Source organism: Lathyrus oleraceus, chromosome 5, assembly GCF_024323335.1.
Source record: "Lathyrus oleraceus cultivar Zhongwan6 chromosome 5, CAAS_Psat_ZW6_1.0, whole genome shotgun sequence".
Classification (NCBI taxonomy): Eukaryota; Viridiplantae; Streptophyta; class Magnoliopsida; order Fabales; family Fabaceae; genus Lathyrus; species Lathyrus oleraceus.
The window spans coordinates 357,990,978-358,063,066 of NC_066583.1; the positions used below are offsets into that span (position 1 = coordinate 357,990,978).

At 38.2% G+C, this 72,089-nt stretch overlaps 2 protein-coding genes across 2 annotated transcripts; both read right to left on the reverse strand.

The window, feature by feature from the left end:
- Window positions 1-32,737: 32,737 nt before the first annotated feature.
- Window positions 32,738-34,642, reverse strand: LOC127080679 (uncharacterized). Its single transcript, XM_051020990.1, has 3 exons — window positions 34,256-34,642; window positions 33,722-34,126; window positions 32,738-33,556 (listed from the first exon to the last, which is right to left on the reverse strand). The coding sequence occupies exons 1-3, from the start codon at window positions 34,640-34,642 to the stop codon at window positions 32,738-32,740; spliced, it is 1,611 nt and encodes a 536-aa protein (XP_050876947.1).
- Window positions 34,643-34,735: 93 nt separating this feature from the next.
- On the reverse strand, window positions 34,736-35,563 carry LOC127080680 (uncharacterized). The gene has a single exon (XM_051020991.1). The coding sequence runs from the start codon at window positions 35,561-35,563 to the stop codon at window positions 34,736-34,738; it is 828 nt and encodes a 275-aa protein (XP_050876948.1).
- Between the last annotated feature and the right edge of the window lie 36,526 nt (window positions 35,564-72,089).

Genomic DNA, 72,089 nt, shown 5'->3' on the forward strand with positions numbered 1-72,089 from the left:
TCTTCAAAGATGGCAACCTGCAGCAAAAATCAGCACAGGAAGCACAGGAACAACATACAAGAGCAATGAGTACAGAGTGAAACAACAATCTCATCTATAAATGAGCAACATGGATCATACAACAAAGGTAACAAATATCCAGATACATCAAAGTACAACAACGAATCCCACCCAACAGGCCTGTGGGTGATTCACAACATATACATCAGGAATACAAGCTAAGACAGACGACTTCCAGGAATGAGCGTCTTCAAGTAGTGACACTGGTCTATCAACAGTTCACACTCTAAACATTCTGGCAAGGGAATAATCTTCTCCTTCAATTGTCTTCTAAGCTCTACAACTTCTGCCCCAAGCTGGGTCTCTGATGCAAGTCTCTGGTCGACTTCCTTCTTCAACTGGATATCTTTGTCTCTGAGTTGCTTTTCCAAGTCTCTGATCTTCTTCAGATAACTGACTTCAGCTCTCTGCAATCTCAAACACTCTCTGTGCTCTACATCCAACAAGTTCTCCATCTCTGCATAAGATCTCTTTTTGCTCCTCACTCCATCAACATCTGCACTCTGGGCATCTCTGAGTTGATGAGTCAGGTTCAACCTATCAGCTTTGGCTTGATACAACTCCATCTGGGCATCTTGCTCTTTCTCCTTTAATCAGCGATTCTCCATCAGGGCTTGCTTGTACTGCTCGGCAGGTACACTCTCAGCAAGAATCAAGGGCGGTTGCACTTGCAGCGGGTTCATCCTATCATAGGGTAACAGCAAAGTTTCCACTCTCTTCTTGACCCAATCAGTGTAATCAGGCATAACAATGGCAAACTTCTTCCCTAAGGCAGATCCATCCTGGACACCAATAGACTTCCAAGCTCTTCCTACCTGCTCCAATCTAACAGGGTCGCATCGCTTCTCAAAATACACACTCTCAGCTATCTCAGCATCAAGTGGTCTTCTATTCATAATGAACCCCAACTGGCGAAGAGAAAGAACTGGGTTGTAATTGATGCAACCCTTAGTCCCCACAAGTGGCACGTTCCGGAATTCTCCACAGCTCATAATGACATCCCGCACATCCATCCGGTATGACTGCCATCTGATATCATATGAAGTAAGAGACATAACCCTCTGAGTCCACCTATGAGTGCTCTGAGCGTCTACAAAAGGTCCACTGACTGGCAGGAGAGACAAGAACCATCTGAGCAATAGTGGCAGACAACATCTGATAGCTCCACCCTTACCATGCCTACTGTGGATAGCATAGTAAGTGTCAGCTAACAGAGTAGGAACAGGATTTCCTCCAATGAAGATGATGACTGCAGCATAGTCAACAAAGTTGGGCATACTCGGGAACAGGACGATCCCATAGATCATAACAGCTAGCTGAGCATGAAAAGCTTCCCAATTCCCCTTCTCTGCTTCTCCTCTAGCAACTCTCAGCAGAAACTTCAAAGGCAAACCCGCAACGTCCCCACTGGACTTCCAACTATCACTGACTTCCTTGATACCCAAATGGAGAGCTCTAGCAACAACTCTGAAATCGACTTCCTTAGGCACGTCCAAGAAAGGCACCTGATGCAAGATAGGAACATTCAACAGAATGAAGTACTCCTCGAGAGTAGGCGCCAACTGATAATCCTGAAAGGTGAAGCAACGAAGCTCCGGGTCGTAGAACTGAAGAAGAGTCTGCAACGGCACCGGATCGACTACCATCTTCAACAGTGTCAGAATATCCCCATACTGATCGACAAACCCCCTCAGATTACTACTGGTCACAAGGTTGCTCAACTCTATCAGAGACGTCAAAGGCTCACGGTGAAAGCTATAGGAACAAGTCTTCCGCTTCGGCTCTGGGACTGTTGCCATCTCTATCAGTGAACAGACTCTGGAATGTACCTGAGAAATGATATGCATGCAAAGATTAGTTTTTTTTTCTTTTTTTTTTCTTTTCCCCTTTTTTTTTATTGCGTTTCTTTTGAAAATAAACATGCTATGATGCAGATGATGCAGACAAGACTGGCAGGATGTGCATCTCGGAACACAGGATCGAAGCTTCGGCTCGAACTCGGAACCACAATTCATCTGAAACCCAAAGTCAACTGATAAACTGTCATCTGAACCCAAATCTGGAGAACTGAGTCACCAACAGGACCACAAGTCACCAACAAGTCACCGACTGTACCTGTAATAATGATCATTCCCTCCCCACTCACGGGTGTCATCTAGGCCAGGGTAAGGTCAAAAGAAACGCAGCATAAATAACCTTTCGCAGAATATCATCATATACATACCCGAAGTATGTAACGATAATACCCCACCAGGGTCTGAACTGCTCGTGATATCGATGTTCCGCTAAGTGGCGCATACCACCCGCTTCCCATGAATCACTCTATTCCTAGGTTTCCTAGATTTCACTCATAGCCTGGGTATTGGGCCTTTTACCTCGAGTAACTCCCACCCCAAACAAAGAAACACAGCACAGCCAGCACAGATGAATATGAATGAATGCAAACATTAATGCACACATAAATGCAAACAATGAATAAATGAATGCAATAAATAAAGCAGCAAACAACAACCAAAACCCTAACCTAGAGAGCGCTAGGAGAGACTCGCTTAGGGAAGATGGACCAGCAAGAGGTCAACTTCTCTAGTCCCCAGCAGAGTCGCCAGCTGTCGCATTACGCGAAAAACCGGCGGGAAAACAAAACAACAGAGCCGCCACCGTGCGTTATTTATCCCAAAAGAGGGAAAGGAAACGCTCAAAGTAAACCTGGAAAAGACATGCTCTCGCGACCAAAGAGAATGGGATTGGGAGTCGGTTATGCGAAGGGAAGGTATTAGCACCCCTACGCATCCGTCGTACTCGACGGGATCCACGCACAAAAGGAAGGAAAATGGTTGCTAAACACTGCTAAAAAACAAACAAATACTGGCTGAAGGAGACACAAGAAAACAGACAAGACTGACTCGACAGGATATCGCATCCTGGGCCTACTTAGTCTATCAAACATAGACATCAGAGTCGAAGTAGTTCGGACTGGGAGAAAACATGCTCGCTAGGATGTTGCATCCTATGCATACGTATCTTCTCGGACTAAGAAGAATAAGAGCATCCGTAGCTCGGCTCACGCACACCAAACACAACAGACACAGGCAAACATGGAATCCGAATGCCAATCGCTGGACTTACATCAGACTCCGAACCAAACACACACACACTGGAAACCAGATGCCACTTGATGGACTTATACCGGACTCCAAGCACACAACAAGAGGATACGGAATGCCAATCGCTGGGCTTACATCCATATCCTAACACACGCAAAGACAAAACAAAAAGGGCGCCCGGAGAGATCTGCTCATCTCCTGCCTACGTACCTCAGCTGGTATGAGGATCAGGGCGACGTAGTTCCCCTACGCAGGGACAAAGGACTAGCTTAACCAGATAACAGAGGGAGACACAACTAGGGAGACTACGACTCGAGCCTAGATGTTATCATGCAAATCATCCCTAAGTTCAGGTTGCTATCTAACTTGCACAGGGAGCAAGCTATCCTAAACAGCACAAGCAGCAAACAATCACAAACAGCACACACTATATACACACCAAGTGGGGCTCAAACAAGGGGTTAGGCTGCAGAAGCAAGCCAACTGTATCAGGGTGAGGTTAGCTCTTAACCCTAACATTGAGAGTTAGGGTGAAGCTGATGAAAGGTGAGTGAAGATGAGACTTCACAGCTCTTATCCCGGGCCTGGGAGAGCTTCAGACAATGAAGTGTGGGTTCAGAAAGTGGGAACCCTTCTACACTTATGACACTGACACAACTGTACAACTGTACAAGGATCTTGGGTTAATGTCCACAATGCATCAACACCAGTTGTGTGAGCAAGGGGACGACTCAACAGAATAACAGGAGATGGATTGCACATCTCTTTTGTCTGCCAATTGCCTTATCAAAGGTCTTTTCCTGCTTGGGGACAAAAATAAACAAGCACAAACATTGCCTCTTAAGGAGGACTTCAGACAAGTGCCTGGCCAAGTAACAGGCCAGGTCTTCCAGACTACATGGAGAAGAGATCATTATACCTCAATGCTCAAGCTATCAAGCAAAGCAAACACAAGTTCACAAGGGAACTATAGCAACTAAGTTACCTGAAATCAATCCAACGTAATCAGTATACCAGACAAACAAAAAGCAAACAGACAATTACAAGTCCACAACACAAACATATAACAAGCATCAATGCACAAAGGTGCAAGCCACAAAGCATAAGTACAAGTCTCAATGCCTACAAAACAAACTCAAAGTTAGTCATAAACAAACAATAAACCAACTCCAATTGAGTGCACATCATCAAGCATAAGCAATTGTGCTCTTTGACCTGAAACAAAGCTCAAACATTAAACACTAACCACTAGGACTTGGCCTAGGGTCAAAATGGGAGCAATAAACCAAAACAGAACATGAAACTTATCAAAAATCAAGATCAATCAAATAAGAATCAAATCCAAGTGGTCTCACATTCATATCATCAACCAATATCATTTCATGAGGCAAAGAGTACAAAGCATGCAATTTAGAACCTCATAGGACCAAACAGAATGATTCAATTCAAATCAACTCACAAACATTTCAATAAATCCCTAAAAAATTCATGGTTAAACAGCATTCATAACATGACCTACACACCAAATTTCAAGTCATTTGGACAAAGGGAAGCAAGTCAATTAAATTCCATAAGTCAAAGCATACTCAAACAAGCTCATACAAGGCACCAAATCATGCATCAACTTCAAGCAAGCACAAAACAGAATTGGCATAATATAAATGAACCAAATCAAATCCATGACACACTTCAATATGTCTAGAACACACATGCCAAATTTCAAGTCCATCCAATAAACAACAAGAATTTCACAAATCATATGAAATTATGACTCATAAAAAGTCCACAATTGGTCAAACAGGGGAGAAAATCTCAATCAAATTGGAAATGCACTCAAAAAATCCACAAAACTTCACATTCAAACTTAACATCCAGAAGATTCAACATGAAAAAATTCAGATCATTTTGAGTTCAATAGGCATGGTAAATAAAATCAAGAAGTTGGACAAGAAATGGTGTGACACAAATTGTCAGACCTCCAAAGATCAGGTCATATCTCACAATCCAGGAATGCAAAAATCACAAATTCTATACCAAAATGTTCCTCAAGGTGTCTAAATTATGCATACAAAATTTCAGCTCCATCCAATTAAGCATCATCATTTCATGATCAAAATGGTAAACAAGGTGCAACAAATGACATGTTCACATAAACCCTAGCCAAAACAGAAATCCACACGTGCACAATTTTTGCAAAAATCATCCAAAAAAACTAGACATGGCAAGGATTATCATGGAAAAAATTTCATATTAATTGGACAAATATTGAATGAGTTATGATTTTTGTAATGGGATGAAAAAATAAAAAATGATGAACAATGGCATGTGAACATGGATAACATGATATGAAGAAATGCCAAAAGCCTAAAGAGAAAATGATGCCGCCCGGAATCGATCCACATCCAAGTTCAAATCTGGTGCGTTTCAAGTGAAACGCGCCGTTTCACTAATACACGTGGCGAGGCGTGAATGGCTTCATGGCTCATAAACACTGAAAACATGCAAAAACACGGGCAAATGGATCTAACACGTTCTGGTAATGAAAATGGCTAGGGTTCAACATGTTCTTCATACAATTTCCAGGTGATGAACAATTTTCCACAGAAATCAACAAATGATAGATCAATAGTTTCGTCTTCTCAAGCACAACAACAATCCAAACATGATTTGTCTTAATTCTCACTAACAAGCTTGAATCGATCAAAAGAAGTTTTGCATAACAAACTTAGATTCACAATATCTCACTTGATTCTCAACGAAAATTAAAAGTGTAAAGTTCAGCATACTCCACAATCAAGGATCTATCAAATGCATAGCTTAATTTCAACAATTATAAAGATCGAATTCCAACCTTCAAGAGATGGCAGAATTGGATTTGGAGTTCTTTGGCCTTGCAATGTAGAAACAACACTTGCTTGATGCTTAGGTTGATGAATGGAAGAATGTTGGATGCTCAATTGCTTTGGATCCAGCTCAAATTTCCAGTTGCCATTGATGGAGCTTGCTTGAACAGTCCACGATCTTGCTCAACAGTAACGATTCTTTGCCATAATTCACTTCCAAAAGGCTTGTGTATGATGGATCTTCGAAGAACAATGCAAGCTCTATGGAAATTTTGCAGAAAAAATGAAGAACAAAAGTTGAGAGAATGTGCAATTTTTGGATCTAGATCTGTTTGAATGAGGTGTTAATCCGAAATTCAGTTAGCATTAACATTATATATGGTGGATTAATCATCTCCTTAGTCTCAATTAGCCAAAAGTGAGTGAATTAGTGAAATGAGTGTTTATGTGCAATTGGCCAAAATAACCTTCATGTGTGGAATCAGCTGCTACAGTGCACGAATTCCTTACTAAACACACTCCAAATGTGGTTTTAGATCAAATTCAAGTGGTAAGAAGTGTGGCAAATGCATAGTTTTGAAATGGACTTTTTTCCCTCCCTTTTTTCAAATTCAAGCCACATGAAAAATGCCATTTTTATGTGATGACTTTTGATGAAATGTGATGAATGATTTGGATAGAGCATGTCAAATGGAGATTGTAGCAAGAAACCCCACTCAATTTGGCCAATTGGTGTGAAAGTTATCCCACTTTGAAGTTCAAAATATCTTGACAATGATTTGATCATAACTTGCCAACCACAAATGAGAAATGGATGTTCTTGGACTTTTTGGAAAGGTGAGAGCAAGATCTTCAACTTTCATGTTGGACAAAATTCCATTTGAAGATTTTATGATGATGTAAATTTGAGGAGAAGACCTTTCCATTTTTGGCAGTTTGAAATTACAGGTCACTTACTATTTTTGGAAACCTTTCTCTCTGACCTTAAATCCTTCAATGTTGATCTTTAAAATGTCAAATTATACTTGTATGGACATGAATGAGGCCTCTCAAACCATCTCCCACCTTCAGATCCATGATTTCAGACACAGTTGACCACAGTTGACTTTTTAGGGTTTCAGATGAAATTCAGCTTGACTATTGAGCTTTGATCATCCAATCCTTGGCCAAACCACTTCAAAATGATCCCTAGATCATATGAACTTGATGAACCAACCATAGGGCTTTGCTTTAATAAGATTTGCACTTGCTTGCTTGCTTGACTGATCTCCTGACCAGTCTAGACTGATGACTTGCACTTGGGCAAATGGACAATGCAATGTTATGCAGTGGACAATGTTAATGTTATGACCTAACATGAAAATGAATGTACAAAATGGTAGGTGCAAATTTGAGGTGCTACAGACATCAGCGTCGGTCGCGAGGAGAGAGGCGTGTGTTCGCGCGGCGGTCAAGGGCAGAGATCGCGTCCGCGATCGGTGAAGCCGCGTCGGGAGGAAACCGGTTGGAAGGGATGCAACACCGGAGAGAATGGACCAAAATTCAGAGAGAGATCAGTTGAGATTTTGGTAATTTTCCGAATAATGATTCGAATGTTCTTCGCGTTCTTGAGAATTTGTATGAAGTTGTTGTGAAAACTGAAGAAGAAAATGCAATTTGATTCTATAGAGAAGGGAGAGCGAAAGAGAGAAATTTTTGTGAAGAGAGAGAATGGAGAGTCCCAAAATGAGAGAAAATTGAGGAAAATGAATATATAGTGGTCCCAAAATTTGAATTTGAAATTTCCTCCGAAATGCCACTTAAACTCCGATCTCAAGGAAACGCGTTTCAGTGCCAAATTCGGTCTTTGACATCAAAGAAAAGTCGAAGATGAGTAAATTTGTGAACCCTTTCTACAAGAACGAGCTCAATCGGATAAACGGCGCAAAAGTTACGTGCGTTCGAATGACGAGAATCGATAGGTCATCTGAGGCGGAAAATTCAAACATAAGATTTTCGTGCGCACCTTCCAAAGAACGCGACAAAACTCGATCTTCTGAATACCGTTTGAGCTCGGGAACAAAAGGGAACTCGTAGAGGACAAAATTTATGAAACAATGCCATGAGAACCATCCCGATACAGTAAAAAAAAAGAAGTTATGAATATTTGAATCTTGCAGAACAGTGGGAAAAAACTTTGATTCCCAGTCGACCTCCGACGCTTTTGCAATATTCTGGAATTTAAGGTGTAGAATTGCCTTCTGGATTCAACATAAGAAATGTCAGGGACCTTGAGACAGGCTTTGTGTCTGAAATTCACCGGGTTTCGAAATACGGTTCAGGAGTTATGAATATTTTTATCGCACAGTGTAACACCCCAAAATTTGCCCTCCTCTCTTGGGACTAGCTTAACATATTGCATTGCATTTTTAGGTCATTAGGCGTTGCATATTGCATATCATGTGATCACATTGTGCAAGTCATCCTCCTTAGTCTTGATCAGAAGATGGAGAGGTCATGTGCAAGCTAGGGTTTCATTGGACTGGTCATTAATCATCTGAGGATGTGGAGGTCCAAATTAGGGTTTTGATTCTCAAGGAGATTGGTCTTCATCTTGATTGAAATGATTCATCATCATCATCATGGTTTGTCATCATCAAGTGTTGGAGCACATTCTTTGAGATTAGGGTTTTGACCACTGGTCAACCCTAATCAGTTGTATTGGGCCAATCAGGGCATGGCTAGGAGATGGGGTCTATGATGGAGAGGGGGATCATTTCATGGTTATATGGAGCTTATTGAGGCTAGGGTTTCATCCTTGGGCCATTTCATCAGGGAATTGGGGCTCAGATTGATCAGTGCATTGCCAGATTCATCTATCAGTTGAAAAAGTCAACTGTGGTCAACTGTGCTTGATTTTGAGGATTTGGAGGTGGAATTGAGTTAGATACACTTCATTCATGTTGGAACAAGTGTTATTTGACATTGCAAAGCTCAAGAATGGAGAAAATAAAGTCAGAACAAAGACTGCCAAAAATAGAAAGTGACTTGTAATGGAAGTTTCCAAAAATGGAAAGTTTTTGACCACAAAATTACATGTCCAAGGAAGCTTCAAATGAAAATTTGTTCAACATGAAAGTTGTAGATCTTGCTCTCACCTTTCCAAAAAGTCCAAGAACTTGAAAATCTCATGTATGGTTGGCAAGTTATGGTCCATTCAATTTCAAAAATGACCCATAATCAAAGTGGCATAACTTTCACATGGAGTGTCCAAATTGAGTGATCTTCTTATGTGCAAACTCCATTTGACATGTACTTTCATGGTGCATAATTGGAATTCATCAAAAATGGTCAATGCAAAAGGTCATTTTTCAAGTGCACAATTAAAGATCCAAGGGCAAAATGGTCCAACTTGAGAAATAATGGGAATTTTGGAATGGGAGTTTTTGCAACACCTCACATATGCCAATTAGAAATGGTTTCGACTGTCATAACATTTCAAGGTGCAATATTTGGCCAGGCCATTTTGAAACTTCACTTGAAAATGCATTTTTTGGCATAACATATGGAAAATGAGAAATACAATGCCAATTGCCATGGGATCAAAGCCAACACATTCCAAATGGTATTTAGAGGATGTCTGAGCTGTCACATAGCTGTCATGAGCCCTAATGTGGAAAGTCATTTTTGCCCTTTCACTCAAATTGCACATTATGCTAATTACATGTGTTTTGCTAATTGGTGATTAAGTGAGTGATTAGAGTGGAGTATTTAATCACTAATTATAACTGAATTGCAAATCATAATCACAATTCTCAAGGCATAACTGTTTTTCCCTCCATTTTTCTCCAAAGCTCAAGAATCTTCATCAAACTTCTCTTGATCCAAACTTTCTCAATTCTCAACCAAATTGAGAAATTCGTTTTGCTTCAACTTCCATAAGCTTTCTTCTTCAACTGTTTTGAAGAATCATTGCCATAACCTTGCTGGATCGTGACTGTTCACATAATGCTCAACAATGGTGATTTGAAGTTTCTCGCAATAGAAGCATCTTTGAGCTAACCTAAGCATTCCACTCACCTTCCTTATCATCGTGCTACATCTGTTTGGAGCTTTTGCATCAAGAAACAGCGAGAATCATTATTGTCTTCATTCAAGGTGCAAGATTCGAAACTCTTATTTTCTTAAATTATTATATGCGTTTGAAAGATCGTTGCATGTAGATCGTCATGATGTGCTTAGTTTTGGAAATGATTAACTGTAGAGAGAGATATCATGCTTTGAATGTTTGAATGTGAAACTTTAATTGCTCGATCCCTTCGCCATGGTTAGAATTAGGAGATTTCATTTGTATATTCGTGATCTACATGCTTAGACCTTTCCATTGGTATATCATTTGTGAGTTTTGGTGAGGATTTGAGCGTAACCGAATTGGAAGGTTGATGAACACGCGATGAAGAAGAAGAATTCTGGAAATTTTCGCTCCAGATCCGTTCCATGCTGGTTTCCGTTTGAATTTCTGTTTGCCTCCAAATCAGTCCAATAGGACGCTGACAACACATTAATGAAACACATGAGTTTGGACCGGCTGGCATGGAATTACGGTTCTGCCACTGTTATTTAATTATATCATAATTCATTTTAAATAATTATTCAATAATTTAATAAACTTATAAAAATCGTAAAAAATTCATTATTAATCCAAAATTAGTGAGGCTTTTTTTGATAGATCCCAAATTTTGTCTAGAATTTTATAGGCATGATACCATAAGTTGTGCATGGAGAAATTTTGACCTTGCCTATTGATTTTTGACTTGTGTGCATTTTTTGCATGTTTCACCATATCTATCATGAAATGCACCTACTTGTAAAGAAATGAATGAAAATTTTTGTGCTTATTCTGGACATGTTGATGGTGATTTCCATGTAAAGTTTATGATTTTTGGATACTTGGTGATGGAGATATGATTTTCTGAATAGAGGTGTGACAATTTGTGTCACACCAAGCTAGGTCAACTTTCTGATTTTATTTGCATGACCTATAATTGTTTGATTGAGCTAATTTTTTGCATGAATGATCATTGAAATGTTGAGATAACATGTGAATTTTGCTGGAATTTTTGGTTGCATTTTCTAATTGATTGATAATTTTCTTCTCTATATGCTCATTTTGTGAATTTATGTGACACATGTTGGCATTTTGCTTGTGAAATTCTCATATGGTACTGGATGAGGATGAAATTTGATATGTTGATTGTAGACACATTGTGGGACATCATGCTTTTGGTCCCATTCATTTCTTAATTGTTGTCAATGTTTTATGAATTATTGAAATGGATGCTTGCTTGGATGTCTTGAATTGGCTTACATAATTGTGTCTGGACTTTTTGATTTTCATTGACCTACTTTCTTTTGTCCAATTGAGCTGAAAATTGACATGCTACTTGTTGATTGTGTCCTGTTTAGGTGTGAATTATTTGAGGATTTTTGGAATTGTTTTGGTATGCCTTTGATTGAAGTCATTCTGTTTGGACTTTTGGTGTTGTATTTGACCTAGTTTGTGGTATATTGTGCATGAATTGATATTGGTGAATGGTATAAGCATGGGACCAATTGCATTTGCTTTTGAATGGTTTTAATTTGATTTTGGATTGGTTTGGCTTGCTGTTTAGATTTTTTTCTCCCTTTTGGACCCTAGGCTTGGCCTAGTGGTCTTGTTTCTCACATTTGGTTTGGATTTTCAGGATGAAATGCACAATGCTTAAGGAGATTGCTTCAAGGAAATTTGAATTGAGTTTGGTTGATGTTGTGAACTAACATTGACTTTGTGTTGTAGGTTTGATGCTTGAGCTTAGGCTTATGGCTTGCACTTGTGTGCATTAACTTGTGTTGCTTTGTACAGATTAACTGATTGACTTTTGCTGTTTATTGTTGGTTTGTCTGAGTACTGATGATACTTGATTGATTTCAGGTACATTTAGTCGCTTACAGTTCTTTAAGAACTTGCTTGCTGCTGCTTGGTTTTTAAACCACTTGAGGTAGGACTTCTATTCTTCATGTAGTCTGGAAGACCTGGCCTGTTACTTGGCCAGGCAACTGTCTGAAGTCCTCCTTAAGAGGCGATGTCTGTGGTTGTTTACTTTTTGTGCCAAGCAGGTAAAGACCTCTATGAGGCAATTGGTGGATCAAAGGGATATGCAATCTATCCCCCACTATTCTGTTGAGTTGTCCCTCTGCTCACACGGTTGTGTGTTGATGCATTGGGACACAAACCCAAGATCTTGTGCTGTTGCACAATCGATTCAGAGTCTTGAGCGTAGAAGGGTCCCTCCATTCTGGACCCACGCTCCTTTGTCTGAAGCTCTCCCTGGTCAGGGATAAGAGCTGTGAAGTCTAATCTTCACTCACCTTTCATCTGCTTCACCTTAGCCTCGCAATGGCAAGGTTAAGAGCGAATACTACCTATGTACATATGACTTGCTTCGGCAGTCAAACCCATTGTTTGAGCCTCACTTGACTGGTTATAGTGTGTGCTTTGTGAATATCTGTTTGCTTGTATGCTTGTATGTTTGCTTTCTTCCTGGATAGGATTAGCTTGCAGTTGTGCAAGTAGGTAGAAACCTCAACGTAGGGCAATGATGCATGACAACACTAGGCTCGAGTACAGCTCCCTGGTAGTGTGTCTTCCCTTGGTTTCTGGCTAGATTTTCTTTCCCTTTCGGGGGAACTACATCGCCCTGATCCTCGTTCCAGACGAGGTATGTAGGCAGGAGACCGTGCGAGGTCTCTCCGGGCACTTTTTTTTCTTTTTGTGTGTGTTTGCTTGTTATCTTGTGTTTGGTTCGGATGCCGATGTAAGTCCAGTGATTGGCGGTCGGGCTCCACGTTTGCCGTTTTGTGCGTGTTTTGGTTCGGATGCCGATGTAAGCCCAGTGATTGGCGGTCGGGCTCCACGTTTGCCCTTTTGTGTGTGTTTTGGTTCGGATGCTGATGTAAGTCCAGTGATTGGCATTCAGGCTCCATGTTTGCCTGTGTTTCTGTTTGCTTGTTTGGCGTGCGTGAGCCGAACTACGGCAGCTCTGATTCTCGTTTCAGACGAGATACGTAGGCATAGGATGCGACGTCCTATCGAGCTCTCTCCCCCTTAACCCCACCTGTGTTGTCTTCGGTGCGTGTGTGTGTGGTGTTTTAGCAACCTTTTCTTTTCTTAGAGCGTGGATCCCGTCGAGTACGACGGACGTGAGGGATGTTAATACCTTCCCCTTGCGTAACCGACTCCCTTACCCTTTCTCTTTGGTCGCGAGACCATGCTTTTTCCAGGTTTCTCTGAGCGTTTCCTTTCCCTATCTTGGGATAAATAACGCGTAGTGGCGGCTCTGTGTTGTTTTTTGTTTTAGCCCGCCGGTTGTTTTTTCGCGGATGCGACAGCTGGCGACTCTGCTGGGGACAATGATAGATGTTGACCTGTGCTGGTCCATCTTCCCTAAGCGAGTCCTTCCTAGCGTTCTAGGATAGTTTAGGTTGCTTGTTGTGCTGTTATTTATTGCATTTATTATTCTAACAGTGTATATATTTGCATAAATATTTGCATGCATCATACTATCATGTTGTCGTCCTCTGTGCAGGTGGTTCCTCTGTTTTGGGGTGGGTGTTCTGAGTGGGGCTAAAACCCAGGCCCGAGTGTACACCTAGGATTAGTGTGGTCTCACGTTCCTCATTTGCTATATCAGTACGATGTTGCAACGTGACATACCACAAGCCGGACGAGGTTCATTTGATAGTGCTTTCCATTGTGGAATATTTCACTTTGGTTGAGTTACTTCATCTGAGCTGTTGACTCTGGTGACCGATCGTTTCCCGGATCTTTGGTTTAGATGATCTCAGGAGAGCTACAATGGCACACCCGAAAGGGCAAACCCATTGAGTATCTTTGCCCGATTGTCGAGACTATTATCCGCCTTAGGGTGACCTGATTAGAATTTACCTGTGAGGGGAGGGTGATTCTTTCAGATGCATGTTCAGATGGTGACTTTTTTGTTCCGTGGATCAGAGTCCTATTTATAAGTCGGATTTCTGGTCATTTATTGCCGAGACGCCGGAGTGCTGTCCGTGGTATTTATCAGTGGGGATCCGTTTATTTCAGGATTCCCCAGGCCGATTCAGATGGTTATGGGTATCTGCTCAGAGATTGTCAGATGATGATGATGATGTATCTTTCAGTTCCGTTTATTTCGGAACCCTTGAGTGGGATTTATGGTTACATATTCCCTCAGATGGTTGTGATCGGTTCAGAGGCCGTAACTCAGTGCAACAGATGATCAGAAGACTTGGAGGATGGCACAGTGCATTGTATTCATACATCTGCATCATTCTCATTTTGCATTCATCTGCATCGAACCTGCATCTAGCCATATGGGGAGTATTATGGATTGAGAATCTGGTTGAGAGACACCCGGATGTCAGAATGTTATTGGTGAAATATTATCTGTCTCGATGAAGCCAGAATCAAAGGACAGAGTCTTCCTCATGTGGATGGACATTGCATTCATGCATAATAACTTGTTTTCTATTTTGCAGGTGTTAGTTTCTAACCTGTTTGATTGACACAGGAATGATGAATCCGTCCAACGCCGACATTCTCGAGCTGAAAGAGAAGATGGGAGAGCTGATTAATGTCATGCAAGAGTTCGCCTTGGGGCAGAAGGCGATTGCCGAGAAGGTGGGGAGGATTGAAGACTGGCTGAAGAAGGGGGAAATACAGGGAAACGCTTCGTCGTCTGGACCGAAGAAATCCCTTGGTAATGACCAGCGCAAGGATGAGGGTGAATCAAGTGCTGTGTATGCCCAGAGAGGACGCGGTAGGGGTCGTTACTACCAGCACACTGCTGCAGTAACCATCCCTGCTGGTAATCAGTCAGTCCGACAGCAACCTCAGCCAACTCCACAGAAGGCACATGGAGCTGGGAGTCAAGTGAAAGGAAAGGGGGTTGATCGCCATTTTGACAAGCCACCTATGCCGTATGCTGCTCTGTTTAAAAAGTTGAGGGATCTTGGGATGGTTCAGCCCAGGATGTTAGCTCCATTGAGATCAGATCAGAGGCCACCTAACTATAATGAGAATGCCAGGTGTGAATTCCATTCTGGTGCGCCTGGGCATAACATTGAGGGTTGTAGAGCTTTTAAGCATACTGTCCAAGACCTGGTGGAGTCCAAGGCCCTCCATTTTTCACTGTTGTTGAATGTTAATGCCGATCCCATGTCGGTACCGGGGCAGGTGATGAGGGGAGTGATCACGGGAAATTCAGATCGCGCCTATGCGGTGGGGGAAGAGACTGACAGTGACTGTGAACTTGAGTCATGGATAAAATCGTGCGTGGCAGAGAACTGGAAGGCTTAAAAAGATCAGCACTGTTACTCATCCTGAAGAGTAGTACTTTCTTGTTTTCAGTTTTATTTGCATGAAAGCCATACGTGTTGCCCGACACGTAATGGTCCATTGTAAGGGCCACCTCATGTTCATAATTTGCATTTCTGCATCATTAATAAATGGATGTTTTTCAGTCAAAAAGCGGTGTTCCCTGTTTTTCATTTATTTTTGCAGTTTAAAAACAAATAAAAATGGCAATGTTTGTTTTCATTTTTCTTTTTTGATTTGTCTCGTCCCAAAGTCGAAAAATAATTCTCCGGATCTCGTTGATAACAATTTGGTTACACCTCATATGACTTCGACAATCCAATCTATCTTGCTGAAGAAGAAGATGAAGAAGATTGTGAACTGCCAGGGGAATTAGCTAGATTGTTGAAACAAGAGGAGAAGGTGATTCAGCCGCACGAGGAGCAGGTTGAGGTTGTTATTCCAAGCACCGCCGAGGTCAGGAAGAAAAAAAAGTGGGGCCGTTTCAGAGGCGAGTCGAGAGCAGAATGGTAGTCTTGTTGAAGGGACATGTGGATACCTTCGCCTGGTCATGTCAGGATATGCCAGGGTCGGATACCGATGTCGTTGTGCACAAGCTACCATGGAAAGGAGATCGTCCTCTAAAGAAGCAGAACGCTAGTGCCTGTATCAGAGAGCCATGGTGACTTTGTTTCATGATATGATTCGTCATGAAATCAAATGCTATGACATGATAGCAAAGTCCCAAACAGAAGAGGGGCATCTGGCAGACCGGGGCAGGTCTTTTGACCAGTTGAGACAATTCAAACTGAGGTTGAATTCGAGTAAGTACACATTCAGAGTGCAGTCCGGTAAGATGTTGGGGTTCATTATAAGAGAGGAATCGAGGTTGATCCTGCTTAAAAAAAAAAAAAAAAAAAAAAAAAAGAAAAAAAGAATGAAAAATGCCTGAACCGAGAATAAAGAAAGAGGTTCGTGGTTTCTTGGGTAGATTGAACTACATATCATGGTTCACATCTCACCTAACAGCCACGTGCGAACCTATATTCAGATGTTGAAAAAAAAAAGATCAAACGGTCAGGTGAAATAATGATTGCCAAGGGGCATTGAAAGAATAAAAGGAAAAGTCGCAGGAACCTCTGATTCTGACGCCTCCTGTGGAAGGAGCAATTGTTAATCTGTACTTGACGGCCTTCGAGGGGTCTACGAGGTGTATTGAGTCAGCATGACGAGTCTTGTCGAAAAGAGCATGCAATTTACCTTAGCAAAAAGTTTACAGACTGTGAAACAATACATTCACTGTTCGAGGAAACTTGATGTACTTTGGCATAGGCTGCTCGCCGACTGAGACAGTGTATGCTGGTTCATAACACTTTGTGGATTTCCGAGATGGATCCGATCAAGTATGGGTGTGAGAATCCAGCATCGACCGGATGGGTTGTGAGGAGCAAAATAATGTTGACTGATTTGTGGTGCTCTCAGAGAGCAATCAAGGTGTATTGTCTGATTACGTCGCCCCGCAACCCGTTGAGGATTATCAACCGATGAAGTTTGAGTTCCCTGATGAGGATATCTCGAGGTGCTCTGATCGAAAGATTGAGAGTAGCCGATCCCGGAGGAGGGGCTTGACCCTGAATCCGAACGGATTCTGATGTCTGATGGGGAGGTTAAGGTGAATAAGCTTTTGTTGCCCGGATAACATTTAAATGCACCAGCAAGGGTGGCTGAGTACGAAGCTTGTTGCCTGGGTATCGAACCTCGGTGCGCCTACTGGGGCAACTCCTTTCTCATTGGTATGGGATGGAAGCGGTATTACCTGTTGAGGTTCAGATTCCCTCTTTGAGAGTCCTGAGGGACGTGAAATTGCAAGAGGCGGAATGGGTAAGGACCCGGTACGAAGAGTTAAGCCTGATTGAAGAAAAGAGGCTGGCAGCCATTTGTCATGGGCAGTTATACCAGCAAAGGATGAAGCGTGCTTTCGACAAGAAGGTACGACCTCGGGTATATCACGTGGGTGATATGGTGCTGAAAAGGATCCTTCCTCCTCAAAACGATCGAAGGGGCAAATGGACACCGAATTATGAAGGTCCGTTCGTGGTCAAGAAGGTTTTCTCTGGCGGAGCCTTGTTGTTGACGACCATGGATGGCGAGGATTTTCCATCCCCTGTGAATGCGGACGCAGTTAAAAAATACTTCGTATAAAGAGACCCGCTGGACGAAAAGAACAAAATAGTCCAAGCAAAAAATGGGCATCCCGGCGAACCAAAAAACAGAAAGAAAGGTTCGGGCAAAAATTAGGGATAGAATGAAAAAATGTACACCCGGCAAGTCGAAAACCTGAAAAGGCGACTTGGGCAAAAAAGGGTATCCCGGTGGATTGAAAACCCGAAAGGGCGGTCCAGGCAAAAGAGGGATTGAAATGAGCGACTGCGTCTGGCATGATCGTTTGCGCTTTGGTTAAAGCATCATGGATAATACCCGGTAGGGATCAATTGGAATCGTCTTGTTCAGAAGGCAGAAAGCACGGAGAGTCTGAGGACATATGGGATGTAACCGAGTTGGAACTCGATGAGATCACGGGTTTCACATTGCCATTAGGATAGATTTTTCCTTTTGTGCATAATTACCTCTTTTCAGGAATTGCTTCCTTTGTATTGCTCAATTTGAGCCACACTTTTCAAATCAATAAAATGCATATTCAGTCAAATAATTTTGTTTTTGTTTTCATTACCGCTTTGATTGCAAAAACATCCAGATTATTTTTGATAAAGAATTTTGCATTTTAAGACATACAGGGTCCTTCCAATGCATGTTTATAAGATTGAAAGCTTGAAATCTTATTCGGAAGGATTGAGTGACCCAAGTGTTGAAATCTTGACACGCCTGGGGCACGATTTTATCTAACGATCTCTTTTGCAGGTACTGTTAGATATTTTCACTCACTTGCAGGTTGTGATATGGAAGCTTTGACTAGAGAAATCCCCATGAGAGTCCAATCAGGGACGAATGAACAGAAAGATGGCGAGGTGACGTTGAGACGTACGCCGATCCTTGAATGATAATCAAGAAGACTCTTCAAAGTCGGAAGACTGGAAAGTCTGTAGAAATTCCCCGCAGAGTCCAATCAGGGACAGGCGAGTTGAAAGAACGATGAAGAGACGACAGGACGTCCGACGACCTTTGGAATTAATCAAGAAGACTCTTCAAAGTCGGAAAATTGAAAAAATCTGTATAAGTCCCAGGAGTTCGTTCTTTGTCGAGCGCGGAGCGATTGGGAATACAAGATGATGGAGCAGAAAAGGTCCAGACGAGTCTGGGAGTTCTCAAAAGTGGAAAGCCGATACGAGATTGGGAGGCGGATACCATGGTTCGACGAGTCGATGGGTGTTCTGTACCAACTTTTCTCATTTCCCCAGCGAGGTCCCCGAGCAGAGCTGAGAGGACCAATTCCCAGCAGATCCAAGGTCTGTGGATTCCCTAGCCGAGTCAGGATGGTTATCCTCGGCAGGTTTAAATGGTGTTTCCTCAGCAACTAGGCCTGAAGGTTGCTATTCCCCGAGTGGAGCGGGTTTCAATGAAATATATCTCCAGCAGTGTTCATCCTACCAGTGGATTGGACAAGTTTCCGTAGCAGGCCGATATCTGCATCCCCAGCAGTGTATTCTACCTATGGATTGCATGGGTAATCCCCAGCGGAGTAGCATTCGTTTCCCTTAGCAGGGTCAGGATGGTTATCCCCAGCAGGTGTCAGACCGATGATTTCCCAGCCGCCAGTCCTGGAGGTTGCTGTTTCCCAGCAGAGCTATCTGTGAGCATTTCCCCAGTGAAGTTGTCAGGTATCTGTGAGGGTTCTCCAAGCAGAGGTGAGATGTATATCCCCAGCAAGTCAAAGATTGTGGTATCCCCACAGAGTGTTGGTGGTTCCTATCCCCAGTATTCCCCGGGTAGATTGGGTGCAAAGGAGGTTTTCCCCAGCAAAGGTGGCCTTTTCCCAGCAGCAGTGATATTCCCCAGCAGGGTGGAGATCGGAGATTGTCGAGTTCCTCAACAGAGTGTCTCGTGCTCCTCAGGAGAGTCCCTGAGAGGGATACTTTTTATGCATTCATCATGTAAATAAGCATAGCATATTGCATAGAAAAAATAATAAATCGCGTAGCATTTCCATAATTATGGAGCATTACGCAGAAAAAGATCATGCATCATTGTTGCAAGCATAGAGCTAGTCTCAAGCCGTGGTTACCGTTTGAGAGGTGGTTGTGCCAGAAAGCGAAGATGTTACTCTGTGGAGTTTAGCATCATGACGTCAGATCAGCAATGTTCCCCAGTAGTGCGATATTGGAGGAAATGTTTCCGTCGGACAGAGATGGAAATAAAATCAGAGGACGTTACGCGATCAGCGCGATTCAAGCCGTGGTTACCGCTTGAGGATTGGTTTTGCCGGACAGTGAAGACGATACTCCGAGGAGTTCAGCAGCGGGATTTTGGAGCAGCAGTATTTCCCAGTCATTGTTTAGTGTCTGGTCGAGCTTTCTTTGGTGTCAGTAAACATCATCATTCGATGTCCAGTCAACGTCAAGTTATTTCCCAGTCATTGTTTAATGTCTGGTCGGTCATTGTTTGATGCCTGTAAACATCATTGTTTGATGCCTGTAAACATCATTGTTTGATGCCTGTAAACATCATTGTTTGATGCCTGTAAACATCATTGTTTGATGCCTGTCAACATCATTGTTTGATGCCTGTCAACATCATTGTTTGATGCCTGTCAACATCATTGTTTGATGCTTGTCAACATCATTGTTTGATGCCTGTAAACATCATTGTTTGATGCCTGTAAACATCATTGTTTGATGCCTGTAAACATCATTGTTTGATGCCTGTCAACATCATTGTTTGATGCCTGTAAACATCATTGTTTGATGCCTGTCAACATCATTGTTTGATGCCTATCAACATCATTGTTTGATGCCTGTAAACATCATTGTTTGATGCCTGTAAACATCATTGCGTGATGCCTGTAAACATCATTGTTCGATGTCCTGTCAACATCATTGTTCGATGTCCTGTCAACATCATTGTTTGATGCCTGTCAACATCATTGTTCGATGTCCTGTCAACATCATTGTTTGATGCCTGTAAACATCATTGTTAGATGTCCTGTCAACATCATTGTTTGATGCCTGTAAACATCGAGTTTTCTCCCAGTCATTGTTTAATGTTTGGTCGAGTTTTCTTTGATGTCCTGTAAAACATCATCGTTCGATGTCCAGTAAACGTCGAGTTTCTTCCCGGTCATCAGTCAGTGTCTGGTTGAAGGTGTACCCTCTGATATGTCGCCATCAGAGTGGTGATTGGTGTTATTTCCGACGATTGCCAGCGGAGTTATCACAAGGAAAGAAGATTTCGGGGTTCAAATGCAGTGATCTGGGATCATTTGCGCGAAAGAAAAAATTCGGGGTTCAAGAAAAGCATAAAAAAGAAAGGAATAATAATCCCGAGCGGATGTGCGGTATTCATACCATGGTTCTCCCTGCGTTACCATTTATTTTGGTATCCAGGTCGACAGGCTGTTTCGGTGATTAGGCCGACTTTCTCCGTTCCAGACGGATTTTTCTTCGAGATTGTGTTCTTCGCCGATTCTGACAGGCGTTGTTAATTATTTTCCCATCAGAGTGTATTTTGTTCGTCTGTTCTTGGTATTCAATCACTCTTCATCCTGATCATCTGAAAGCCGAGGCTGTTCATATCGACAGGTTCACAGTGGATTGAATAGGGGCAGCTGTAACACCCCAAAATTTGCCCTCCTCTCTTGGGACTAGCTTAACATATTGCATTTCACTTTTAGGTCATTAGGCGTTGCATATTGCATATCATGTGATCACATTGTGCAAGTCATCCTCCTTAGTCTTGATCAGAAGATGGAGAGGTCATGTGCAAGCTAGGGTTTCATTGGACTGGTCATTAATCATCTGAGGATGTGGAGGTCCAAATTAGGGTTTTGATTCTCAAGGAGATTGGTCTTCATCTTGATTGAAATGATTCATCATCATCATCATGGTTTGTCATCATCAAGTGTTGGAGCACATTCTTTGAGATTAGGGTTTTGACCACTGGTCAACCCTAATCAGTTGTATTGGGCCAATCAGGGCATGGCTAGGAGATGGGGTCTATGATGGAGAGGGGGATCATTTCATGGTTATATGGAGCTTATTGAGGCTAGGGTTTCATCCTTGGGCCATTTCATCAGGGAATTGGGGCTCAGATTGATCAGTGCATTGCCAGATTCATCTATCAGTTGAAAAAGTCAACTGTGGTCAACTGTGCTTGATTTTGAGGATTTGGAGGTGGAATTGAGTTAGATACACTTCATTCATGTTGGAACAAGTGTTATTTGACATTGCAAAGCTCAAGAATGGAGAAAATAAAGTCAGAACAAAGACTGCCAAAAATAGAAAGTGACTTGTAATGGAAGTTTCCAAAAATGGAAAGTTTTTGACCACAAAATTACATGTCCAAGGAAGCTTCAAATGAAAATTTGTTCAACATGAAAGTTGTAGATCTTGCTCTCACCTTTCCAAAAAGTCCAAGAACTTGAAAATCTCATGTATGGTTGGCAAGTTATGGTCCATTCAATTTCAAAAATGACCCATAATCAAAGTGGCATAACTTTCACATGGAGTGTCCAAATTGAGTGATCTTCTTATGTGCAAACTCCATTTGACATGTACTTTCATGGTGCATAATTGGAATTCATCAAAAATGGTCAATGCAAAAGGTCATTTTTCAAGTGCACAATTAAAGATCCAAGGGCAAAATGGTCCAACTTGAGAAATAATGGGAATTTTGGAATGGGAGTTTTTGCAACACCTCACATATGCCAATTAGAAATGGTTTCGACTGTCATAACATTTCAAGGTGCAATATTTGGCCAGGCCATTTTGAAACTTCACTTGAAAATGCATTTTTTGGCATAACATATGGAAAATGAGAAATACAATGCCAATTGCCATGGGATCAAAGCCAACACATTCCAAATGGTATTTAGAGGATGTCTGAGCTGTCACATAGCTGTCATGAGCCCTAATGTGGAAAGTCATTTTTGCCCTTTCACTCAAATTGCACATTATGCTAATTACATGTGTTTTGCTAATTGGTGATTAAGTGAGTGATTAGAGTGGAGTATTTAATCACTAATTATAACTGAATTGCAAATCATAATCACAATTCTCAAGGCATAACTGTTTTTCCCTCCATTTTTCTCCAAAGCTCAAGAATCTTCATCAAACTTCTCTTGATCCAAACTTTCTCAATTCTCAACCAAATTGAGAAATTCGTTTTGCTTCAACTTCCATAAGCTTTCTTCTTCAACTGTTTTGAAGAATCATTGTCATAATCTTGCTGGATCGTGACTGTTCACATAATGCTCAACAATGGTGATTTGAAGTTTCTCGCAATAGAAGCATCTTTGAGCTAACCTAAGCATTCCACTCACCTTCCCTATCATCGTGCTACATCTGTTTGGAGCTTTTGCATCAAGAAACAGCGAGAATCATTACTGTCTTCATTCAAGGTGCAAGATTCGAAACTCTTATTTTCTTAAATTATTATATGCGTTTGAAAGATCGTTGCATGTAGATCGTCATGATGTGCTTAGTTTTGGAAATGATTAACTGTAGAGAGAGATATCATGCTTTGAATGTTTGAATGTGAAACTTTAATTGCTCGATCCCTTCGCCATGGTTAGAATTAGGAGATTTCGTTTGTATATTCGTGATCTACATGCTTAGACCTTTCCATTGGTATATCATTTGTGAGTTTTGGTGAGGATTTGAGCGTAACCGAATTGGAAGGTTGATGAACACGCGATGAAGAAGAAGAATTCTGGAAATTTTTGCTCCAGATCCGTTCCATGCTGGTTTCCGTTTGAATTTCTGTTTGCCTCCAAATCAGTCCAATAGCACGCTGACAACACATTAATGAAACACATGAGTTTGGACCGGCTGGCATGGAATTACGGTTCTGCCACTGTTATTTAATTATATCATAATTCATTTTAAATAATTATTCAATAATTTAACAAACTTATAAAAATCGTAAAAAATTCATTATTAATCCAAAATTAGTGAGGCTTTTTTTGATAGATCCCAAATTTTGTCTAGAATTTTATAGGCATGATACCATAAGTTGTGCATGGAGAAATTTTGACCTTGCCTATTGATTTTTGACTTGTGTGCATTTTTTGCATGTTTCACCATATCTATCATGAAATGCACCTACTTGTAAAGAAATGAATGAAAATTTTTGTGCTTATTCTGGACATGTTGATGGTGATTTCCATGTAAAGTTTATGATTTTTGGATACTTGGTGATGGAGATATGATTTTTTGAATAGAGGTGTGACAATTTGTGTCACACCAAGCTAGGTCAACTTTCTGATTTTATTTGCATGACCTATAATTGTTTGATTGAGCTAATTTTTTGCATGAATGATCATTGAAATGTTGAGATAACATGTGAATTTTGCTGGAATTTTTGGTTGCATTTTCTAATTGATTGATAATTTTCTTCTCTATATGCTCATTTTGTGAATTTATGTGACACATGTTGGCATTTTGCTTGTGAAATTCTCATATGGTACTGGATGAGGATGAAATTTGATATGTTGATTGTAGACACATTGTGGGACATCATGCTTTTGGTCCCATTCATTTCTTAATTGTTGTCACTGTTTTATGAATTATTGAAATGGATGCTTGCTTGGATGTCTTGAATTGGCTTACATAATTGTGTCTGGACTTTTTGATTTTCATTGACCTACTTTCTTTTGTCCAATTGAGCTGAAAATTGACATGCTACTTGTTGATTGTGTCCTGTTTAGGTGTGAATTATTTGAGGATTTTTGGAATTGTTTTGGTATGCCTTTGATTGAAGTCATTCTGTTTGGACTTTTGGTGTTGTATTTGACCTAGTGTGTGGTATATTGTGCATGAATTGATATTGGTGAATGGTATAAGCATGGGACCAATTGCATTTGCTTTTGAATGGTTTTAATTTGATTTTGGATTGGTTTGGCTTGCTGTTTAGATTTTTTTCTCCCTTTTGGACCCTAGGCTTGGCCTAGTGGTCTTGTTTCTCACATTTGGTTTGGATTTTCAGGATGAAATGCACAATGCTTAAGGAGATTGCTTCAAGGCAATTTGAATTGAGTTTGGTTGATGTTGTGAACTAACATTGACTTTGTGTTGTAGGTTTGATGCTTGAGCTTAGGCTTATGGCTTGCACTTGTGTGCATTAACTTGTGTTGCTTTGTACAGATTAACTGATTGACTTTTGCTGTTTATTGTTGGTTTGTCTGAGTACTGATGATACTTGATTGATTTCAGGTACATTTAGTCGCTTACAGTTCTTTAAGAACTTGCTTGCTGCTGCTTGGTTTTTAAACCACTTGAGGTAGGACTTCTATTCTTCATGTAGTCTGGAAGACCTGGCCTGTTACTTGGCCAGGCAACTGTCTGAAGTCCTCCTTAAGAGGCGATGTCTGTGGTTGTTTACTTTTTGTGCCAAGCAGGTAAAGACCTCTATGAGGCAATTGGTGGATCAAAGGGATATGCAATCTATCCCCCACTATTCTGTTGAGTCGTCCCTCTGCTCACACGGCTGTGTGTTGATGCATTGGGACACAAACCCAAGATCTTGTGCTGTTGCACAATCGAGTCAGAGTCTTGAGCGTAGAAGGGTCCCTCCATTCTGGACCCACGCTCCTTTGTCTGAAGCTCTCCCTGGTCAGGGATAAGAGCTGTGAAGTCTAATCTTCACTCACCTTTCATCTGCTTCACCTTAGCCTCGCAATGGCAAGGTTAAAAGCGAATACTACCTATGTACATATGACTTGCTTCGGCAGTCAAACCCATTGTTTGAGCCTCACTTGACTGGTTATAGTGTGTGCTTTGTGAATATCTGTTTGCTTGTATGCTTGTATGCTTGCTTTCTTCCTGGATAGGATTAGCTTGCAGTTGTGCAAGTAGGTAGAAACCTCAACGTAGGGCAATGATGCATGACAACACTAGGCTCGAGTACAGCTCCCTGGTAGTGTGTCTTCCCTTGGTTTCTGGCTAGATTTTCTTTCCCTTTCGGGGGAACTACATCGCCCTGATCCTCGTTCCAGACGAGGTATGTAGGCAGGAGACCGTGCGAGGTCTCTCCGGGCACTTTTTTTTCTTTTTGTGTGTGTTTGCTTGTTATCTTGTGTTTGGTTCGGATGCCGATGTAAGTCCAGTGATTGGCGGTCGGGCTCCACGTTTGCCGTTTTGTGCGTGTTTTGGTTCGGATGCCGATGTAAGCCCAGTGATTGGCGGTCGGGCTCCACGTTTGCCCTTTTGTGTGTGTTTTGGTTCGGATGCTGATGTAAGTCCAGTGATTGGCATTCAGGCTCCATGTTTGCCTGTGTTTCTGTTTGCTTGTTTGGCGTGCGTGAGCCGAACTACGGCAGCTCTGATTCTCGTTCCATACGAGATACGTAGGCATAGGATGCGACGTCCTATCGAGCTCTCTCCCCCTTAACCCCACCTGTGTTGTCTTCGGTGCGTGTGTGTGTGGTGTTTTAGCAACCTTTTCTTTTCTTAGAGCGTGGATCCCGTCGAGTACGACGGACGTGAGGGATGCTAATACCTTCCCCTTGCGTAACCGACTCCCTTACCCTTTCTCTTTGGTCGCGAGACCATGCTTTTTCCAGGTTTCTCTGAGCGTTTCCTTTCCCTATCTTGGGATAAATAACGCGCAGTGGCGGCTCTGTGTTGTTTTTTGTTTTAGCCCGCCGGTTGTTTTTTCGCGGATGCGACACACAGGAAACAACGGTTCAACACAGTTTTTCACTGTATAAACTCAGGTACTTGGCGTATTCGGAGACCTTCCTCACTTAGTTAGCCTTAGGCCTCAACAGATGAAATGAAGATAATAAACATACGGACAACATGGCGAAGGAACCGTATCAATATGTTGACCAGGTGAGAAGTTACGGAATTTTGAACAACCGGGAGACGGTAAGCAGAAAACTCCAAAACTTCTGTTGAAAATTAGTTTCCGCTATCTTCCTCAAGGAATTGGCCTTCGGCCTCAATATATGAAATGTAGAATAAGTTGATACGGAATAGACAGAGAAAGATCCATTATGGAACAGTCTTCTGAGCAAAAGTTATGAATTTCGTACTTGCGACAAAACACTATTTTCTGCTTAAAACGCGCAGAATCGGCTGAAACGCCTGGATACTCTTGCCAACTCTGACGAAAATAATCACATGACATCTGGAAATAATAATAACGGGATCGAGCCCCTGAGAAAATGATCTGGCACCCCTGTGGAGCCCGTTTTGACTCGAAACCTGAATTCTTGCTTCATACGGCGAAACCAAATTCCGTTTTCTGTCAAGTCTTTTAACAAAGAAAATCCTAGCGCTTGTAGAGTAAGACGAGGACACTGAAGCCTTCTGGAATGAATTAGCAGGGACCTTAATCCTATATGAATGCTGATTATATGTGAATGTTATGCAAATGAGGCGACGCATAAGCCAAAAGTATTAAAAAGTATAGTGCGAATTTTAGGGTACAACAACTGCCCCTATTCAATCTTCTTAGAGCGAAGAGGTTGAAAAGCGAATGCTTTCAATCATTCAGGGTGTGAGAGGATTGAATACCAAAATGAAGCCAAAAATTTGCACTCTGTGATAGAGGCAAACAACAGGGTAAAAGGTTTAGGATTTGGAGAAAGGATTTAGAATTTGGAAAATGGGATAGAATTTTAGAATCAGAATAGGATATCTGGAAATGGCTCAGGGTAGGATATCTGAGGGAAAGAAATTCAGAGGTAAGATATCATATGAATTTGGTATAGGATAAGATTGGAATTTGGGATAGGATAAGAATTGGAATTTGGGATAGGATCTTGGCAGCTTTACTGGGGACAACAATGTTCTAAAGACCTCTGCAAAGAAATCAACTCAATTGGCTTGTACGTTGATGCATGTTTGAATTTTTCTTATGGAGTAACATTCCAAGGTTAATGAAAATTACACATTTAGAGGATGCAAATGTAGTGATACCTGACTTTGTTTGGAAATAAATGAGATACAAGGAAACGTCCTACGGGAAATCCTTGCAACACCCGAAGCTCTGTGGGGAGAAACCACCAGGTGCATAATCTGCAGGGGATAAAGCAACAGTCGACCTTCTGGCGAGAGGCGTCACTCTGCTGGGGAAAGGAAAACAGTCGACCTCCTGCTAGAAATGTTAACCCTGCTGAGGATAAGGATCCATCATCAACTTTTAGGGAACAAGAATTCTAGCCTGGCGCTGTTGCGGGGATAGCAGAATCATATCACAAGAACTTCACTGATACTCACTGGGGACTCAAGGGAATCTCAATCTGCTGGAGATATAACAACCTTGACGTATACAACCCTACTAGGGAGAATAGAAACTTCAGACAACGCTCGGCTGGGGATGAAGAATCTCTTATGGGGAACAAACAAATCGTCGAACATCTCTCATCTGGGGAACACGAGGGAATTTCAATTTCCTAGAGATATCATCCCCGGGGAATAAGAATTCTGGCACACAACCTCCCAAACCATCTGCTGGGGAGCTAGGAACATCAAACAACACTCTGTCTGGGGAAATATCGTTAGGTAGACAACACCTGTTGGGAAAGACTCTCCTGGGGACATTCATCGATTAACCTTCTCCATCACACTCTCTGCTTGGGGAACATCCTCAGGTAGACACCTACTGGGGAACAACCACAATCCAACAAACGGATGTGCTAGAAGCAAGCAAAATGCCGGGAAATTAGATCCTCTTAGCCAACCCTCGACTTGGGGAGAGATCTCATAAATACGACTTGCGGGGATAAGATGACAACAACACCTTGGCTACCGTCTCATCATCCCCGACTTTAAGAAAACAACTGCTACGGAACACCGTTCCTACAACACAGACAAACAAACAATGCCCCGAGTATGATATGGATTACTCCGGCTACCAACCAGGTTATCTAGAATCACATGTAATCTCACATGTTTATATATCATGTTATGCAAGGCCTTAAATTTTCAAATGCAATGCTTATCAAAAATTTGGGCGTCTTCCGCAAACAAAACAAATAAAAATAAAACAGAGAGATTTTGACTGAATAGTATTTTATTGATTGAAAATTAGCCCATGAATGGGCAATCACAATAGGAAGCAACCCCTAGAAAGAGGTGATTGCCAAAAGTAAAACAAATTAGTATTTACAAAATGGCAACGGTGAACGGATATCCATCAGGTTCCAGTTCGACTATGGCTCTTATGTCCTCAACGCTCTCATCCCGTTGCTTTCTAAAGAAAATGATTGGATCGATTCTTGGCCTTCAAAATTCTGTCTAAAGTGAAATCGGAGATCCAACACAAGACGTAGTCGTTCTCTTTTAATCCCTAACTTTTGCCTGGATCGCCCTTTAGGGTTTTATCCACAAATACTCTTTTTTGCCTAAATTTCCTTTTCAGGTTTTCAACTTAGCGGGTGTACAATTCTTTTCATTTCTTCTTTTTTTTATCCCTAATTTTTGCCCGAGCTTTTATTCTTCTTTTTTTTGCTCGCCGGGATGCCCATTGTTGCCTAAGTCGTCGACTTAGCGGGTCTCTTTTATGCGAAGTATTTTTTGACTATGTATGCGTTAACAAGGAGTGGAAAATCTTCTCCATCCATAGTGGCTAGAATCATGGCCCCTCCCGAGAAAACCTTTTTGACAACGAAAGGTCCTTCTTAATTCGGAGTCCACTTGCCCTTGGGATCTGACTGAGGTAGAATAATTCTTTTCAGAACAAGGTCACCCACTCGATAGCTCTGAGGACGAACCTTCCGGTCGAATTTCGTCTTCATCCGCTTCTAGTATAATTGCCGATGACATATAGCAGTCATCCTCTTCTCTTCAATCAGGTTCAACTGATCCGGTCACTTCTATACCCATTCGGCTTCATCAAGCTCGACATCTATCAACAGGCGAAAAGAGGGAAACTCAACCTCTACAGGCAATATTGCTTCCATGCCATAAACTAAAGAGAAGGGGGTTGCTCTGGTCGAAGTGCGTACCGAAGTACGATAGCCATGTAACACAAAAGGAAGCATCTCATGCCAATCCTTATAAGTCACAACCATTTTCTGCATAGTCTTTTTAATGTTCTTATTAGATGCTTCGACTGATCCGTTCATCTTCGGACGGTAGGGAGAAGAGTTATGATGCTTGATCTTGAAGTTCTAGCATAATTGAGTCATCATCTTGTTATGTAGATTAGATCCATTATCAGTAATGATCTTTTTTGGGATTCCTGAACGACAAATGATGTTCTACTTGATGAAGCGGGCAACAACCTGCTTGGTCACATTTGCATAGGAAGAAACTTCAACCCACTTGGTGAAGTAATTGATTGCTACCAGGAGAAGTCATGATGTTCAAAGGCACGGTAAGAACATGCACTTTGTCTCCGTAAATATGGCACGTGTAACAGGCTTTAGCATGAAGGCAACAGTCGGTCTCCATGGTCATCCAATAGTAACCTGCTCCCAAAATCTTTTTCGCCATGGCATGACCACTGAAGTGAGTTCCAAATGATCCCTCATGAACTTTTTTGATAATTCTGTTTGCTTCATAGTCATAATTCCGCTTGTACAACACATCTCCATTCAAAAAGAATTTAGCTGGCAACTTTCTCAACGTCTTCTTATCTGTAATCGTTGCATTTTCAGGATACTTCTGCTTTTCGAGGTACCTCTTGATATCAAAATACCAAGGCTTATCATCTCGAAGATCATCATCAGTTGTGTAGCAAAATGCCAGTTCATCTAACCGCATAATTATGATGGAAGGCGCTTCATTCTCCCACTTAACCTTGAACATTGAAGCTAAGGTAGCTAGAGCATGAGCTAAATGGTGCTCTTCTCTTAGGATGTGGCTGAAAGTGATCTCCTCAAAATAAGGAATCAACTTCATCACATGCTCTCTGTAGGGGATAATATTTGGGTGCCGAGTTTCCCAATCTCCATTGATTTGACAAATCACAAGTGCAGAATCCACATACACTTCAAGAAACTTGATCCTCATGTCAATCGCAGCTTCGAGTCCCATAATGCAAGCCTCATACTCCATTGTATTGTTTGTGCAATCAAAACAAATACGAGCAGTGAACAGAATATGGAATCCAGTAGGAGAAGTAATAATAACACCAACACCATTACCCACAACATTAGAGGCACCATCGAACACGAGCGTCCACCGCGCTCCCGGTTCGGGTCCTTCATTCGGGTTTGGTCTGTTAGAATATTAATCCAGGAATAACACATCCTCATCAGGAAATTCAAACCTCATTGGCTGGTAATCTTTGACGGCCTGGTGAGCCAGATAGTCGACAATGACACTACTCTTGATAGCTTTCTGTGTAGTGTATTGAATATCACACTCTGTTAAAATCATTTGCCAACGGGCCACCCTTCCTGTGAGAGCATGTTTTTCGAAGATGTACTTGATCAGATCCATGTTTGAGATCAACATCGTGGTATGAGTCAACATATACTGCCGTAGTCGGCGAGCATCCCACGCTAAAGCACAACAAGTTTTCTCAAGCAGTGAATATTTGATTTCACAGCTGGTAAACTTTTGCTTAGGTAGTATATTGCATGCTCTTTTTGACCAGACTCATCATGCTGCCCTAGTACACACCCCATCGACTCATCGAGAATAGTAAGGTACATGATTAATGGTCGTCCTTCAACAGGAGGCATTAGAACCAGAGGTTCCTGCAAATATTCTTTTATTCTTTCAAATGCTTTCTGACAGTTATCATTCCAAACTATCGCCTGATCTTTTCTTAGCAATTTGAGTAATGGTTCGCACATGGCCGTTAGACTGGAGATAAACCGAGCAATGTAGTTTAATCTCCCTAGGAACCCACACACTTCTTTTTTAGTTTTAGGTGCAGGCATCTCTTGAATAACTTTTACTTTTGCAGGATCGACCTCGATTCCTCTTTCACTGACCAGAAAACCAAGCAATTTTCCCGATCGAACCCCAAATGCACACTTGTTGGGATTCAACCTTAGTCTGAACTTTCTTAATCTTTCAAACAAATTCAAAAAATTCACTAAATGTTCCTCTTTCGTGTGGGATTTGGCGATCATATCATATACATAACATTCAATTTCCTTATGGATCTTGTCATGAAATAACGTCACCATAACGCGTTGGTAAGTTGCCCCAGCATTCTTCAGACCAAACGGCATAACCTTGTAGCTAAAGGTCCCCCACGGGGTGACGAATGTAGTTTTCTCTATATCTTCAGGAGCCATCTTGATCTGATTATAACCGGAGAAACCATTTGTAAAGGAGAATACAGAAAACTGCATAGTGTTATCAACCAACACATCAATATGCGGAAAAGGAAAATCATCCTTCGAGCTAGCTCGATTCAGATCTCTGTAATCCACACACGTACGGACCTTACCATCCTTCTTTGGAACAATAACGATATTAGCTACCCAAGGCGGATAAAAAGTCACAGCAAGAGAACCAGCGTCCCACTGCTTCTGAACTTCATCCTTAATCTTCTTAGACATGTCCGGGTTGGTCCTTCTAAGCTTCTACTTGACAGACAAACATTCTTTTCTCAATGGCAAGCGGTGCACAACAATATCAATATCAAGCCCCAACATGTTCTAATATGACCAAGCAAATATGTCAGCATACTCTTTCAGCATGGCGATCAATCTCATCTTCACACTGTCCTCCAGAGAAGCATCGATCTTGACATCCTGATATTGTCCTCAGAGCCCATATTCACAACCTCAATATCTTCTTGATCCGGTTGGATGACCTTCTCTTCTTGCCTCAGTAGTCTAGAAAATTCTTCAGGCAATTCACAATCTTCCTCACTTTCTTCTTCAGCTTGGTAGATCGGATTATCAAAGTCATAAAGAGCCATAACAAAACTGTTATCAATGTATTATGACGTGGATGTGCATATGCAATTATGATGTTTTTATATTTTAGGGTGTGTGTGATAAACATTGCCATTTTCAAAGAAATTAAAGCAAAAAAAGAAAGACAATGAACAAAATATTTGAATGCAAAAAGACGTCCTTTATTTCATGATAAAAATTGAAAATGGAAATATGGAAGCCCTACATGATTTGCCAACGCCTTGGGCAGAGCGTGGGAACTATTGCATGATAAAAAAAACATAAAAGACAATTACTCTTGATTAAAGGTGACTTGGACGATATCCGTTGCACTCTAGTTGCTAAGCTCTTGACCCAGAACATTGGGCTTGATTCACTGGTCCATCTTATAATCTATGTCCACCTCATCCGTAGCAGCGCTCACTTGGCCACCTCTGATAATACCACCACTAGCAAACTTCACAAGTGTGAAGGAACTTGAAAGCTTATGAGTGGTACTCTCCATAGTATGTCTGAAACCAAGGCCAAATTTATCAAACTTGGGAGGGAGATCCAACACACGGCCCCAACCTTTGGGGTGACCCGCCTCCACTACAACTTTAGCATCCTTCAACAAAGACATCTGAACAACAAGCTTATTCTCCTCAGACTGAGGAGCTTTGATCACTTGCACCGCCTCAAAATCCTGAAATGGGGTTTCATGAATCTCACCTTCCACTTCCACGTAGCAGAAATACGACAAGTGACTCACAATATACTCTTCTTCCCCACAAACTATTACAATTTTACCGCCGATAGGGTATTTCATTTTCTGATGCAAAGTAGATGTCACAGCTCCAGCACCGTGAATCCAAGGCCTACCCAGCAAGCAGCAATATGTTGGGTGTATGTCCATTACAAAGAAGGTAACAGTAAAGATCTGAGGCCCCACTTTAATCGGAAGATCTACTTCACCAAAGATTGACCTCTGAGAGTCGTCAAAGGCCCTGACGCGCAGGTCACTCGGACATATCTCAACACCAGGATAATCAATTTTCATCAATGAAGACTTGGGAAGCACATTCAGGGATGACCTTGTATCGACCAAAACTCGAGAAAGAGTAGTCCCTTTACACTCAATCGAGACGTGAAAGGCTTTATTAAGGCTTCGTCCCTCAACAGAGAGATCACTATCAATAAACCCGAGACCGTTCTGCGCAGAAATTCCAGCCACGACTCCTTCCAACTAGTTTACTGTTATATCTTGAGGCACAAACGCCGAGCTCAACAACTTAACCAAAATATTTCAGTGAGATTCCGTACATAGCAACAATGATAAGATTGAAATTTTGGATGTAGTCTGGCTCAGGTGATCTACCAGCTTGTAGTCACTCTTCCTGATAATTTTCAACAACTCCTCAACTTCTTGGGCTATGGACGAACCAGCATCATCCTTCGGTAAGTTGACCTGAACAGGTCCAGGGCCATCATCCACCTGCTTCTCTTTAGCTTTCTCTAAGGCATCTGCAACATCTTGGGGATTGGGTGGAGAAAACACTTTCCCACTACGAGTGATTCGGCCAGCGCTAGAGAAGTCCCCCGCATTCACGTATTCTTTCTCAACTTCCTCCTTCTTGGCAGGAACATGAATAAACACTTGTTTAACACCATGATAATAGACGTCAGAACCATAATGCCAAGGCACCGCCTTTTCACTCGAGTACGGAATTGGACTCGGCAGGGTAACAACCAAAGAGACATGCCTAGCAGGCGCAAGAATCCTCTTTACGGTATAAGGGATAGAAGTCACAACTATTTCTTCTTCAACCTTCTCAACTCTCTCTTTTTACAACTCTTTAATTGGTCTGTCACACTGGAGAAAACCCATATCAAGCAAATACTAAATACCTACCTTCAACTTACCACAACCCTCATCACTTTTCTGACAGTCCTCACAGAAAGTGGAGCAACCAGGATACACACTGTATTCAACCAAATATTCCATGATAGCCAACAAGGGAGTAGATAACTCACCAACCTCTGTTATCAAATTCAAATGCTCACCAGTATATACAACTTCAACCATATTAGCAGCCGTAGCATGCACATGCATCAGATTCTGAATGACATTAGGAGCATTAACCGACATGAACTGCACTGTCTTTGAATCCAGCAGCTCCTGTACTTTGTATTTCAGAGCCCAACAGTTCTCCACATCTTGCCCCACACCACCAGAGTGGTAATCACAACGAGCGTTGGCATTAAAATTTACACGCACTTTGTTGGTCAAGGGAGGCATTTCTTTCAGGGTAACCAACTTCAACTGCAACAAATGCTATAAAGCCTTAGAATAAGACATAGGAATTGGGTCGAAAGTCTTCCTAGACTGCCTTTATTGATATTCGCAGCGCAACGCATTTTGCTGCGGAGCAGGCACAGGCTGGGCCTGAGAAACGGGGATTGTGACAACATTAACCTGAGGTTGATCGTGTTGACGACATCTACCTCTTCCACTTCTATGTCCGTAAACTGCGTTGGTTTCTTCTTTCTTTTTAGGATACCCCAAGAATGGCTTTTTTCCAGCTCCTCCCAGAGCATTGCCAACATTACCCATTTGGAGTTTTCCTAACTTCACTCTGATCTCAATTCTTTCTCCTGCCATCACAAGCTTAGAGAACCCTACTGGCGTACTGCCAACCATACGATCATAATAGACACCTTGCAGCGTACCCATAAATAGGTCAACCAATTCTATCTCCGACATGGGAGGATGAACACGTGCTACGAGTTCCCGCCACTTCTGGGCGTACTCCTTAAACGATTCATTCTGCCCCTGTGAGAGGCTCTGCAACTGAGTGTGATTAGGATCCATGTCAACATTGTATTGGTAATGCTTAACAAAAGCCTTTACCAAATCTATCCAAGTCCGAATATACATTCTTTCAAGCTTTATGTACCACTCCAAAGATGCCCCAAATAGGCTGTCTTGGAAGAAGTGCATGAGCAACTTCTCATCGTCCGAATATGCAGACATCTTCCTATAATAGGCATTCTCATGTGTTTTTGGACAAGTAGCTCCAATGTACTTGTCAAAAACGGGCACCTTGAACTTTGGGGGAATCCTCACCCCGGGAACCAGTCCTAGGTCCATCATATCCATGCCAAGCAGGCCCTTCCCTTCAACAGCTTTCAGACGTTCTTCCAACCTCTGATACCTCATGTCCCCAGCTGGGACACTAATCTCACTATTATACACAAAAAGCGGTCATCATTATGGTCAACTTCAGAACCCTGATATCTGCCGTACATTTCCCTGGAATAGCCTGAGGACCGTGATAAGAAGGTGGTGGAGATGGAGGAACATATCCGTGATGCACTAGATTAAAATTAGGATTACCCTGATTCCCTGAAATGAAACCTTGATTACCAATTGGGCCACCATGCAGACCCTGGTTATGGCCAACATTGCCATGAGCATTAGCATGGTTACCATCCAAGTTCAGTCCCTCGAAATCAACAAGGTTGGGACGAGGCTGTCCAACCGAAACATCTCCATACTCAAAAGGACGATTCCCACGGGGCGTCTTTAACAAAACCCTCAATTCTTCTTGGTTCCTGGTCACTGTCAACATTGCTTCCATAAACTATGCCATGCGAGCGTCCATCTGGGCCCGTATCTCTTCCAGGCTTTCATGTATCTGGTCCATCCTCTTTTGATTCCCTCGAGTCGAATAGCGGTGAACGAATGAGTCAACAATCTTCTGCAAAGGAGACTGAAAGATGAGAAAACCGGAATACAACCTGCAAAATGAAATATGCAATATGATATATGAATGCATGCAAGGTCATGTTCAAATATTTCAAGGAATTTAAAATCCGGATCAAGTCGTTTAAGCACCGAATAAAGAAACACATGAATCATTGAGGAAGAAAACCAACATATCATAGATCCGATACTCCAAAAATACACATTGTTCAAGATAAATCCAACAAAAAAACCCACAGAAGGGCAATACAACAAATAAGTCAAGAGATCCCATCAACAATCCTGATGGTGACCCGAATATAGTGCATCAAAATAGACAAACAACTACTTCTTGAGATTATCATTCTCTTCAAGCACTTCCCCAATCGGATCTCGCTTCCTTTGAGCATAGTCTCAGCAGCTAGCTTTCAATTAATCTCCTCGTTGAGTTGCTTTTCTAACCCTTCGATATGCACTTCGAAACTCTTCCTCATGTTCTCCTTGGATACTTTGAGAGAGTCAATACTTTTTTACTTCAATATAAGCTTATTCTCAGTCTCTTCAAAAGCCTTCTTGTAGTCAATCTCGGGAAAGGAGGAATTTCCACTACCCTGCTCGACTCTTGATCTCTTTCGACTGAATGGAATATGGCACGACTCTTCTTGGATCTTCTCAAGATTATGAGATAACTGATTCTTTTCCTGCTCGGCCACAAGGAGTTTCACCCCCAACTCCTCATTTTGCGACTGCAATTGAACTTTTTGAGCATAAAATTGATCATAAGACCCTTTGGGCACTGTGTCAGGTTGATCAGGACTCTGGTCACACAAAGGAGCTTCCAAAGGAAAAGGCCATCATCGGCTCTTGATCCTCTCAACGAGCCACTGAACATAAGGAGAATAAATTCCAGCATCTCTTTTTCCAAAATAAGTACTACCTTCCAGATGAAAGTTTTCCCAGGCTTTGGCATCTTTCTCCATCATCCCAGTACTATCAGGCACATTATAAGACAAGGATTCCATCACTTCTCGATCGGTCGGAGGTACCCTCAGCGCATACCCCAATTGCCTTCTAGTAAGTGTAGGATTATAATTGACGCCACCTCTTATGCCCAAGAGAGGGACATTAGGAAATCCGCCGCATTTGACAATAATCTCTTTGTTCCCCAATCTTCCCAAGTCTGGCTTGTACCAATTGAGACCTTTGGAGGTTAGCCCCATCAAGCGATTAGACCATCTCATAGTATGTTGTGTATCAAAAAATGCCCCTTGCGAAGGAAGGTGACTAGCGAACCATCGATACAACAACAGAGCACAGCAAAAAACCACTCCACATTTGCCTTTATCGCTTCTAGAATGCACAAAATGATACAAGTCTCCCAAAAGAGAGGGCACCAGATTCTTTTGGATAAAGATATCGTTCATTTCCACAAACTTCCGCTCGTTCGAGAATAACATAATACCATAAATACAACAGGCGAGAATGACGTTGAAGGCCTTCCAGTCTTTCTTACCAGCTTTGACATTTGCTTCCTGCACAAGAAACCCTAGATGATAACCACTAACACCCTCTTTATGTCGAATATTTACCTTCATAACAGATTCATGAGAAAATAAAGCTGCGACGATATGAGAAACTTTTGGCTCCTTCATACCAGCATGGAACAGAACCTGATGCAACATTGGAATGTCAAGAAGGTCAGAGTACTCCTCCAAAGTGGGTGCCAATAAGAAATCCGGAAACACGAAACATCTCAGCGGACGATCATAAAACTGCAACAGGGTGTGAACAACATCCCTTTGAAAATATCTCAACGGAGACTTTAAGTAAACCAGAATCCGCCCATAATCTCTTCTGAAGACGTATCGATTGTTAGCAGGGAATCTCTTGACTAAACCAAAAATACCATCTTGATACACCTCTGGGAACTTATAACCAACATGATATTTGTGCCTTGGCTTCTGAACATCCTCCGTATTCAGGGTACTTTAAACAACAAGACCGGGAAATTAATACACCTGGAAATAAATGAACATGTATGTTAATATGTGGATTAATGCAATTTACAAATGTTTATGAATAAAACATGATCAAGGCTCCGGTATTCTAAACCACTGATGTACTGCTGATAAAATTAAGTCGGAACTGGACCAAATGTAACAAGTTCAAAGCTTCGTCATCGTTTCTGATTCTGAGAAAAACCAAGAAAACCGGGTATGTTGAAAGCTTGTTTTCAGAACACCTGTCCCATCCCAATCCTCACGGGTATGTTCTAGACACAATGGGGTCCCTAAAAGGTCAGCAGGATTCAGTTTTCTATGGGAAAGCACCTAGAACATTGCACGAAGGGTGCAAGACGAAGGCGTTTTTTAGAAAACCTCCACTGGTTGTGGTGTCCCATGCTTCCTCAACGTGTCAAGGGCCACGCGATTCCACATGAGTATCCATGCTAAATCCTATATGTACATTGGCCTGGGTAATGGGCCTTTTACCTCAAGTAACTACCTCTCGCTAAAGAAAACACAACACATCAGCAGTATAGAGTGCGGAAACCAGTAAATCTAGATGCAGGATGCAAACATATAATGCAGAAAACGGTAAAGCATATATAAAAAGGCAATGCAACAAAGTAATAATCAACAAAACCCAAAGGAAAAACGACAAGAGCTAGGACTGCCTCACTTAGATTGCCTCTTCCCCAGCAGAGTCTCTAGTTGTCGCTCCCGGGATTTTCAAAATCCATAGTACAAATGCGAAAGAAGACGTAGAAGAAAAGAAACAACAGAGTCGCCACCAATGTAATTAATCCTAAGTAGGAAAGGAAACACTGAATAAACCTGAAAAAGGGAATTTGATGGTCTCGCGACCAAGAGATAGGGTAAGGGAGCCGATTACGCGAGGGGAAGGTATTAACACCCCACGCGTCCGTAGTACTCTGGGTTCCACTCAAGTTGTCTATCTAAATGGGTTGGTTTGCTTAGAAATAGGCTGAAATGCAAATGCATGAACATGGTATAAACAATGAATGATCAATGATAAAAAATGATAAAAACGCATGATTGTGCCTGCCGCGATTGCAAACCTTTGTGCCTACGTACCCTCTTAGTGCAGTGAGAGATCAAGGCACTCGTAGTTCCCCTAAAAAATGGGTGAAAAGAAAAAACAGAATGCAATGCATGATGATGCAACAGATAGCAAGTACACACATAAAGCGCACAGAGTGAACAGACACGCATGACGTCCATATCAAGGGAACGTACACGGTAAACAAACATAACATGACAAACATAGGATAAATGAAAACAAAGTAGAATGAACGCAAAGATGCATGTGGAAACATGTGCGTGATCGGTGTCTCAGCATCTGTATGGGATAACAGAGCTAAAGTACCGGGTGCGGTAGAATAAACGTGGCAACTATATAGGATAATCATGCTCGTGAGAAGAAGTAAGAATAATGGAATATACACAATTAGTACGTGAACACCGTATCGAATCACGGAGCACACATACAAGATGCGAGAGATGGGCATGTACAACTGTATCAAACTACAACGCATGCAAGCAATGCAAATGAATGCATAATGGAATATACGTGAAAATATGTGCACACTAGAATAGGTTCCATCACAAACAGGTGAAATAGAATATGCACGAAGCGTAGATGTATGCAATAGGATATACATAATCGAATGTAGAAAGGAAATGCACAATAAAATATGCGCAATCAGTACGTGGACATCCATATAGGATAACATAATCCATATACTGTATGTGGTGAGTTGTACGTAAACTATATCAAATCATGGAATACATAATCATGCAAAATGCACTGTACGCCATAGGATAGGCGTAAAAGAACGTAACATCCGCATAGAATAATGGCGTACACAAATGGGATCGTCTGTGTAGGATAACGAAGAAGATGTAGCATCTGCATGGGATATCGGTGCACACAAAATGCAATGTCTGTGTCGGATAACGGAGATGAAACGTAGCAACCGTATGAGATAACAGTGCACGTAAATGCAGAATGCAATGCAATCAAACACGAGCATCCACATAGGATAATGGTGAATGTGGTGCATACAAACAACCACGCAGTGTAGTGGTGAGGAAATGATGACAGATAGGATACGAATCAGAGATAGAATGCAAATTAGGGATCGAATATCATGACATGTGCAAGTTTCGTGCAATCATGCTTGTGAATGCGTCGTGTGGTGATGACAAGCCTAAGCAAGTCAAAACATACAATCAAGAATCAAATCAAACAGATAATCAATTACAATCACACGCTTGGGGAATATCCATTCACACCGAGTAGCACACGCCTACCGAGATGACATGGCATCAACGGTAGGTAAAGGAGAAGGAGGCCAAATAGTGATATCTAATTACCAAAGCTGGTTAAGGGAAAGGGGGCACCTAGCAGTGATATTAGATCAAAGTAGGATAGGGAAAGACTTTAGCTTCGAGGCCGTGTTGACTAATGCAAACAAGCTCATCTGTTTGGAAATATGTTGCCTTAACCATGGTATCAAGTCACCAAGGCAAGTAAGGAAACAGGGAATATCAATCATTATGCGTTAGAGCACAAAGCATCAACGTCGGGCGATGCGAGCTAGATAATGCGTGGGGATTCGATTGCAAGATCCTTTTCCACTTGACCGACTCGATAACAAGAGCGGGGGAATCGGTTCAAAGGCGTCAACGTGTAACGCGAGCCAATGAACGACACAGACCAAAGTGCGGGGGTCGATTGCGGAACCTCTCCGCTTGCCTTCTCTTAAGGACTTATCAGGGGTATTGGGAAGGGGACGCCTCTTTAGAGGTCTTTAGCACAAAAATAAACAAACAAATCAGATTTCCTGCCCACATGGCACGGACTCCCAACAAACATGGCCTACAGAGTAGGACTTATGCAATGAATGTCTAGGTCCTACTTCTCATGGCATCAATGATGAATGTCTACCCTACTTCTCATGGCATCAGATAGTGCGGAAAAGTAAAAGGGTTAAGAAGTATACCAAATGGATAACAAATCTGTAATGAGCAAGCAATGCAGAAAAACAGAAACCCAGAGAATCTCGTACAAGCTAGCATCAACCAAACCAAATGCAGTTAGAAGGCGGAACATAATCTGTAATGCAAATGGACACCGTCGGCGAAAATAAATCGCAACGACGTCAGTATACATGAACCTGCATCACGTAAATACCAAAAGAATATAGATAAACAAAGTACATTTCCCGGGAAATGGGAAACCAAGAATCCATGTGGAATAACGAACTCGCGGTAACATAGCTCGCGTAGAATAGCGAACCCGCACCTCCACAAATAAAGGGGAGTGCATTCAATCACGCACTTGGAACTTTCAATCAGTGTACCTTGCACATCTCAACAAACGAGTCAAAAATAACAAGTAAGAGTAAAGCACATCATGTCTTCATCATAATCATAGAATAGGAGTGAGAGAGGTGCGAAAATAGTATGTAAACACAACGGAGCAACGTCCAGGGCAGCCGCATATTACCACTTGATATGCGTGCAAAATTAATCCGAAAATATGCAAATTCAATCACAATGAACATCCACAAGCAAACAAACATAAGCATATGCAAATAGGGAGGTAAGAATACAAAGTTCACACAAAACGACACTTAAAATTGATAAAATCGGAAAATAAGCGTCAAAAATCACCGACTCGGAATGGGACGAAAATCGCACAGTGACTAGCAAACGGGCCAAGGAACCCAAACACGAACTCGGTTCGGCCAAAAACCGAGTGGAAGTACGACTTTTAAACCTTTAAAAAAAACAGAACCGAAAATGTGCAAAAGTGAAATTCCAAAATAAAAAATAAACCATCTGAATGCTTCCGGAATCACTTACCGATACGGTTTCCATTATTATAAAACGCATACAAGTGCTACGGATCAAAAGTTATGAACAAATGCATACTTGAACTCAACTTGATATCACATTAAAAATTAACTCTAAACTCATGGAAACAACAACATTCAAATCCATATCAAATGTTAACACAAATCAAAACAACATTACATTGTCACAAAAGGCCATCACAAAGATTTAGCATAACAAATGGAATCGAAATTAAGCTCTCAATGAAATATCTCAACAACATTTGAAGCATTTAATCAACCTTGACACACAAATCCAGCACTTGAAACCTAACAAAATATCGCCTATTTCTCAAGTAAATTGTCAAGCATCATGCATTTTCAACACAACAATTGACACATAAAGCAACACTATCAATACTCATGAATTTGGTTCAAGATTATCAACACAATACTCCATTTCAATTCAAATTAACCTCAAAACAACATCATCCAACTTCCATTAACATCGTTCAACAAATTATCCATAATGAAGTCTTACAATTTGCTCACACGATTTAACAAGAGTTTACAAAATCAACATGATTCTCACATAGCAATTAACATAATCCACATCGATTAGAAATCACCATAATCACCTTCAATTAATTCCAACAATTTTCACACCATTACAATCAATATCTTCATCAATAATTATCAATTCAATCAACAAACATTATCCCAAATCTAGCCAATCCCAAGCTTAATCATCATTATCAATTAAGTTCAAATCCAATTACTCACAACATTATCACACAACTTCCAATTATGATCCAAACGAGCAATTGAATTCCTAAATCAACTAAAACAAGCTTGTAAACAACCGAAATAGTACCGGAAATGAGGAAGCTTACCTAAGCGTCGCCAAACTTGCACTTGACCGGAGCTGTGGCCGGAATAAGCAATCGGAGAGGCGGAGGATCATCGGACAACAACCCCGATCGCGAGGAGAGAGACACGTGTTTGCGCGGCGGTCAAGGGCGGAGACCGCGTCCGCGATCGGTGAAGCCGCATCGGGAGGAAACTGGTCAGACAGGATGCAACACCTGAGAGAATGACCGAAAATCAGAGAGAGATCAGTTGAGATTTTGGTAATTTGCCGGAAAAATGATTCGAATGTTTTTCGCATTCTTGAGAATTTGTATGAAGTTGTTGTGAAAACTCAAAAAGAAAATGCAATTTGATTCTATAGAGAAGGGAGAGCAAAAGAGAGAAGTGTTTGTCAAGAGAGTGAATCGAGAGTCTCAAAATGAGAGAAAATTGAGGAAAAATGAATATATAGTGGTCCCAAAATTTGAATTTGAGATTTCCTCCAAAATGCCGCTTAAACTCCGATCTCGAGGAAACGCGTTTTGGTGCGAAATTCGGTCTCGAACTTCAAAGCAAAGTCAAAGATGAGTAAATTTATGAATCGTTTCTGCCAGAACAGGCTCAATCGGATAAACGACGCAAAATTTACGTGCGTTCGAATGACGAGTATTGACTGGTCATCTGAGGCGGAAAATTCAAACGTAGGATTTTCGTGCCCACCTTCCAAAGAACGCGGCGAAACTCGATTTTCTAAATACTTTTTGAACTCGGGGTCAAAAGGTAACTTGTAGAAGACAAAATTTGTGAAACAATTCCGTGAGAACCGTCCTAATACGGTAAAAAACGAAGAAGTTATGAATTTTTGAATCTTGCAGAACAGTGGGAAAAAACCCTGATTCATAGTTGACCTCCGACGCTTTTGCAATATTCTGGAATTTCTGGTGCAGAATTGGCTTCCGGATTCAACATACAAAATGTCGGGGACCTTGATACAGACTTTGTGTCAGAAAGTAATCCAGTTTCGACATACGGTTCAGAAGTTATGAATTTTTTTATCGCACAGGAAACAACGGTTCAACACAGTTTTTCACTGTATAAACTCAGGTACTTGGCGTATTCAGAGACCTTCCTCACAAAGTTAGCATTCATCCTCAACAGATGAAATAAAGATAATAACCAGAAGGACAACATGGTAAAGGAACCGTATCAATATGTTGATCGGTTGAGAAGTTACAAAATTTTGAACAACCGGGAGACGCTAAGCAGAAAACTCTGAAACTTCTGTTGAAAATTAATTCCCGCTATCTTCCTCAAGGAATTGGCCTTCGGCCTCAACATATGAAATGTAGAATAAGTTGATACGGAATAGACGGCGAAAGATCCACTGAGGAATAGTCTTCCAAGAAAAAGTTATGAATTTCGTACTTGCAACAAAACAATGTTTTCTGCTTAAAATGCGTCGAATCGGCTGAAACGCCCGGATACTCTTGCCAACTCTGACGAAAATAATCACATGACATCTGGAATTAATAAGAACGGGATCGAGCCCCTGAGAAAATGATCTGGCACCCCTGTAGAGCCTGCTTTGACTCGAAACCTGAATTCCTACTTCATACAGCAAAACCGAATTCTGTTTTCTATCAAGTCTTTTAACAAAGAAAATCCAGGCGCTTGTAGAATAAGACGAGGAAAGTGAATCCTTATGGAATGAATTAGCAGGGACCTTGATCCTGTATAAATGCTGATTATATGTGAAAGTTGTATCCCTTTCAATTCTATTAAATTTGGTCACAAGTTTGACACCATTTGAATCTTGCGTGAGGGAGTTATGGATTTTAGGAGTTGAGGAAAATTGCTTGTTCAATGGTAATGACCCAAAATGAACTATAATGTTTCCTCTTGATACATGCCCTTGCAAGTGAAATTTGACTTTTCTCAAAGACGAAAAGTTGTATAATACATCTTGAAATTGATCATGAAACTTGGATGGTCTTAATATCATAAAAAATGAGCAAGTTATGGTCCTTAGAAGTTGACCTTCTATCCAGGGCACATACAAAATGACATATAATCTTTCACAATAAAAAATGACTTTACAAGCAAAATTAGATCTTGATGCCAACATGAAAGTTGTTTTTAATGTCATAAAGAGTAACTTTTCTCTTGGAATAATTTTCATATGACAAAAATTGTAGGAGATAGGGTCTAGGAAACCCTAAATTTGACTAGTTGACTTCTCTGGTCAACCTCTTTGAACTAACTTGCAAAAGATGAAGTATAATGGAGTATACCTTGAGATCTTTGACCAAATGTTGAAGAAACTTTCTAAATAAGGCACACAAGATACCCAGATGAATTAAGACTTCCAAGAAAAACAAGCTTCAAACTCTTGATCAAATTGACAAATAAAGAACATGGGGATCCATATATGATGCTTAGAACCAATGTGGACCTTCATTGATTGATCTCTTGCATTGAGGGTCTCAAACCCTAGATGTGAGCTTGATAAGACACAGATGGACGCATACACCACCTTCAAAAGAAATACAACTATGCTAGACATATTTTTTGGTATTTTGGTTAGTAAATAAATGAGAACAAAGTATGATACAATCGAAAATGCTTGGTGACCTCTCCCAATGTAAACCCAATGAATGAGGGGTAAGGAGGATGCCAAAGTGTGATCCCAAATCCAATGCAAATAATGAGATAGCATGAGGGATCTTAGTGTCAAAATTGGGGTCTTACAGGTACTTTTTAAGTTAGTTTTCATTTCCGTAAGTTATTTAAGAATTTTATCAATTTTTAGTTTTATTTTGTGCTTTCGGGATTTTATGCTTTGTTTGTCTGTGTTTATGCCCTTCAGGTCAACGTAGAAGATCCAACGGACTCAATGTGAGAAAGTGGAAAGTTTCGGCGTTCGAGGAAATGCGAATTTTTCATACAGGAGGCCTGACACAGCCACCGGTGTCACCTAACATGGGCCGTGTCAGGAGGAAGGCAAAGCAAATACAAGAAATGTCCAAGACAAGGGCCTGATACGGCCACTGATGTCTGCTGACACGACCCGTGTCAGGTCACCTGAGGTGTGTCAGAAGAGAATGGAAAGGCAAGGAGCTGACACGATCACCCATGTCAGATGACATGGGCCGTGTCAGTCCAGACGTAAAATCTTCCAATTTTTGGGCTTTTTACCTGGGCTTGAGCTGCAAGGATGTCTTGGGGATTTCCAAGCTTTGCCAAAAGATTTTTCACTATTTTAGGAGAGTTCTAAGATAGAAGAAGACACTTTAGAACGAGGAGAACACAGAGAATTATCAGACGATCGAGAATTACAGAGATCAAGGAATTCAGAGAGCGGAAGATTTTCATGAGCGAAAGCAATTGAAGATCCAAGTCATCCAATTACTTGTAATGTGTATCTTTTTTATCTTGAATATGTTTTGAACAATATGAGTAGCTAAACCCCCCAATGCTAGGGGGTGTCCATGATTTAGATCTGTAATGACTTTGAGTTTACGATTGCATTGATAATATTGTTTTTACGGTAATCTTTTGACGTGTTTAATGCTTTCTCTTTCGGACCAATTAAGATTGTTGTATGATTATCAATCAGGCTGGACCTCCATTGGTAAAGTTTTCATAAGACTACTCTGCAATAGATATCACCTAGGACTAGAGATACCCTGTATGAACCCGAGCATTCTTGATATAATAAGGCTTAATTTCACCGACAATTTCCTATGGACATAGAAATTAGGGTAGAATGATTAAAGGTTTTCTCACCAAGGAGTTGGGAGAAAAAACCCTTGAGAACTGGTAGTAATTGATATTTTTTGATGCAATAGTGACTCAGAGTTGTTACAGGGACAAATTATACACCTTCCCTGGCATTGTTCCTCTTCCCTTGCAAACCCTTATTTTATAATATTAATTTCGTTTGCCTTTATTTTTATAAGTCTGAATCTAAAACCCCCAACAATAGTTTTTGTTTAATTGAACTATGATTTGAACTCGATATTAACTTGCAGTCCTTGAGATCAATATTTGGGGAATTTTCCCTTATTACTACAAAAGGAAAAATAGTACACTTGCTATTTTTCCGATCAGTATGTCATGTGCCATACTTTGTATTTTATCTTATGAACATGTATATAATGATGTCGTTATGCCCGATAAACAAGGGGAACTATGGGTTATACATATTATATGATATCATCATTGATATCTCAGACCCACTTCCCAAATAAGGAGAACAGAGGAATGCTTTCATGGCCATTCCTTATCATGTATGAGCAGACACAGTGGAATCCAAATACAAGGATTCCATATCCTATAGGAGAACAGAGGAAATATCTCGACAAAGAATTCCTTATCCTCATTGGGTCTTGCTTTAAGGTATGGAGGAAATAAGGTTATGCTCATTCCTATCCCATGGAAGGAACAACGGTGGAATTACACTATGGTAGATTCCAATCCTGTATCAAACTATCGACAAGAGTAGTATACTCATCCTTCACGAGTTTGTCCATTGATAGGACACCTCACTACGGTTAACACATAATCATTCAACATGTGGTTTATTCTCACCATTAACCATTTCACAGAATAATTAAACACATGTTCATTATCGATTATACTAGTGAATTTCGAATAGTATACGCCTATAAGCTTAGACTTATTCAATCACTACATCTGTATAATAGAGCACACATCCGATTGTTCAGAATTGAACACAACAGACAAATAAGGGAAACCATAATGGAAGTTAAGGACATAACTCCCACTATATCAAAACCCTCTAAGTTAATTTAGAATTAGATGAAGCTTTCTCGAAACCTTCTTCAACCTAAGTTATACCACTTACACACCATATGGTAAACACACGTCCGATCATCCTATGGTGGGATTAACCAGACCAAACAGGGAATTGAAGTGGTATAAGAACAATGAAATTTACACTATGTTATAGCTCTCAGCGCTAGCTTTCCAATGTTTCCGACCGCTTCTCAGGCCGAGTTACAAAAATCAAGTTATGTCAATTTCAATTCTGCATTTCTTCACACAAATAGTGGTAACCAGTTACACTCAGTGTGTAACCGGTTACAAGCACGAAAAATAGCCCCAAAACTTATTTTTATTACAGGTAACCAGTTACCAATTGCTAGTAATCGATTACCACTTAGTCCAGAGTCCAAAATTCACTTATTTATCACATTTTCTTCTATCCAAATACATTGCTAACATATACTAACATCATGCACAAATCAATACATAAACCATTAACTTAAACATGTTATACTAATGATCCTTATACATTTTCACATGTTCTCAATCATGTAAGCATTATGAACATAATAACATCAAGAACAAGCATATCAAAGCATATTTTTTAGCATGCATAAAAAGGATATTCAAGTACACTTAAGATTAAACATGCAATGCAAATCATGTGCTCACAATCAAGAAATTGAAGACACAGTTAACATGATTTTCAAGCATCAAACACAAAACTCTCCCTTGATCATGCAATCATAGGCTCTAAATCCCCCAAGTCCTAACTAAGGCCTCACCTTAAGAATGCAAGGAAACTGGATTTGATGAAGAAAAAGGTGGAAGGTTGATGCTCAAAGGCTTGATAAAGGATGCTCCTGCAAGAATCCAAGTTTGACTTCCACATGCACCCTTGATGATGAAACTTGAGCTCTCAAAGTTCCATCCTCCTCCTTGTCTCTCACCACTCTCACTCTATTTTCTCCTCTAAATTATGATTTGCAAAGTAGAAGGATGAGAAGAATAAGAGGAAGTCTACAATTTCCTTTATAAAAGGGGCTGTAAGAAAAGATCATATCCTTGATTGCAAGGCTAATTACTAATCATGTCACTAATGAGATTACTAATTAAATTCCCATTTACTTAACTTAATTCATCCTTAATCTCCAGCCTTTAAGTAAAACTATAACATGATTAAAAAATGAGGGTGTTACACGATTTTGAAGGGTTAAATTTGATTTTTCGATTTTACTTTGATTTTGACCCATTAGCAGTTTTAAAAAGTTAACCGAATCAGATTCAACTCCGGTTCCCGGTCCAACTGACTGAAACGGCTGGTTCGGTTCGGTTCTTAAAACATTAATATAAAATTTTACTTTTATCATAAACTTTTAAAGGTTTTTATTTTGTAAGAAATTAAAAAATTAATATATAACTCTTAGTGTTACATACTCTACTTCTAAATACGTATAAAAATATTAATTTCATTTATTTTAAAATTGAAGAAAATGTATGTCATTAAAGTTTTATTAATACTATTACATTTTTTAAATAATAATTAATCTCTAGTTTTTGAAATAATACATTTTAAAAAATGGTTATCATGAAAAAAATATGACGATGAGTAAAAACGGATTGATATAGAACAATGAAATTTGAATAGTTTTAATTGCATTGCAATATATATATTGATACGTCTCCTACACGAGTTTTAATTAAGAAATAAATTGATATAGTACTATTATATTATATTTGGACATTTTTAAACTGGCAAAATTATATATAAGTTCACTAATTTAGTCTGTCATAATCAATTATTAAATTCGAAATTCACTATATGTTAAGTGAGTGTACGATTAATAAAAAATAATTTTTTTTTATCAAATGTAAGTATTACATTTCCATCTCTATTTTATTATTTATTTTGAAATAAATCAATCCCTTATCTAAAATGAATGTTTTTTTTTGCATTTTCTATAATTTAAAAGTAATTAAAATAAATTTAATTTAATTATTTGATTTTTATCAAACCATGTAATTTAGTTTTTCAATCTAAAATATTTTCACTACAAAATTTAGTTTTTCATTCTTAAATATGAATAATTTAGTTTTTCATCATAAAAACATGTGAATAATTTAGTTTATCAATCTAAAATATTTTCACTACAAAAGTAATCCTAAAGTTTTCTTCTTTATGATTAAACCATGTTTTGGTCCTTAGATGTCTAATACTACAAACTTGTTTTGTTTTTATCATTTATATATTTTTTTTAAATTAGGATTCTTACTCGAAATAAAAGATATTTTGTAATTTTTTAGATTTTTAGAAGCAAATTAATAAGAGTGTGATTAAAAATATCATTAAAAAAAACGGGTAAATTGTGAAGGTTTTATTAGGTCAGTTAAACCGACCCAATTTAGCGTAAATTATGTTGGTTTTTAAGGAAAATGAATAGGATTCGGGTTGTGGCGGATTTAACCGCCACTATTTACACACACTATTCCAATTTAAAATGTTCACTTTTCTTTTTCTTTTTCTTTTTTAAATAATTTTTTTTTATTTCTTTTTTATATCCTCTAAAATACCTATTTTTCGGGGATTTTTTTTCAAGATATTAAATTGTATTTTTTGTTAAAAAGAGTCTTTGTTAAAGAAATATTTGTTATTAACATTAATGTATAAATATTTTTTTATAAAAATAGTAAAGAACTCTTTTTGTATATATTTCTTTTATAAGCCTTTTTTTTAAACTTTTATTATTCTCTCTCACGCGGTAACCCTATCCTGTTAATGAAATTGAAACGAGTCGTCGATGCTTCCGAGAATTCCTAAACCACCACTGTCAACTTCACTCTCTTTTATTTGTGCATTTCACCTTCTCAGGTTTATTCTATTTTTGAAGCATAATTCATTAAATTATAAGTAGGATTAAAGTAGCATGTATTTGTATGACTAGTTTTTTAATGGACTATTAATCATTATCTTGGTGTTTTTTTAGTTAACTTCTCAACAATGTAAACTACTTTAAATGGAAATTGCATTATGGACTAACCGTGTTTTGCAAGATTGTTGACGGATGAGGAATCACTATTTCTATTTAAGGAATATTAGTTAACAATCTTTTTCTCTCTCAATGAAGCATGGGGATATTTTTTCTTCAAGCATCAGTGTTTGATTGTCATTCTTTGTATCAAAACAATCGATAGAGTATGTTATCGTCGAAAATGTTGTGGATTGAGATTATGGGCTTTTGTTTAGGGAGTAAGGAAGAAAAATCAATAAATAAAGAGAGGAACTCTACAGAAAATTCATCTTCTTCATTCTCTTTATAAACCCTAACTATTTCCTTTTCAATTCAATCTTCTTTTCTTGTTTTTCATCACCGTTGTACAACGATACAATCTTGCAACTAAGGTTGATTGATTCACTCGAATGAAGAGTGAAGAATCAGAGACAATTCGATTGGTGCGATTGAATCTTTAAGATTCAGAATTACTCAAAATTTTGGATTTAATTCTAACCATTTGATGCATTTACTCTCAACAATGTAGTCCTGATTAGAAAACTTCAAATAAAAATTTGTTGAATATGATTATTTGAAAACAACAAGATGATGCAAAAGTATACCCCAATTGTTTAACTATATACATGATACAAATTAATTGTGTATTCCTTGATAAACATTACTTCTATGTTCTATTGTTGGTTTAACTCTTGCCAACTTTAAATACCCCGAATATTACTACTAATAATAATAATAAATGTTACTTATTATGACATATTCACTGTTGTTGTTTTTTTATATAACTCAGGTACTTTGTTCCATTGAAACAATAATAATTAGATGATTTAAAAGTATACCATTATTTGTTTAATTGTGTAAATAAGCATTACTACTTTTGTTTCCATGATAAATATCATTTCTCTGTTCTATTGTTGCCAATCTTATTTAGATAATGTAACCGTAATGTCCAGCTTCATCGTAATTCAAAACTTAGTATAAGAATTTATTAATGATTATATGATACAGAATTCAAGTTTAGGGAATAATGCATATTAGATGTGGAGCATGTTAGATGAGACTCATTTGTATATATTAATTAATTAATTAATGTGGATTTTACTAATATCATTTTTAGGTACTCAATTGACCACATCATGTTGAATTTTCATGTCGCTAACACTGCAATGAATGGAGAGAGTGACCATTTAGTTCAAGTTCATCGGGTAGTTCAAAAAACATCATGTTGATTTTATTTCTTTTCATAGTGATATGATTATGTACAAATTAACAAATACTTTTTTCTTTTCTAAAAATACTTTAATATGATATACGGGTACTATGGATGATGCTTTATTGTTTTAGAGAAAAATGTAAACATTATGGCGGTTGTAAACGCCAAAATTTACCATTATTTTTTTATAAATATAAAAATTTATGACAGTTTAAACCGAAGTTAATAACAAAATAAAAACCGTCATTGTATAGTGAATATATTATTAGAGAATTTAACTTGACACCCCAATTAAACCTGATACCCCATACTTTTATATCATTAAAATTGTCTCAGATTGAAATGTGAATGAAATTTAAGTTTGAAATTTTATTATAGGCAAAAATGAAATTTCCAATAGGTGTAAAATTTTCGATAGTGTATTTTGAATTGCCGATATACCAAATTTTTTAGAATTTTTGATATCTTTCAAATAATTTTGGAAGTTTGAAATTTACTGGTTGATACCGGAAATTTCAACTAAAGTGAAATTTTCGGTAGTGTTATTTGTGTGAAATTTTAAACGCATAGAATTTTATTTGATAATTTTAGATGACTGTGATTTCCGTTTAGAATTTCTGATAAACAAAACAAATTTTGTATCCATACCAAAAGTTTCAAAATTTACTGTAAAAAAAATTAAGTGTTTATAACTATCTCGTAAATCAAATATGATTTTGTAAGGGAAATTTTAAAATCCATAAAATTGAAATCCTTAATATAAGAAATTATGAAATTTCCGATACAAAATCCGGGAATTTTTTCACTTTTATGGTAAAAAAAATATATTATTTTTAAGATTTCTGATAGTTGTTTTAAAATTTCTGATATCTTTTAAAATTTAGAAAAGGATGAAGTGATGTAAAAAGGACAATATTATCTTTTTATACGCACTAAGGGTGTCATATTTAATTGAAGGGTGGCAGAAAAAAATCTCAATATACTACTGCATCATTGTGGCACTTTATTTAAAACCGCTATTTTTTCTTTGCCGCAGACAAATATACACCGATTTTAAAATTTCACATAGGTGATAGAAATTTCCAATAACCGCTATTATTTTCAAATATTTAATTCTATTATCTTTTAGTTTTTAGTTTTATAGTGAATTGCAATTATTTTGAAAATTTTGAGCTCAATTTACGGATAACTTTATAAACTATAGTTGATGCTGAAAGTAAAATATTTAATTATAGAATTAAATATTTTTTAATCTTTTAAATATGTATAATAATTTTTGTTTTTTATTTCTCTTAATATGTTTTTAATAATATAGCTTATGATTTGTTTAAATAAAGGAGAGTATTTCAAAATTATTTTATTTTCTAAATATATTTGATTTCTTAATTTATATTATATATTTAATACAATTGTTTCAAATGACTCCTGCATTAAAATATTGAAGTTATAATATTAAATGAGTAATTAATTGGTAATTAAAGATGGAAGAATTTTTTCATGTTATAAAAATATTAAAACAAAATAAAATATTTTCAAATTAACTTTAGAATTCAGAATTATTTTTTTATATATAATAAATTAAAAGTAAGTGTTCAAAGTAGGGACTACGCGGGTTGGGTTGGACCGGGTTTGACGTAATCCGTTACCCAATCCGTTCAAACTTCAATGGATTGAGTCTGTCGTTCAATCCGCAATTTCATTGTCAAAATCGACTCATTCACTAATGGGTTGGGTTGGACTGAGTTCGCGCTTTGTATTTCAAATAAAAAATATATTTTTTATGATTCTTTTTGTCAATTTAAAAAAAATATAACACAACTCAATACAATTATACTCATTTATAACATTCAAATTCATTGAAACACATCCTATAATATCTAGTAAAATTCATCAACACGATATAACACTTTATAATAGTATAAAATTTAACAAGGTTATTTCCATAAAATACATAAGTTAGAAATGATCTCCATTGGAATGAAAAAATAACCCCAACCCCGTCTCAAACGAATTTGAATTGAGTTTGAGCATCTCTATCCCACTCTCATCTCTATCCCACTCTCATCTCTATGGTATAGTCAATTTTTTTTATCACTAACTAAAAAATAAATAAATACTTTAAACATATATTTCAAATAATAAAATAAAAAATTAATATTTAGGCATTACAACAAAGTTCAAATATATGGATACCTATCCAAACCCATCTTGAGTATGACGGAGAAAACCTACTTTGACTTGATGAGTCGGGTAATTGGGATATTAATACTCACCCCAAATCTGTCATGTTTATATAAGTTTATACTTTATTATTTAGTTTTGATAATTTAAAATATTAGTTGTATCATTAATAGTTTTGTATTTTTCTTTTTTCTTTATTATTTGAAATTATGTTTGAAAATTTAATATTAAGCAAAAAGACTATTTCTTTATTATTCGTAATGTAATTTAAAATTAAGCAAAAATACCATTTCTTTTAAAATATTAAGTACGCCAGTGAGATTGGAGTACGACGGATTTTTGGATCATTTTTTCATCCCCAACAAAGACCAGGGTGGGTAACAAGTACTATTAGGGAGTCGAGTTTGGGTTTGGGGAAGGTAAAAAACCGTCCCCGACCCTCCCCAGTGTCATGTCATTTCAAATTATAAAAACAAAATAGTAAATTACATACTGATATAAATTTGACGGATTCGAGTGGGTTCTAATGTTTCTGTTACCTAACTTATTCCCATATTTTTTAATCGAGGGAAATCTCAAACCGAATCCAAATTCAGTTAAAGGTGATTTTCTCTAACAAACTCGAGCCAGGTTGAGGTGGGTACCCACATGTTATGGTTCTTTTGCCATAACTAGTGAGCATTGATTATTATAAATATGCCTCATATGAAGTGTGAATAGTCAAATGTAGAAGTGTGCCTTAAAATCTTTGAGTGATGAAGAGAAAGAAAATATATTTCAAGATTTTCAAGAATCAGGAAGCCGAAAATTAACACGAATGTCTGGTTCAGGCAGTTCTCAGATATCGGGTTTAGTCGGTTTGATCAGCGGATCCGTTCATTAATATTAGAATATTAAATATATATATATATATATATATATATATATAATATATATATATATATATATATATATATATATATATATATATATATATAGAGAGAGAGAGAGAGAGAGAGAGAGAGATATTTTAAATTAATATAAAAATATATTATAAAATATTTATAATATTCTAAAAGATATTATAAGGTATATATTTATAATATACTAAGAGATATTATAAAATATATATTTATAATATTCTAAGAGATACTATAAGATATTTATAATATTTTAAGAGATATTATAAGACATTAATAATATATGTTATTCTAATAATTAATGGGATAGGTTTGAGATTTTGTTATGAATTTGTTGGATTTTAGCAATTATAAATATGAATCTTTTCTTTTATTGTAGTGTGACAATTTTAAGAACTTTAGAGTTGAAGAGAGAAATAAGGGTTTATGGTCTTTGAAATAAGGAGATTATGCTTCTAAATATCTTAGGTTTGTGTGGTTACTATATTGAGAGTTTGAGAGATAGAGAAACACTTGGATAGAAAATAATGATTGTTCTTGAGAACTTGGAAGACTATTTTTTTGTCACTCATTTGTAATATCTTGTAGCAATTTTTAGATTATAGTGAATTAGAGAGCTTCTCTTTTCCCCATACGTAGATCATTTGATCAAAGTAGATAAACAAACCTTGTGTGTTTCTTGCATTCTTTAATCTTTTTCTGCCAAGTTAATTTACTATTTTATTGAATTGAAAGTTATTATTGCTAAAGACCATTTATTTGATATGATATAAAATATATTTATATATATATATATATATATATATATATATATATATATATATATATATATATATATATATATATATATATATATATATATATATATATATATATATATATATATATATATATATATATATATATATATATATATATATATATATATATTTGAAATTAGTTAATTTATTGTAAATGAACAATGATCATATAAACTAGGGGTGACAAAATGGATGGATTGGATGAATATGGATTGGATCGTTAATAGATGGATCAAAACAATCCATTAGTCCATTAACAATCCACTAATTTTTTTTAAAAAATATCCAATCCAATCCATCCATTAAAGAATAAAATCCATCCAATCCATCCATTATCATATTTTTAGTGGATGGATATCCATCCATCCATTTTTTTTTCTTTGAATTTTATTTTTTTTGAAAAAATCACTTATTTTTTTGAAACTTTTTTTTTTCAAAATTCTTTTTTTTAATAAAACATTATCAGTTTTTTTTTCGAGAAAAATTATTTTTTTTCAAAAAAATATATATTTTTGTATTTTCGAAAAAAATAATTTAAAAATCGTTTTTTTTATTTTCGATTTTTTTTATATTCGTAAAAAAATAAATTTTTCGAAAATAAAATCAAAATTTGGTATTTTTAAAAAAATTATATTTTTAAATTTTTGAAAAAAAATCGATTTTTTGTGTTTTCAAAAAAAATAAATTTATTTTTATTTTAAAAAAAAAAACTGATTTTTTTTTTCAAAAAAAAAAATTAATATTTGAAAAAAATTATTTTTTTAAAATTAGATAAAAAAATCCATTTGATCGTTAAAATGTGTTGGATGGATTGGATCAATCCATGTTTATAAATGGATGGATTGGATCAATCCATTAACTTAATTTTTATGTAGTGGATGGATTGAATGAATTTTTTGATGGATGGATTGGATGGATTTTCTCTTAATGGATCCAATTGCCACCCCTAAATTATAAACTCAATTGCATTAAATAATCGTACAAAAAAAAGGACACGTGAGATGAAGAAAGAAAGAAAAAAAGAAAATGTTGACATTTGGAAATAAATATTTTAATTATTGATTAAAGTAAAATATATATTATCCTGATAGTGATCCGTGAGATGAAAAGTCAGTTGTCTGCATCACTATTGAGTATTATCAAATTTGATACGGTATTCAATTGTATTATATAATCATACAAAAAGAAAAGAAAAAGGGATCCGCGTGATGGAGAAAGGAAAAAAAAATCATGTTTGAAAATAAGGATTTTGTATCTCAAATAAATAAAATTGTTAATTAAAAATAAAATAGACATTATATTGATAATGACTCGTTAGTTGTTTGAATAATTTGCTAAAATAATTTATTGATTTTATAACTATGAATAATTTTTTAATAACTATAAAATAATTATGTTTTTCTGTTGAGATTAAATTTTGTGTTTTGACAATAAGGATTTTGTATCTCAAATAAATATAATTGTTGATTAAAAATAAAATAGACATTGTATTGATAATAACTCGTTAGTTGTTTGAATAATTTGCTAAAATAATTTGTTGATTTTATAACTATGAATTATTTTTTAATAACTATGAATAATGTTTTAATAACTATAAAATAATTATGTTTTTCTATTGAGACTAATTATGTGCCGACTTGTATAGGCAGCACATGAGACATAACCTACAACCTTTAATACTGCAGCATCGGTGTCGACTTATGCATTATATATGTTTGTAGTTATAAAAATTCTTCTATACGTCGACCTATAATCGTATGTGTCGACCTGTAGAAAGTTTTCTTTTCTATAGGTCGACCTGTACAACGCATGTGTCGACCTATAAGTAGTTTTCCATCCAAAAATAAAATTTTTGATGCACAAAATAATTTCTTGATGCATAAAACTTTTCTAGACCATTTTCAAACATGTTGGCATGCTTCCTAATGCTAAAATGCATAATGCACAACTAAAATCAGATGATACCGTCCAATATACATAAACGCTAAAGTTTCTTAGTTTTGACATCATACAAAACACATATAAATAGAAAGTTGCACTCACATACTCCCCCATTTTTTATGATGGCAAAACTTGAGACAATGTTTTTTTGTGTTCATGAAGGGCTCCTCTGAATGTATGTATTATAGCTTCATATACTTCCCACCTTTGACAACATAAAAAAGAAACAAAGTAACCTATTAGTAGTATCAGATCACATATACTATATACGATACAGACAGTTACAGAGATAAGACGTGCACTCGCATACTCATCGTACATGAAGATACACAAAATTGATAAACAAATCAACATTTCACATTAATCATCCAAAATATTAGACATAGTACACAACCATTATCATAAGTTCAAACGAATAAGCAACTATTGTTAATACATAACCAAAGCAAAACAAATCAATTATAGGAATAATGCATAATGACTCAAAGCATGACTCAACAAAATGCATAATGAAATATGAGACCAAAAGACACAATCCAAGACAACATCATAACACTTCATCCAAGAGCACTCTATTTCCTTCCACGTCCTCGAGGCATTGGCCTGTATGCCTTATGCCATCCTTGACCATTATTTCCATAATGAAAATCCAGGAAGTCACACATCTCCCTATAAAACTGAGCATAATGATGATGGTTGTCATTTTGAGTTGTAATCATGTGGTTAATTCTTGCAATAGTAGTAGCATGATTCACGTCTATCTCATTCCTCATTGATACAAGACTCTTTGTAACATATCAAGCAAATGCCTAAAAATTAGCATCCTGGGTAGTCATATGCTCCTGCACCATACAAAATTGCTCCAGATGTGCAGTTTCAAAGGCATCCCGCCTTTGATAATCCTCAACATGCCTCTCATCTTGCCTTAATTGCATATTTTAAAGCATTGTCACGATAAAGGTAGTATAATCATAAACAACACCAACATTAGCATCATAAGCATTACCATGATCATCTCCATAATGAACATCTTACATTTGAAGCTACACGAAATATACATGGGCGCATCGCATGCTCAAAGATACAACAGAGTCGCCATCGAACTTTATTTATTCTCGAAGGAAAGGGGAAACATCGATAAAACCCAGGGAAAGAGAAAATGGATAAGAAAGTCGGTCACACAAGGGGAATGTATTAGCATCACTCACATCCACTGTACTCAACGGGAACCATTTTGATTATTCTTTGTAAGAACAGGTGTTACTATCTGCAGATTACTCGCGAAAGAATGAAGGGAAAAAGAAAATAATAATTAATGTGCTCACCAAGGATTCAATCCCTTGTGCCTACGTATCCTCATTCGTGCTATAAGGAAATCAAAGCTTCGTAGTTCATGGAACTAAGATGGGTGTGTTAGTTGTTTTTAATGGACAATATTAACGTTCGTGTTCTACTGTCAACTTTCTTGTATGCTCAAGCATGGGAGACTTAAGCGTCTTTTTCTCTATGATAGAATGGATGTACTCGGATCACACTCTAGCAGTTAAACATTGCATGTATTCTCACTCATGAAGGCTTAAGATTTGTTCATGGTAGAAAGGAAGTAACATGTCCTTTCTGAAAAGGTTTTAAACTGAAAATGAAGCCCAAAGTAAAAATTGAGTTTGATGAGGTGAGTTTTCTTTTATTCTGAAAAGAGAGTCGTGATTTGAATCATACTAAAGTCTATGAATGGAGGCGAATACGATGAACAATTGGATCATTCGTCTCGTACCCAAAGATATTCAGAATGAGGATAAGAATTCCCCACATTGTATTATTAATTGCTTAAGGCTCGTTGTGTACAATCCTAATCATATTATTAATTGTTTTTGAGTTTATTCACAAAAATGGTTTTAGCCTTACTAAGAAAGAAAACAAGAGGGGGAAAGAGAGAAACCCTAGAAGGTTGAAAGTTTGATCTTCAGTTTGGATTCCATAGCTGTGTAGAAAGACTTGTCAATTATTCGATTTAAATTGCACTAAAGTCTATGAATAGAGGCGAATACGATGAGCATTTGGGACATTTGTCCCGTACCCAAAGTATTCAGAATGAGGATAGGAATTCTCCACTCTCACTCCTTATTTATTACTTAAGGCTTATGACGTATGATTTGCATCATAACACATTAGTGTTGAAGTTGAATTTCCTTGCAGCTTCCTATGACGAAGAGTTTCTGAAATTCTGGTATAGTCAGAGTTCAGATGTTCTACACGAAGTCATGACATCTAATCCAACATTGTTACTTATACAGCAAGACAGTTAGAAAAAATAAAACCCAGTACACATATGCACACATCCCAGATGTCACGACATCTGCTACTCTACCACCATGGACAGAAGAACATCCAGTTTTGTCCATCTAGTACAAAGACACAGTAGAGATCAAACATGGCACTTATGTTTATTGATCCTGCCTAGTTATCAGCATGATGTCTCAACATTGATTTGAACATCACCTGTTCCAACATTACAGAAGGATGAACTGTAACAGACCAACCAGTCTATCAGTAACAGCAGTCAATAATGAATGTCATAACATTATGTTTTGCAATCAGACTGCAGGCTATGTGTTAAGTCTGTTATTCTCTTCATAAACAGACTAGAAACAGACTGAGTTATAACAGATAAAATATAGTGTGCAGAAGGTAAAAACACCAGTAATTGTTAACCCAGTTCGGTACAACATTACCTACTCTGGGGGAATACCAAGCCAGGAAGAAGATCCACTATTAGCAGTATTAATTCAGAGTTAAACTCCCCCGTTTACAACTCCTCACTTAATCCCTACCCAATGCAATCTATACCTAGGCACTCCTAGATAGAAACCTCCAGTTTCCATTCCTATCACTACAATTACCATGTAATGCTTAGACAACTTGAACATGCTTCACAAATTCGTTCAAGAACATAACCACTCTTGCCTACAGGCTTTGAGTTACAAATAATCTCATGCTTTCAAGCACTGAGAAACACCTGGTAACCTTCCCACAGGTTGGGAGGTTTACCTCTCACACACACCCCTAATTTTTACATTATTTGAGGCTTACAAAACCTAGGTTACAATCTGCTATTTATAACCTAACCACCCAACTGGATTTGGGCCTTCAGAAATCGCAGCAAATCTTTCCTTTGCTGTTACAAAGCTGGCAGAATTCTTCTGCTACAATCAAGGTCTTCAATCTTTTATTTCCTAAAAGATCTCCATATTTGGAAACTGTATATTCACCAAATATTCTGATTGAGTCTTCAAGACCTCCACAAATAACGCCACATAGGATTCTAACTAATCCCAGAATATTAAATCAATTAACACATAACAGAATTAACTAATTCAGTTTTATACACAGCTGGGCTTGGACAACTTGAAAACCCTAAATCTATTTTCCAATCAAATCTTTTTATAACAGCTGTATAGATCTCCTTGGAAAATAAACAAATCTGGTTGAAATCCCTGATAGAATGCGCCAGCTAGCCATATCTTCAATCAACCAATGATTGCCATTAATTGTGCAATCACAAAACACCAGACATTCATACTGAATGTTCTGTGTACAGGATGTCATGACATCGGGTCTGACATCTGGAAAAATCCTGCATAATCCAGTTTCCTTTTATATCAGGTACAGCCATATCAGATACCATGGCATTGTGTATGTCACCTGAAACAATCCTGCATGAACATGTCTTCCATTTAAGCTCCAGCAGGTACAACCAATATCAGAAGCCTTGTTATTTTATGTGGCATTCTGAAACAATCCTGCTTGCATATGTTCTTTAACTACAACAGGTATATAGGATATCTTATGTTAAGACATCACACATGACATCTTGTGAACACTCTTTGTTTTACCAAAATTGCTGCCAACACTTAGAATCAACAAACTCCCCCTTTGGCAAATTTTGGCTAAAACATATATCTGTCCTTTTTGTTCACAAGGAAAACTATCAGCAGTTAAACCACATAACAGTAGTTTAATCAGCAGCAGAAGCAAAACATTTACTAGCTATGGCTACTAGTAATACACACATGCACAAGGGTACTTCTCCTCCCCCTAAATTTGTGCAACAATCAACAAAATTACTAGTTATGGATGCAATTAGTAAGACACACAAATGCACAATGCACAAGGGTACTTCTTCTCCCCCTAAATTTGTGCATGCAACAAACATAACAGCTACTGACCTCTAGTACCTGTACCAGCCAGAATGTCATACTGACATCTGCTTCAACATCAACACATGTGCATCATATCAGGCATCCTGTTTGACATCTGTAAACAGAACAACATTCTATTGTAGCACCTGTGCACTTCTTTCAATAATAGTTGTCCTTCTGTCCAACCACATACAACTTCCACAACAGCTTCCATATCAAGCACTTCCATATCAAGCACTTCTCCCCCTTTTTAGTCAAAATTGACCAAAGGTGACCAATTAGACAAAATAAATGTCTATTAGCCTAGCAGAGAATGTTAGAACAGATGTTATAACATTAAGCATGTTAAAACAAAATATTCAGGAAGTACACACCACATCCATATTTCCTTATGACTGTAAGTTTCAGAAGGAAATAACAATATTGTCCAAGGCAATGTCATGACATCCGGTCAGATATTCTTCTGCTCACTCAGCCTTGACACACACCACATCATCCCAATAACTAACACGGTGCCATATCTTGTTATCTAAGAACACATAGACCACAAGCTTGATGATTACTTGCAGCACAAAGACAGATTTCCCCCTGTCATGAACATATCCAACACCCCAAGGTTGGACCTTCACAAACTTCCTGATTCAAAGAGAACCCATACCACTTGATGAATGGAAAACATAAGACGCATCTTCAAGTCTTCAAGAGCACACCCTCTGTTCAACCCTCTTGGCTGAACACATCCACACTCTGTGTCAATCTCTCTTCCAACCAGAACAGAAAACCACTTCACAAAATGTTCTAACATGAGTTAGGACATCCTTCACACCATAACACCATCTGATAATCTTCAGCTATCACTGAGTCATTAGCTCGATCCACAAGAAACCAGACACAAATTGGGACATATACATTCTCATCCCATTACAAGAGATAGTCTTCCATATATAGCTCAAAACTCCTTCCACAAGCTCCAAGAGATGACTAGAAAACACCTCCTTTTGTCTTCAACTTACTACTTTTCTGCTCAAAAGTAACTTGTCTCAGACTATCCTCAAGAATAATCAGTTGCCATATGTAGATTATCTTGATTCTTCGAACTCACTTCTGAGATAGACCAAATGCCACTGGTTGATTACCCCCTTCATGAATCCTCATATGAAAAAGTCAAATGCCATTCTTTTGACCTCTCCACGTTTATCAGACTTCTCCCAAAGATATTCTGACCTTCCAAGTGAGACTTGAACTTCAAGCTACATGTTGAACAAAACTTAGATTTTCTAAGACATGAACATGTAACATCCTCTCTATCTAGCAACTCCAAAGAACTGCAACGAGAACGACCTTTTTGAAGTATCCAATCTACAACCCTGTAGACCCTTCTATCTCAAGTTGATGTGCCACTTCACCAACTAAGATTCTGATGTTGAACCAAATGTCATAACATTGTGTTTTGACATCTAGCTGTTGAATTCAGCTCCTTCTTCTGCCACTTGAAAGAACTTCCTACCTTCACAGAACAAGAGTTCAATGTTCTCATAGACTTGATTGTGGAACCAAGTTTGAGTAAACATCCTCCATCCTGCAGGTTTGCAGTTAAGTCATCCAAGCTCACACCTTGATGAATCCCTGCTTCTTCTCCAAAGACATCAGACACTCTGATGCATGAGTCTTCAGAAGGACCAGTTAGAAACTATCCCTTCAGCTATACCAAGGAATCCACTTCCTAAAGCAAATATGTTTCCATGATGTCAAGACTGCTGCCACTTGTTCTTGACTCCATAGTGTGCATTAGCTAATGCACTTCCTTACCTAGATCAGAAGTAAACTGATCCAAGTAACCACCATCAGGACTATGATGTTTTCTTCTTCTTGTACATACAAGGGCTGAGCATGTTTCTTGCCAGGAAACCTTTTCAGTGATCAAATGCTTTTGCTGCCACCAAAGTGATAAATCATAAACCAATGTACTATCCTTCCTGTGATTCTGCACAGGATCTTGAAGATGAGATGTTCCAACATCTTTTAAAACATCATTTATCTTGAGCTCCAAGGATAATCAATTAAATACTTGTACTTGGCACAAGTAGACATTGATCTTAAATCCTTTCCCAATATTCCTTTCAGATACTTCCACCATAAGAATACTTTGAAAATACTCTTCTAGTGTCAACATCTTCTGCTTGCAAGCACCTCAACAGATTTGAAAGTCTTCCCAGATTAAATTCACCCTTAGGAATGAGAGAGATGAATTCTTCCTTGCAAATGTGTCACACACCCACCAGAACCCATGTGACACAGGTCAACAGCCAACCAGACCCTAGGCTGACCGAACGTGAGGAGGTTAACCAAAACTCCCCCTCAAATTAACAATCATGGAAGCTCCACACCAATATCGATGCATTGTACACACATGTCTCAACATGACATACACCATCCCTACCAGTGGCAACTAACTCTATGAGTTATACCTATACTTACTCCAATCACACCAATCAGACCTCAGCTGACCATAAGTACTAGTGAAAGACAACAACACCAGTCCATAGTAGATATGCATTGCCAGAGCATACTACTTCAACCAACCTCTGAATCTTCATATTCTCACTCCTTGAAAGAACTGCCACTTCTGATCGTGGTATTTGAATAACAAGATTCATGGTCCCAATCCTCTTAAATGAAATAGCAGTCAGGTTACCCCATTATTGACTTCTATCATCCAGGGGACTTGTCTTCCAGCACAACATAGTACTTCAGGGAACAACTATCCAACCCTGATCAAGTTACAGGAATAAGGCAAATAGCAGGCAATATCACAATATCACATCTCAACCAGCTCCACTTCTAGAGAACAGATTTCTAAAAGTGACCTTCTCGAGCATACACACAGTTGACCCTACCCTTGTCAACTTAGCACACACAGATGTCTCCTCTTCCAGGTCAGGAGTAGGTTCCAAACAAAAGTATCCCTTTGTTTGACACCTAAAAACATCTGCTCTTCAACTAGTAGCTGCATACTTGTTGAACAACATGTTCTAACATCACATAGAACATTAGTTCCACCTCCTTGGAACAAACCCTCCTTGAAAATCTTCAAGGTCTTCATATACACCATCCAAGAGAGTAAAAGAATCAGTGATCAGGTGATTCTTACCATCCTGAAGTGAGAACGTCATGATGAGTGGACTTGAGGAGACTCAAGTATCTTTGACATCTTCAGTAGGTTATGATGAAATCTTGAATACAACAGCCTTTCATCCACATGAGGGGAAACTACATCAGAGTTTGAGTTTTTCCAGGTATTATGCAGCGGAAATCATAATACAACTCAACTTATAAACACTCACTTCACCAGATCAGCCTCCAAGAACATACCAAGTTTGAATATGATTCAATACTAGCACAACTGTCCCACACAAAGGCCAATTGCCAATCTCCAGAGGCAGGTGCACACAGTTCCTGTCATGAATAGTCCATCCACCTACTTCAAGGGACCATTCAGGGAAATCACCGAACCTTCCACAAGTTCCAACATCAGTACTAACATAACTCCTTGCAAGATACCATAAAGTATCACCCATGGATCTCATCCAGAGACAGAACAGGATGCCTGCTCTGATACCAATTGAAATTCTGGTATAGTCAGAGTTCAGATGTTCTACACGAAGTCATGACATCTGATCCAACATTGTTACTAATACAGCAAGACAGTTAGAAAAAATAAAACCCAGTACACATATGCACACAGTCCCAGATGTCACGACATCTGCTACTCTACCACCATGGACAGAAGAACATCCAGTTTTGTCCATCTAGTACAAAGACACAGTAGAGATCAAACATGGCACTTATGTTTATTGATCCTGCCTAGTTATCAGCATGATGTCTCTGAAGGAGAATTGCGACCCAAAGCGCAGCGGAAATTAAAATTTCTCCTTTAGAGATCCTTACGAATGGTCATGATCAGTGATAGAATATTTACCTCTTGTGACGGTTGAAACCTTTGGTGCAGATCTCTTGTGACGATCAAAACCTTTGATGCAAATCCACGAAGCGATCACGAACGTTGAACGATGACAACGTCTCTACTCAGTCCACACGAATGGGTTCCTTCAATCTCAGTGCTAGCTGGTACGAATGAAGGCTTTGAGTGAGAGAGAGAGAGTGAGAGAAAACGAAAATAATGCAACCGCCAATTTTTGCTTCTGCACAAGGGTTCTATTTATAGAACCACTTGTGTGGGCTTCAAGCTAAAAGCCCACTTAAGTGTATTTTGGCCCATATCTTATAATATGCCCAAAATCACTTAAGCTCATGGTACCTTACCATATTTCGTATTCTACTCAAGTACATCGTACCTTACGATGCTCTATAACTCACTTAAGGGCACCGTACCTTACGGTATTCCTTAGTTACTCTATCTCTCATCAATCCGTCCTTTGTGTGTGACCCTGTAGGTTTTCGTGACGTTGGCAATTATATTAATTCACGCATTTAACATAATAAACAATGAGCGGTATCTAGCAACACATCACTGCTACCCAAGACACGAAAATGTCAAGTGATCTGACAATTCCTTCTGTGATAATAATTATGTGTATAATTACCCTTTTGCCCTTATGTCTATATTGAACACAAGGCATAGACCGTGTCATCCTTGTCCAGTTCAATATTGGGCCCATAGACATTTATCCTGTTATGCAGGATGGGCAAATTCCATCTAGGTCACTCATGTCCCTCAGCATGCTTTGTGGAGTACCCATCAACTGTCTTTATGGTTATCCAGTTACGGACAACGTTGGATCAGCAATAAAGCACTCGACTCTACATCTAGGGTCCATAGTGGTTTCAGGTCGAAGAGTGGAACACACTATTATCACCATGAGAATAACTTATGACACCTTGCATAACTTTCTATATAGTATTCTCATAGCGGGTCAATCCGGTATAAATATTACTCCTAATATTCATACCTATGTTTAAGACTTGATAACTCTTTATCCATGATCCATGAGATGTGATCATCAGTCTACAAACATAATAGTCTTAATGCTTTAATGTTATCCCACTTCACACTAAAGCTCGACTACGGATACTTTAGGAATAGTGTCCTTATGTTTAATGTGTTCTCATGATTAAGTCACACTTAATACATTAAACGGACTATCTATTCCAGGGACTTTATTAATCAATCATAATAAAGAAAAAGCCTTTTATTAATTCGATACAAGTACCAAAAAGTATTGGCCTCTAGGGCTTACACCAACAGTCTCAACATTGATTTGAACATCACCTGTTCCAACATTACAGAAGGATGAACTGTAATAGACCAACCAGTCTATCAGTAACAGCAGTCAATAATGAATGTCATAACATTCTATTTTGCAATCAGACTTCAGGCTATGTGTTAAGTCTGTTATTCTCTTCATAAACAGACTAGAAACAGACTGAGTTATAACAGACAAAATATAGTGTGCAGAAGGTAAAAACACCAGTAATTGTTAACCCAGTTCGGTACAACATTACCTACTCTGGGGGAATACCAAGCCAGGAAGAAGATCCACTATTAGCAGTATTAATTCAGAGTTAAACTCCCCCGTTTACAACTCCTCACTTAATCCCTACCCAATGCAATCTATACCTAGGCACTCCTAGATAGAAACCTTCAGTTTCCATTCCTATCACTACAATTACCATGTAATGCTTAGACAACTTGAACATGCTTCACAACTTCGTTCAAGAACATAACCACTCTTGCCTACAGGCTTTGAGTTACAAATAATCTCATGCTTTCAAGCACTGAGAAACACCTGGTAACCTTCCCGCAGGCTGGGAGGTTTACCTCTCACACACACCCCTAATTTTTACATTGTTTGAGGCTTACAAAACCTATGTTACAATCTGCTATTTATAACCTAACCACCCAACTGGATTTGGGCCTTCAGAAATCGCAGCAAATCTTTCCTTTGCTGTTACAAAGCTGGCAGAATTCTTCTGCTACAATCAAGGTCTTCAATCTTTTATTTCCTAAAAGATATCCATATTTGGAAACTGTATATTCACCAAATATTCTGATTGAGTCTTCAAGACCTCCACAAATAACGCCACATAGGATTCTAACTAATCCCAGAATATTAAATCAGTTAACACATAACAGAATTAACTAATTCAGTTTTATACACAGTTGGGCTTGGACAACTTGAAAACCCTAAATCTATTTTCCAATCAAATCTTTTTATAACAGCTGTATAGATCTCCTTGGAAAATAAACAAATCTGGTTGAAATCCCTGATAGAATGCGCCAGCTAGCCATATCTTCAATCAACCAATGATTGCCATTAATTGTGCAATCACAAAACACCAGACATTCATACTGAATGTTCTGTGTACAGGATGTCATGACATCGGGTCTGACATCTGAAAAAATCCTGCATAATCCAGTTTCTTTTATAGCAGGTACAGCCATATCAGATACCATGGTATTGTGTATGTCACCTGAAACAATCCTGCATGAACATGTCTTCCATTTAAGCTCCAGCAGGTACAACCAATATCAGAAGCCTTGTTATTTTATGTGGCATTCTGAAACAATCCTGCTTGCATATGTTCTTTAACTCCAGCAGGTACATAGGATATCTTATGTTAAGACATCACACATAACATCTTGTGAACACTCTTTGTTTTACCAAAATTGCTGCCAACACTTAGAATCAACAGTTTCTTTTGAAGAAAGAAGCGACTTGACAATCAATTGGAATCAAATTATACTAAAGTCTATGAATAAAGGTGAATACGATGAGCAACTGGGTCATTCGTCCCGTACCCAAAGATATTCAGAATGAGGGTAAGAATTCTCCACTCTCACTCATTCTTTATTACTTAAGGCTCATGACACACAACTTGCTCATGATTGACAAGTGATGAGTTCACCTTTGTTGTGCTTGAATAGTAGTCCACTCTATTTTTTTATTGATTTGAGTTGAATGAAGTCTTGAATCTTGAGGCCTTGTACAACTCTTGAGATCTAGTATATCCAATACAACTTGAACACAATGGGTTTTTCCTATCAAGTGATCAAGGGTATTTTGATCAGTTGAATAGGCTTGAAGAATTGAGCACAATGCAAAGGATTTGATTTATCAAAGTGACCTTTTATCAACACAACCAATGAGAATGAAAATGATCATAATCAAGTACACAACATACCTAAAGATTAATCAGTTAATCAGATGATTTATAAATCTCAATCTAAGGGAAAATGAATTTGTAGATTTAAAACCCTAAGTACTAAGGTTAATGACACAATTAAGAATCAAGATCTAGTTACAATTAAACAAACCTAATTATCTAATTATCACTATTATATCATCTAATTATATCATATCATTTCTAATCAATTTTAAAAAATTTAATCATCCTAATCATATTCTAACAATTTTAAGATCTAATTATCATTAGTCTAATTAACATCTAATCAAGTTCTAAATAAAAATTCTAAAATCTAATTAAACTAAAAATCTAATATCCTAATTAAATTCTAATACTTCTAAATCAACCAAAATTTCTAATAGTCCAAAAATCCTAATCAAATTCTAATTAATATAATCAAGTTCTAAAATCTAATTAATATAATATTTCTAATTAATTCTAAAATCCTAAAATTCTACTTATCTAAACTTGGAACATTCAGGCAAACTTCACTTCATCTTCATGCCATAATTTTTCCATTCAAGAACGTAATTCGAAACACACACAAAATCGATGAAGAAATTGACTCCGATATCACTTCCATCACCGAAATCGAATCACACATTCATCCTTCACACTCAATTCATCTTCACGCGTGCAGAATCGGGACGAAACAGAATCGAAGCCAAGTCGCAATCGAATCGAGTTTTGCAAGCAGAATGGAAAAGAAACAAAATCGAATCAAAGCGAGAATACTAGCCGAACTGGAATTGCGATGCGAACAGCTATTTACTCTCTTCTCCTTTCTCTGATTTCAGTCCCTTCTTCTTCTTCTTGAATGCTCTGCTACTGTCATTGCATTGTTTTCAGAGAGTGAAAAATATCGTTGCGTGAAGATTGTGAATCGAGAGCTGAATGAAACCAAATTTGTGCGTTTTTTGCTGAGACAAAAAAAATGAAGTCTGAACTCTCTCTTTGATGAAGTTGCAGGGCATTATTTATAGGGCTTCAATACGTTCAATCTGTTAATCTCTATTAGCTCTTTTCTGTTCAATATTGTTAGTCGTTAGTTAACACTGTAAGGTGAAGTATGTTAGTTAGTTATGAAATTGAAAGGTGTATTGATCGGTTAGTTGAATGTTAGGTTTGAAATTCAATTGTCTGTAAAGTTGATTCAGTTTCTGTTAGACCGGAAATGTTATGAATTTAGAGTTTTGTTAAGTGGTAGTTTATTGTTAGTTAATTTTGATGAACTATTAGTTATTAAACTTTGTCATGTGTTAACTGTTAAATTCAATTTCTACTGTTAGGTTGAAATGTTAGTTGCAAGTCAAATTGTGAACAGAATTTGTTGGGTGGTTGTTGAACTATTAATTTATTTACTTGGTCATGATGAATTGTACATTGTTATTATGTGTATGATGGATTTAGTGAATGTATGTGGACTTGTTTACCTTGAAAAATGGTAAACATTAGTTAATCTTTCAAATTTCTAAATTTGGTCACTTATAGGATCGATCAGATTGATCCTAGGACATGTGCTAAATTTCTCATAAACATAACGTTAATAAATGATCGAACTAAACGTCAAATCAAAGCGTTAAATAAAAACTAAAGACAAAAGAGTGACTTGAACAAAAGAACAATCTTAAATCAGCATTTAGAACTATTAAAGAAGAAGTAAACGACGGGAATTGTAGAAGGGTTGAAAATAATCAAAAAGGTTGGTAAATGCTGGAATCTTTAAAACTGTAAGGTAAAAGTTCAAAGTAAGGAAAGGAACTAAGGATCTTTAAACTTGTAAATGACGAAGTAAGAAATAAAGTGTTTGAGAGTAAAGAACAAAGAAAGATGTTTCTGAAGAGAAAGTAAAGATAATTTTATAATGCTTTTAAATGATTAAACAATGGTGTAGACAACGTACATTCTGCATTTTACAGTTCTTCTTCACACGAATACTTAGTAAATTTACAGGTTTTTTGTACACAATTTGACACACATTTTTCTAACTCTAAGACCCTATATTTATACTGGATCGAAATAATCGCTCTGATGGTTCTTCAATCACGTCGATACATGTGGCGTCCTGCATGCGTATGTTCGCTCACTCTGCTTCCACGTGTATCCTCGCGGTTTCTAACGAAGGTAATCTTCCCTCCTTTATTTAAATTTCAAATCTTTGATCGAAACCGTTTTCTAACTGCTCCTTAAGGAACTGCTCCGAAACTTCAGCTATAAGCTTGATCTTTATCCAATCAGCTAAGCCAGTCTACCCTCAGCTGATTGAATCACCTCTTAGTCGAATCCAGCTATACATGCTTTTCCAATTTTGGTAATTTGAAGTGGGCGTCGAAAATTTGAGCTAACAGGATTGCTGCTGAATTTGTGATGATGAATGGATTTTGCAGCATGTTATGAAGGAATGATTGTAAATCGTGATTTATTATGAAAAAAAAAAGTGTTGTTTGCTACCTGATAATGTATGGTTATATTGTTATGCTTATAAATGCTTGTTGCTTTGTGTCGAATTAAGTTTGACTTAGGGCTGCCAACTAAATGCATTGCTTGAAATGTGTGGTGTCATAAAGTTGGTTTATGTTGGCATTGAATTGGTTAGTATGTAATGTGAATGATAGGTGTTTTGAAATGGAATGTTTGAGATTGGTTGAGTATGTTTTGCTTTGGTTTGTATGACATGGTTAACATGTGAATTGTGGTTAAAATGCATTGTTTGAATGTATGATTTTAAATGCTTAGGAATGCTAATGAATTGACTAAATGCATGGATGTTTAGATGAGTGCAAGGCTTGGTGCTTGGGATCATGATGTGTCATGGATGAAATATGAAGGAAATTGTAACAAAGCATAAAACATGACATTCACTTGCTTGCACTTGAAGTAACATTGGAAAATGGAAAAATCAAGTGGGAACTTTGAAGATTCAATTGGAAATGGGAATTAAAATTTAGGAGATGTAAAATAGGTTAGTTGACTTTGGTCAACTAGTTGACCGAAAAGTCAACAATTGACCAAAAGTCAACTTAGGTGAAAAAATGTAATTTTTGTCATTTATTT

Excerpts from the sequence above, each read along its gene's own strand:
- LOC127080679 (XM_051020990.1), bottom strand. The coding sequence starts at position 34,642 with ATGCCTCCCTTGACCAACAAAGTGCGTGTAAATTTTAATGCCAACGCT. Across the intron at positions 34,127-34,255 it reads AGGGTTGTGGTAAGTTGAAG|AGGATTCTTGCGCCTGCTAG; the intron begins GTAGGTATTTAG and ends TATACCGTAAAG. Across the intron at positions 33,557-33,721 it reads GGAAGAGTGACTACAAGCTG|AACGGTCTCGGGTTTATTGA; the intron begins GTAGATCACCTG and ends ATTTCTGCGCAG.
- LOC127080680 (XM_051020991.1), bottom strand. The coding sequence starts at position 35,563 with ATGAGGTATCAGAGGTTGGAAGAACGTCTGAAAGCTGTTGAAGGGAAG.